The sequence below is a fragment of the Carettochelys insculpta genome, chromosome 31, assembly GCF_033958435.1.
Source record: "Carettochelys insculpta isolate YL-2023 chromosome 31, ASM3395843v1, whole genome shotgun sequence".
Lineage (NCBI taxonomy): Eukaryota > Metazoa > Chordata > Testudines > Carettochelyidae > Carettochelys > Carettochelys insculpta.
This window is the reverse complement of record NC_134167.1, coordinates 5,491,606-5,562,900: the sequence shown is the minus strand read 5'-3', so window position 1 is coordinate 5,562,900 and position 71,295 is coordinate 5,491,606. Positions and strand designations below refer to the sequence as shown.

At 49.4% G+C, this 71,295-nt stretch overlaps 1 protein-coding gene across 1 annotated transcript; it reads right to left on the bottom strand.

Moving 5' to 3' along the window:
* Positions 1-14,214: 14,214 nt before the first annotated feature.
* On the bottom strand, positions 14,215-55,946 carry LZTS1 (leucine zipper tumor suppressor 1). Its single transcript, XM_074981827.1, has 4 exons — positions 55,897-55,946; positions 22,517-23,004; positions 17,786-18,601; positions 14,215-15,791 (listed from the first exon to the last, which is right to left on the bottom strand). The coding sequence occupies exons 2-4, from the start codon at positions 22,868-22,870 to the stop codon at positions 15,114-15,116; spliced, it is 1,848 nt and encodes a 615-aa protein (XP_074837928.1). The 5' UTR covers positions 22,871-23,004; positions 55,897-55,946; the 3' UTR covers positions 14,215-15,113.
* Positions 55,947-71,295: the final 15,349 nt, after the last annotated feature.

Genomic DNA, 71,295 nt, shown 5'->3' with positions numbered 1-71,295 from the left:
GATCCAAGCTGTTAACACTGCTGAGGGCAGGGCTTATCATACTGGAGCAGGGTGTAACAGCAAGTCAGTTTCAAAGGTGACAGACTGGATCCTAGGAAGTGGGTCTTACCCACGAAAGCTCCATTACCTAATAAACAAATTTATGAGGCTTTAAGGGGCTACAGGACTGAATTTTGTTTAGGATCACAGAGCCACATATACCCAGGCCATGTGTGTCATAAGACACAACCTCATGTTTCCTCACTGTGGCTACAACAGAACTGATATATGTATAACTAACTTCCAGGACCCCCAGGGTGCTCAGTGCTGTACAAAACAGAACAAAAAGACAGCCCCTGCACAAAAGAGCAGACAGTCTAAGCCATGCCAATCACCTCAGCTCTCTGCAGCCTGAGTAGCATTTTACCTTGGACTGGCAGCATTTATACCAGATGCTGCTATAATGATGAGTATTTCAGTTCCTTCCGTGAGCCAGGATGGAAAACATTGCAGACTCCAAGTGCGTGGAAAGGCACCTCTAGCTTTATTTTAAATCCCCTTTTTTGGAAGGAGTGGGGGAGAGGAGGTCAACTTACCCTTATTATCAGGAATGCTGATGCTGTAATGAGAGTCCCTTGTTCTTGATGTGGCACTAATGATCTCCAGTTGGCTCCTTAAAGTGGAGTGCCCCAAGCTCTTGAGTTCTCCAGGGACTTTGCCCCAACCTAGCTCTGTGGACTTGTTCTGCGAGACAGCTACCTGTGGCTCGTGTACTGGGCCTCGGAAGATTTGGCCTGGTGAAAAAAAAAAAAAGGTCCTGAAAAGGCTTTCAAAGTAATTGCTATGGGTACAAAGATGGCTACTGAGGTGTTTTACAGGTCTACAGGTGAGAGAAACCGTCCAGAGTTCACTAAGGGCCCCTGCAACCTCACATGAGGGTGCCACTTCTGGCAACTGAATACCATCCCATGGCATAATCCTCCCCACCTGCCCTCACTTCACTGGAGCTCTGAGCTGGGACCGTGCCACAGCCACAGGAGAACAGGGGCAGGTAAGAGGCTAAAGTCCCTTAGCCAGCTCAGAAGGGGTTTTCCCTCAGTCCTGTGCAGCCAGTTAACCCTGAAGTACTGGGGGAACCAATTGTTACAGCTTGTCCTTGAGTTCTCTGGTGAGGTAGGGCCTTACCAGGTAGGGAATTGGAGGGGAATTGGGACATGGACCTGGGTTGTGGTCTCAGCTTGGACTTTGTGACCTTGGGCAAGTTCCTTTGCCTGTTTCCCTTTATTTAATTAGGCTGCAGTGTCTCGGGGTAGGGATAGTCTCTTACTGCATGTCCATACAGCTCCTACCCTGACAGGGTCTTGATCTCATGTGCTACCCTAATAGAAATACAACATGATCTGTAATAGCCTCCCTGACCCCTACACTTGGGGAAAGCTAGAGCCCGGTACAAGGCCCAGCTTGATATCACCTACCCAGCAGAGCCTGATGCCTTTTGGGGTTTACAGCTGAGGAAGCAGCACAGAGAGACAGCAGCTGAAGATGTGGCAACAGCAGACCCAGCTCACAAAAATGTGGGAGTCACCTCCTCCTACCCTGGCTGCTTGCAAAGAGTCTTAAAAACTCCCCAAGCCCCAGGCATCGTGAGCTGAGCCAAGTTCCCTGGAAAGCATCAGCAACACAAGGCAAATGTCCAACATAAATATCTACCTCCTAGTCTACTGCCTGCTCCCTGGGGAATGCCTGTAAATGATGCCATTTGGGACAGAGACAGGTACTGCTACACTGAATTGATCTAGTACACAGCAGTCAGTGACAAGACCCCATGGATCCTGCCCCCTCCCAGGAAAGGGCTCAGTGGAAGTGGCTCATGATATATGTACTACCTCATTTGCATATTCCCACCAACCTCTCCACAGCTGCTACTTCCTGCCTTTAATAAGGCATGGCCCAGGAGCCCTTCTTGGGAGTGCTGTGTGATAACTGGGGGAGGGATTTTGGCAGGAAAGTTTGTTCTGTTATTTTTAGTGTGGGAATACAACTTGCCTTCACTGTCACATGTTCTGAAAACTACTGATGTCTCAGTTACCTTTCATTATGGCAGTGACAGGGGTAGGGCACGTGGGGCTGGGCTGGGCTGGGCTGGGCTGGGTAGTGTATGACTGCTGTGGATGGGTGATTAGGGGGCTCCTGGCAGCTATTGTATCCCCCGTCAGGAGCTGGGTTTTTTCATGGTTAGTGTTACTGTTGTGCTTCTGACCCACAAGCTTGTCCTGCACTAAAAAGTCAGGTTAAACGAGCTATGTTGCTCAGAGGTATGAAAAAGCCACACTGCAGAGCAGGGTTCCCTCTCATATTTTTCTGTTCATGTGCAGAATACATTTTGGTCTGTGCCCCAAGGCACTTTGGATGTGTACCACCAATTGAAACACATGCTGGTAGTTGTGGGTGCTCTGGGCACTCTGCTAATCAGATGGGTGACACCTGAATCTCTCAAGGGTGGCCAATTGAGTGCTCTGCTTACAGGGAACACTGCTTCTGAGTGACCTTGTTAAGATGACCAAACCCCAGGTGTAGATAGTGCGGGGTCAAGGGAAGGACTCTTCCATCAGCCTACCCTCCGAAGGAGGTAAATTACCTACATGTACAGGAAATGTCCTCCTATTAGCACTAGGAGTGTCTGTCCTGATGCTGCTGCAGTAGTAGAGTTGCAGTGTTGTGGTTGCACCCTTGCAGCCTTTCAAGTGCAGGCAGACAGGCCAGCCCTGAGCTGCATGGGAAGAACTAGGCTGGTGAACATAGGACTGGTCTGGAGCAGCAGGGAGCATGTGCTGCAGTGAGGGGAGTTTGCACAGCTCCTATCTAGAACATATATGGGTCTCACCAGGGCTGTCATACATGCATGCACCTAACTGCTGCAATGTTTATGCCAAAGGAGCATCCGGTAGGGCAACAGAGTGCACAAGAGAGGCTGTGTAGGCTAGTGGAACAAGCACTACATTAGGACTTGGGAGAGCTGAGCTCTCTTCTGGGCTGACTGTGGACTGGTGCTGTTGGGCTGTAAAATGGAGATAATGACACTCATTTCTGAATGAATTTGAGGGCTATGGATGAAAATGCAAAGGGAAATGCATTATCCTGAGTGACCCTGCAACTTGCTATGGTTTCCCATGGCAGTGGTCCCAGAAGATGGCTATATGCTTATCAAAAAGGTCATGCACTGAGCTCAGATACACTTAGAGAGACTAGAAATTAACTTTCTGTAAAACGGAAAACGGATTGTAAAATGGACCAAGGCCGGCCTAGCTGTGTACTTATTGTCTGGCTGGGTGGTGCTTTCTGTCCCCAACTTGGCTGCCCTTCAGTTGTGGTTGAAATGACTCTTGTTATGCCAAGATGATGCAAACACTGAAGCTAGGTCTCCACTTAAGGGGAAGGTCGAATTAAGATATTCAACTTCAGTTGCATTTATTACATAGCTGGAATCAACCAAGCTTCATCTGAGCTTCTGCAGGAGGTGTACGGGAGCAAATGCTCACCTCAACTTCCCTTACTGCTAGTGAGAGGCAGGAGTCCTGGTGCGGACAGAGGCTCCCCGTGAGTTCGATTTAGTCCATGCCTACAAGGCAGGCTAAACTGAACTCTGTGAGATTGACTGTGGAAGTGTCAATCTTCCCCAGAAGGAAGCGATACCCTTACTAATCAGCATGAGTAACCTGGTGCATGATTTGTACCATTGAACTCAGTGGGATGATGAACGTGCATATTTGCAAGAGAGTGTAATGCACTTTGGGGCCTTCCAGGGTAAGCTGTTGTGACAGCAAGGAGAATGTAGCAAAAACCACTGGGTCTGATTCTCCACTGCATTATGCTGCATGCAGTCAGTTATCCCAATCAGCACAGTCCTGCACCCATCGTGTTTGCACCTGCAGTGCGCTGAGGTAAGTGACTACTCGAGGGCAACAGGAAATTGGCCCCCTTATGATTTTCTCACTCGGCTTTGCAGGTAGCAGATGGGGATGTGGATGTGCCTAATAACTGAGTCACATCCCTAGTGGGTCACTTCCGCGAAGGCAGAAGGGATGTGAATAAGGAGGGATGTGCGTGTGTGTTAGGAGCAGCATCTGCCATTAATACCGATTCCAATCTGGTTTCCAAAGCCAAGAATCTACAAGAAACTCAATACTTTGGCTATCGCTTGGACTTGGCATTATCAATCTTATTATGAGCTGGAATCACAGCCTCATTGTTGAAGCTGGGGCAGGATCTGCAGTGTCACCTTGTACGCTGTCCTCTTGGGGAGGCCACGCCAGTGTGTTAGCACCTCTCCTCTGGAGCTGTTGGCAGAACAGGAAAAGGAAAATGAATGCAGCTGGTTGAACATCATCTTGCTTTGTTAATGGAGCTTGCCATGCAAATGAAAGGGGCATGTGTATATCCTGATAGTTGGGGGGGAAAAGCCAGGGGTTATCTGGGGTAATGTGTTTCCGGAATGGGGGAACTTCCCAAATGTCTGCAATGCAGTGGTGCTAAGGTCAGGGTCATTCCTGCAGGGACTAGCCACAAGATTTTCGCTTACAACTGAGAGCAAACAGAGGAAGACCCTGAGTGTGTTAGTCAAGCACAGGAACTGGTAATGGAAAAAAAGTCTGTAACCCAGAGGCACTGAAACCACTGATGAGGGAGAGTGAGCTCTGCTCTGCAGCCTTAGTTGAGAGGCAGTAGTCTTTAAGCTCTTGCTGTGGTGGTACATGGCTTTAGTCCCTGACATCAGAGGTTCAATCCTGTCTGCTGGGGACTTGGGTCCATTGGGTTTGTAATTCTAATGTAATTCCAGCATGCATTAGTTGAGGTATTTCCAGTAGAGAGATGGCCATGTTATTGCCATTATACAAAGCTCTGGTGAGACCTCATCTGGAATTCTGATCTTCCATGTTCAATAATAAGGATGAATTCAAACAAAGGAAAGGGTGCAGAGAAGGGCTGCTTGGATGATTGCAGGAGTGGAAAACCTACCCTGTGAGAGGAAAGTTAAGGAGCTTTCCTTGTCTAGCCTAACGAGAACAAAGTCTGAAGGGAGATAGGCTTGTTCTCTATAAACACTGTACATGAAGGGGTTAACTATCAGAATGGGAAAGCAGTTATTAAAGCTGAGGGCCCATGCTGGCCCAAGAATAGATGGATACAAACTGCCATCAATAAGGTAAGGCTTCATGACAGACGAAGGTTTCTGACCATCCATGTGACGTTCCAGAACAGCCTCCTGAGGGGAGTAATGGGAGCCAAAACTTGACTTGTTTCAAGCATGAATTATGGAGACTGTGGTATAAGGAAGTGGCCTACAATGGCTCATGGCTGAGCCATGGCTATTATTAGCAAATATGTCCAAGGGCCAGAGAGGGGACACTACACTGAGCAGGCTCTGAGTTACTAGAGAGAATTTATTTCCAGGGGTCTGACTAGTGGCTTTCGCCCTCAAGCTAAGTGTCTGTGTGATAACCATATCTGAGGCTGGGGAGGAACTTCCCCCCATGCTCCATTGGTGGACAACTTGGTTGGTTGGTTGTTTTTTTCCTTGCCTTTGCAGTGTGGGGCAGGGCTCCCTTGATGGTTCACTCTTGAGTAAATTGTGGATGTTCTGTAATCTGAAGGCTCATTTAAATCAAAATATGAGGATTTCAGTAACACAGCCAGCGGTTCTGGGCCGAGTGCAGGGGTGGATGGGGGAAGAGTCTGTGGCCTGTGATGTTCAGGAGGTCAGATAAGATGACCGTGATGGTATCTTTTGTCCTTCAAGTCCATGAGTTTGTGAATGGGGGTCCATGTGAGTGGATAATGAGTCTTCTACAGGACAGAATCTGACCTGTCAACTCCCTTCCTTTCCAGGCCTCTCTGCAAAGTCAACAGCATTGGTGATTATTTTGTGGCAGAAATGGTGCTAATCTCTGCTCAGTGCCCCCCACAAACCAGTCAGGCACAGCAGCAGCCCCAGCTCCTCAGAACTTGCAGGCCATGCCAGCACTCGGGAGCAACGTTACACGTACAAACACCAGAGGAAATATTAAAAAGTGGCCCCAAACGGAACAGAGGCATAACTCTCCTTCATGGCTTTCAGAGGTGATGTCTCACCAGACACTTTGACCCTCAAGCCTCACAAGTACTTAGATGCCTAACGTCTAAGGCTCCCAGCAGGATCTTATGGCATTTCAAAACAAACCAGTATGTGCTAGTCACAGAGAGGCAGCCATGTTAGTCTGTCTCTTCACAAAACAGAGAAGCAAAAAGACAGTCCTGTAGCACTTTAAAGACTAACAATATAATGTATTAGATGATGCACTTTCGTGGGACAGACCCATTTCTTTGGATGTGGAAAATGCAGAATTGTTAGTCTCGACAGTGCTACAGTGTGTGCTAGTGAGGGTGCAGTGCTGGTTACAGCCCAGGGACACTGGGGACTGGGTTTCATATTGAGTTGGACGTTTAGTTCATAGATTGATTCTACAAATGTGCATGCCCCTTAAAATGTCACTGCACACGTTGTTTTAAATCTCTGTGTCTGCATACATGCATGATGGTTTCCTAGCTTTTTTCTCTAGCAACTTTGCTGGCTGTGGTGTATGCCCAACTGGACAATTTGCACATGCAGAAGGAGCACTCGTTTAACATTGGGTAAGAACTGTTACGGTGCTGGTCAGTGATGCTGGCAATCTGGTTTCCATTCCCAGAATCCTGATCTGACCTTAGTCAAGTCACACGTGGCCAGACTTTCAAAGGTACTTAGGTGCCTAAAGAGGCAGATAGGCACATAGCTGGATTTTTAAAAACATTTTGGTGTGTATTAGGATATTCCAAAGCACATATCCGCATCCTGAAGCACTTTAATACCTTTGTAAATCTGTCCCTTAATCTTTCCGGGCCTCATGTTCCCATCTGTAAAATGGGGATAATAATATTGCCTTTGTCTGCCTTGCATATTTAGCTCATCATTTCATGACTGTCCAACCACAAGTTGTTGGGCTGGCAAGAAACAGAAGGTCAGATTAGATCATAAATCCAAAAACCCCCTGGGGGAGGGGGTGCCTGTGAGCAGCTTTCGGGGGAGCCACCAAATGGGGCCAGAATCAGACTTGCTGGGGTCCAGGCCAGAAAGGTGAAGCCACACTGCATGGGGCTGATGCCCAGGGCCCTGAGCCCCCACCATGCAGGGCTGATGGAAAAGCCTGAGCGATGCAGCTTCACGGGGGCTCTGGAGACACATGGCCACACGCAACTACCCCTCTTGCTGGTCCCTAATGCCGCTCAGGTGTTTCTATGCAGAAAACCAGATATTGTGGCACCAATCGGCTGTCGAGTTCTTACAGTACGTTGGGTGGGGACTCAGCGAGAAAAAGACAAGAACCCCCTGCGCTAGATGCTCATTGTGGTCTCTTCTAGGAATAACATCCATAAAATAAACCATTTAGAATGCAACTAGGTTTTTAAAAATTTATTTATAAATAAAAACATAAAATTACCATAGTTTATATCATTCACCAGAAATCACATCTAAAAACCCGCAGGGAAAAAAGTAATCTATACTATATACAGCCTAAAACCTGGCCTCTCCCCTGGGGTGGGTTGGGCAGCATTACAGTTACTCACACGCTGAAGAGTGACACACTGGCACTGCATACAGTCAAAGTCAAACACGGCATTGTGCAAAGTCAGCATCTCCAGACACTCACACTGTACAGCACTTGCTGAAGATATGGGACTGGTGATGCAAGGAATTTCCATGGGGTGAAGTCAGTTCCTTGACTTCTGTGAGAAAGGAGCAGGGCCTTAATCAGACCTGAGTGGTGCCTTGTGGAAAACTAGTAAAGGGATTCAGGTCAGGAAAAATTCTGCTCTTCTTCCATCGTGTATCTTTTGCATCTCTTGGTCCATGGACAAGTGATGCTTATCCACTGGCCTCCAACAGGTGATCTGTACCTCTGCCACAAGATGCAGGAATTGCTGGGTGGCAAATCCTCTGGCCGGTGTTCTGCAAGTCAGACTGGATTACTACATTGGCCCCGTCTGGCATTACAATCTATAAGCCACAAGTCTGGGCCTGCAGCCTCTGAATAGTTGCGCTTCATTATACTTGTTTTCCCTTTTGATTAAATTAGGTCAAACCGTCTCTACAGAAGATAGGGGTAAAAATCAAGATCCTATGGTTTGAAATCTGAAGCTGGAACCAAACTTTAGAAACAGCCTTTAGCTTTCCAATGGGCCCCTCCAACCCACCCTGACTGTCTAGGTGTTCTGAATCTGGATGCTGATGCCGTGGCTCTCTCTGAACATCCGTATCATTTCAGTCCCAGCCCTGTGCCTGCACCTGCGTGATGCCCTAGAGATTTTTAACAGGGCTGTGTGGGTTACAGGGTGTAAAGCATACGCGTGCCATTGCAGGCTCTACCCTGAACTTAGCTGTGCAGCTAAGTTCTCCATAGTGCCGTGCCTTGCTTGTGGATTGCACTACCTACCTATCATCGTGAGGATCTCCCACATCACAACCAGGGCTCAGCCTTTCAGAGATGCTGAGCACTTGCTGCTCCCATGAACTTAGGTGCAATTTGTGGGTGCTCAACACCTCTGAAATTCCAGCCCTGGGTTGGTGTTGAAGGGCCAGCTGAAAACAAAGACGGGTGGTGCCACTTTCCTTTGCGTTTAAAAAAAAAGAAGAGAATTCAGAGCCACATTTGACTGTGGAATTCTTCTTTATCAGACTTTTTCAGGTGGAATCAGCTGTGTTTAAGGCAAGTGCAACCACCCCTTTCTGCCAGAGGTTATCTTGGGCACTACAGATATAAGAAACTGTTCATTCAGTGATGATGATTTTCATTGCTAGTTTCTAGGATCTTCCTTGCCTCAATGGATGAGAGAGGCAGTGAATGTGTGATGTGAGGGGTGGAGGGGAAGCAAATCCATGTGTTCTCTTGTGAGAACACAGTACCTTACAGAAAAAATGTCTTCCAATTCACACCGTCTCCCAACAGAAAATCTCCTAATGGGAAAGGCAAGGAGAAGCTGGAACTGGGTCTGCCTTCGCTGAAAGAGCAGATGGATTTATTCTGGGAGGTGGAGGCTGATTCCTAGAGATGGCTGATGTGCCAAGGATACTTACTGGGCTGAAGGAATTGCATGACTGGGGAACAGCCAGCTCCTCCTCCTTCAGTAAAGGGCTTGAGAAACTAAGCATCCAGCCCTCACTGAAGTTTGGCAATAAAGGACCTGACTCTCTATTTCCCTGAATCTTGCATTGTTATTTGCACAACAGTGCAAAGTCTTGGCCAAACCAGAATGGGCTCAGTCACGTGCCCTCTGAGTGAGGGACAGCGTGTGCATGGGGGAGGCAAAACTTACATACCTGACTGGGAGAGGGCAGCTGCTTTCCCTCTGCTACAGGGGTGCAGCCAAGGCTTACAGATCAGCCTGAATACTAGAGCCAATACAGACGCAGAAGGAGGCATAAGATTGTGACTCCCCAGGGTTTGCACGTGCTCCACCAAACTTTTGTCATTCGCGGGTGCTTAAAAAAAACAGCCTGAGAACAAAAAAGCTTTGCTGTGACAAGTGAAAGTGTGAACGCTGCTTTGTTGTTGCAAAAGCAAAACCCCCTCACAGGGGGTGGAAGTAGTTTATCAGCAAAGTGTGAACAGCATTCACACACGCTGCTGTTCAGTGACAAGGTGGTGTTGACTGAGCCTTGTCACTGAAAGCTGGGCAGTGTAGATGCACCCTCGGATTTGAAATCTAATTTATGTGCTGCTCCCTAGGCAGTGCAGCTGAACACTACCCCTTACTCAAACTGTTTTGCACAATACAGAGTCAGCCCGAATGCATCACATTTGTGGAAGCAGCAACATGAAAGGCAGGCCATGGCGACTCAGTGCATGATGTTGGGGGCTGGACCGCTCTTGCCCATGAATGTTGGGTTCTGGTTGTTCAGGACTGCACATTACATGGCATGATGGTGGCAGAGGCCAAAGCCTTTTATCTCAGGCTATGTCTACACTACCAAGTTTTGTCAACAAAATTATGTCACCCCCTCTGCCCTCCCCAAAAGTGGGCAAAACAAAACTAGCGCCTTCTGTTGACAGCTCACATCAATATTAAGACACCACCATGGACAGACAGCGTGAGCAACGCACGGTGGGGATGTATCCCACAATGCAGTGTTGTGGGAAGGCAGAGCTGAGCCCTTCACAATTGGCGACTCCCTCTCAGTTCTCCCAGGGCCTCCTCAGCAGCTGGGAGCGGCACCATGAGTAGCTCTGTGAGCTCTCCATGCTGAGGAATGTCAAAGCAGCACAGCTGTCTGGCCCTCTCTGCCTCCTGCCATGTTCCTAGTGCTCAGCAGAACAGGAGCAGGCCAGTGATTGACTCTGCTTGTTCCCCAAAGCCAGCAGCTCACTCAGCAAGCAGATACTTCCCAGAGCTTTGAAAGGGGAGGGGTACATGCCTACAGGCAGAGCAGAGACATCAGGGCAAGGCATTGTGGGATACTGGTGGGGGCCAGTTCTGTCCACAAAACAAACAGCAGTGTCTACACTGGCTCTTTGTCAGCAGTAAAGAGAGTGGAGTGGGGAGGGGGAAATCCCCAAAGCTTCTTGTAAGGGAGGTTGGGGAGTTTTTTTGTCACAGACACTGGGTGTTCTTCCTGACAAAGTCACACAACAGTGAGTACGCTCTGTTTTGTCACCAAAAGGCAGTTTTTGATGACAAAATTTGGTAGTATAGCCAAAGCCTAACAGCTCAGAGGCAAAGACTAGCACGTGCCGCCCACCTGCCGTGTTTGACCAAAATGTAAATCGTCCCCAGAATAACGCTGGCTTTGCTTACTCTGGGGAACTGCACAAGGCACAGCTTGGTTTCAGAGTTTAGAAGCTGGCAGGCTGGAGCATTGGGGACAGAATGTACAGGTTGTACCTCTGAAATCAAGGACTCTTGTCCAGCAACATCCTGAGTCTGGCAGGACTGTGGATATTGTGGGACCAGTGAGCCCTGGTGGCTGGGAGGGAAGGCAAGTCTGGCTGGTGGAAGAGTGGCTCTAGAGCCCTGGAACTGGAGAGCCGTGGCTGGGGAAGCCAGCAGCTGCAGCCAGAGCACCATGGCTGGCAGTTTAACCTTCCAAGTCTGGCACGCTCGGGACCTGAGTGGTCCCAAGCCAGGAATTTTGCCAGCCCAGGGGAGGTCAATGCTTCCCTGCTGGCTTGCCGCCCCCCTCACTCCCAGACTCCCCTCCCAAGGAAGCCGGTTGCTAGGGCCAGAGAGCCACAGCTGGGAAAGCTAGCAGCAGGAGCCAGGGAAGCCATCAGCCAGGGCCAGGAAACTGAAGGCCCTGGGAAGCCAGCAGCTGGGACTGGGGCATTGAGCAGAGGCCCAGGGCCAAGGAGCCACAAGGCTGGGAAGCCACAGACATCAGCAGGAAAAGAAAGTCTGGGAGTGAAGCAGCAAGCCAGCAGGTCCAGCAAAATCCCTGGTTTGGACCACTCAAGGGTGCTGGACAAGTGAAGCCAAACCTGTACAATCCATTTGTCTTGAGATCACTGGGTGACCTGCAGCTTTGGCTTAGGAATTGGACGGCTCCAGGGTGACTACCTCTCCCTCATCAGCTGGAATTGCTGCCCACATGGGCCTGGCTGAATGCTGGAGATGTGAAGGGAGTCTGATGGCTTTTGGCCTAGTGCTGGTATCCAACTGCACTACCAACCCCATTGCAATGGGATGGCAGGCGTGGCTAGGGCAGAAACCAGAGGGCCACAGAGACAGCACTTCTCTGATGTCTAGAGGAAGCGGGTTCCTGCCAGGCCACAGCTGAGGCATGCTAGGAAGACAATGTGTTGGGGAATCTGGACACTCTGCTCTCCCTCCCTTATCTCTTCTGTGGATAGAGGCTTTGGGCTTCTGCTGAGCCAGCTTTCCCGGGCACTAGAAATCATGTTACATCACTCTGGCGTTTGGAATCTGACAGAAGCTTGCGGCTGAGAATACTTTCACACCTTCTGGCCCTTGAGGAACTTGTCCTCCCAACAGGATCAAACTGGCACATAGGTGAGGACAATGAAGACCAGTTCACTCCCCACAGCTGAGTTCAGCAGCGCAGATTTATAGGCTGGAGGTTTGTAACCCTCTCTTAAAAGGCGGAAGGAAGATTTAAGACTCAGGCTAGAAAACAAAATGAAATCGTTTTCTCTTACAAGCCCTGCTATGCCAGGAACCCACAGACTTAATGGCACAGAGGAGAATAATAAGGCAGTCAGCATTCAATAGGACAGAACACAGGGGCATTTGAGGTAAAGCAGCAAAACTGGCTCCAGGCTTGATATGCGACAGGTATTGAGCCAGAGTTCCCCCTGGGGTAACACTAACCACATGGGGGAGCCTCAGGAAATGACTGTGGTTTGGAAATGGTAACAGATGTATGTTTTTACTCTGAAGAGAATATCCTTCAACCCAGGCTGGTGGATGGAATAGGGAGTATAATAATGCAGTAGCATTTTCCCCTTGGAAACCTGGGGCCTGATCCCACTCTGCCTTGCATCTTTCACAGTTATTTGTACAGCGCAAAGTGGGTGTAAATTGACAGGGCCATATTTCACCCCCACCCGCCCTGGTGAAAGTGACAGAGCATGACACAGGACAATGGAGAATCAATTCCCTGTGCTCCAAATCTTCATCAGATCACATGTCAAAGGAGTGTCCCAGGGCTCTGGTTAGTCATTCACTAGCATTGGTTGACACAGCCACCTCCTCCCTAGCTAGGTGATACTTGGCTGAGGCCCAGGACTGGAATAACTGCGTGATGCATGCCAGAATGGAGACGAACCTGCAGGACATAAAGGGGACCATAGTAACAAAGGATTCCCTGGGTCAGGGATGTAACACCACGGAAGTGAAGAGCAGGGGGGTTTTGGCACTGCAAAGTCATGGGTAATTATGGCCCTGCAGTCCCACTGTTGTGTGGGTTCTCGCATGAGTGGAGCAGCATGGCAAGATGAAAGATGGGATCAAGGTGCATTGACTCAGCTACGTGTGAGGATTTTTTTGTTCCATTTGAGTGCTAAAATCCAAGACAGCAGTAAATACTTGGTAGCTATTTAAAAGGTGTTAGGAACAATGGACCTTTGGCAATCCTGTTTCAGATTCACTCACTCAACCAAACTCCAGCAGCTACTGCCAATACATCTGCCACGTGGTGAACTATGACAGTCACCAAGCTGGCTGTCAACCCACTAGTGCTTGGTTGGCATGTAAACTATGCGGATCCATCTGAACTGTATAAGAGTGCCTCTAGTAGTGTAGAGGTCCATGGTTGTTTCTTACAGCAGCTTCTTTTACTAACCTGAACTGGGGTCATGACAGGAGAAGGCAAAACAGAACTCACATAAAAATGACTAAAACGATGAAGTTAAAAATGAGATGGACCGATATTTGGTAGCTGCCACGTCTGAGATAAGACGGGAAATGGAAAGACAAATACAGGCTTACATGGCTTTGAATTACCCAGTCAAAGTGGGGGAAGTCTGTAGTTCCCCAAAACACTCCTATCCCTGTAAGGCAGCCAGACTCAAAAAGCAGCAAGTTGCTGAGCTGGGCTGGTCAAAATTGGTCTAGCAGTGTTTTAACTGGAATGTGGCTTTTTTCTTAAAGAGGGAAATTTTTGTTAAAAAATTCATTTTGCAAAAAAAATGTTCTTAGTGGGGGTTTTGTTGGGGATCAAACCTGCAACTTAACCATTGGGGAATTTGGTGTTTTTTATTGTGTTTCATTTTTATCCCCCTCCCTTATGACATGAGAAGAGAATGGGCAGGGTCTAGGTTCTAAAACCAAAAAGCTGAACATTTTCTAACAGCTGAATTTTCAAAATGGAAAATTTGCCAAAACAGCTTTTGCAAAAGTTTTAGAAGAGGTGAAAAACGGGTCCTTTGGGAAACCTGCCAGGTGAAAATTATTATGAAATGTTCCACTTTTTTTGGGGGGCAAAGGCTCTGTATTTTCTGACCAGCTCAGGAGTTGAGATAGTCAGGTTTGCTAGAGTCTTGGCCTTATTAGCATGAAATGGTTTGGGGCTGCACAGAGCTAATCTGATGAGCACCGTCAGCTAATGCTCCCTGAAGACTGACTCCCCTGCTACTGGGGGTTCTAGAAACTAATTTCCTTGTCCCCTGAGGGCACAGGATCAATCCTCACCCTCTTCCCACTCAGAGATGCAGGAGGGAATGTTCCAATTTTTACCTCCTCCTCCAACATTGCCACTACTATCTCTCTAGCCAAGGAGACACAGAGGGAGCTACCATTGGCTCCAGCCCTGAACTAGCTGGCTGGAAGTAGTCTTCCTTGAGGCACTGTGTGCCATGTCACTGGCTTGGATCAGCATCCCAGGTATGCTGCTTCACTCCTTAGGTTAACAAATACCACCTGCTCTGTAGAGACTGGGGTCTGGAAGGACCCCACTCAACTCAAGCTGCAGAGGGATAAAAGCCCACACGTTCTAGAAACCAGACTCCTCTGCAGGATGATACACAGATTTTTGAGTGGCTCAGTGTGATCCTTAGCCCTGGGGCCCAGGCTTAGGGGCTGAAATGAAGCCTTATTTCCAGTGATACTGGAGGAGAGAATGGCCCTGGCCTCCCTGTTCCAGGGGCTGGACAAATGTGCTTGTTACACACTGGAGGGGGCTGGTTTCCTTAAGACACTATAACCCATTCTGCCCCCCTGGGAGATTTTGGCCAGCAAATCACATTGTTCCCTGATTGCACAATTGTTTGCTAAAAAGTCCTGTTCCAATCCCTTTCCCCGCATTTCTCTGTCCTACAAGTGGGCAGCCAGCATACTGCTGAGGCTGCATTGGACATGAAGGGCGGATGACTGCACGTCACCATTAGCATAAGTAGTTTTTTTTTTCACCTCTACAATGAGACAGGAGCACCACCACAGTGCCACATCAAAGGCTCGTGAGCTGGCTGGGCAACCAGCGTGGCTAATACATACACGGCTCATCCGAACTGTACACGAGCTGCCCGGCATGAAGCTGTGCCGCCCGGTCCTTGCCAGAGAGAGCTCCTCCTCCCTGCTGCTGCGAGCTGGGGTGGAGAGAGCAGCTCTCATTAGATCTCTGTGGCTATGATGTCCTCATAGGGAACATCGGTGCCATGGATATCTAGTTCGATGGGCTCTTTGCCATCTTCCCCCGCAGCCAGTTGCTGGAGCACCTTCTCCATGTTCTGGTTCCTTTTGTACATGTGCAGATAGCTTTGCTGCAGCTGCTTCTGGTACTGGATCACTTTTTCCTTCTCCTCCTTCCAGATCTGCCGCTCATGCTGGAAGCCTGAAGTCATCTGCTCGTTCTTGTCCCTCTCCTCCTTCAGCTCTGCCTTCAGCCTCTCCACTTCCCCTTGCAAGGTTTGGACATCCTCCGTCATCCCCACAGCTGGGCTGGTGGAGGCCTTCACCTCCCTCCCGTCACTCCGCTGCTCCTTAAGGAGGATCAGCTCCTCGCGGAGCTCCAGGATTTCCTGCTCCAGCAGGTTGACTTTCTCCCTCAGCAGCTCCGACTCATTCTGCTTGCGCTGCAGCTCATTCTCGCACACCTCCAGCTCCACGGCCTTTGTGTGCAGGGAGTCTTCCAGGTCCTGAGTTTTCCTCTCCAGTCCTTCCATCTTCCCCTTCACTTCCTTCAGCTGGGCTTTCAGGCTGAGCAGCTCGCCTGTCTTGGCATTGAGCTCTGTCTGGGAGTCCTTCAACTGCTGCTTCAGGAGGGAGATTTCACCAGACTTCTGACACACCTGTGGAGACACACTAGATGGGGTTAAGGCTATTCATGCCTTGAGGGGGTCAAAGAGGGCCACTGCTCCAGGGCCTAGTGATTCAAAGCACTCAGGGCTCCAGGCTGCTGCCACTGCTCTTGTGGCAGTGATGGCAGCTGGACCCCTGGGCCTTGAAAGCATTGGTGGAACCCCAGGCACGGCAAGGCTAGCCCTGCCCCACCCTTCCTGGGAACATGGAGCTGTCTTGTCTCCCCTTCCCCAGGCCACCCCACACACACCTTGCCCAGTGGCCTGGAAATTCTGTTGTTCCCCTGGACCAATGCTTAAACATCCCATGCTATCCTGTGTAGAGACCAAAGTGGTCCAAAAATTTATAGCATCGGTCACTCGTGCTCCTTCTGATTCCAGTCAATGGAGTGCTGGTTGAGAAGACACCTCTTAGCAGCACTGGCATTTTACACCCAGGTGTCTTCCCTGAGCATTGGAGATAAATCAGTCACATGGAAAAAACAGCTGCCCAGATGGTGAAATTCAGTCCTGTGCCAGGTTGGGATTTTCAAAAGAGCCTATGGGTTTTAGACACACCAACAGCACTGACGTTCAGTGGGGAGCTCAGCTCCTGTCTCACTCAGGGTCAGATTTCTAAGCATTCAGCTCCCACAACTGGGGCCACAACTTCAAGAGGCTGAGCATCCAATGTGCAACCAAAAATGTGGAGCTAATTTTTAAACCTGGTTCTTAAAGTTGTGTCTACACTGCAGCTGGAAGTGAGTCTCCCATTCAAGGCAGGGAAGCTTGGGCTGACAGGTCTTGTACCAGAGTACTAGAAACAGATGTGTGGGTGTTGCAACACTGGCAAAGGCTCAGGGCAGCCATCTGAGCTCCGACCCAGAGCTTTGCTCCCAGGTCGGGTGTAGACGTGCTCTGAGTTTTTAGTTCTGGGGGAAGATATCTGTTAAGGAGCAAATCAATAGAAATAGGGAAACAAATCCACATATGGGGAGAGAAAAAAGGGCTAAAGTCAATTGTCATTAGCTGCCCTTCCCAACGTACAGAGAAGGTCACCAATAGCAACGGCTCTGCACTTCCATTGGGAATGAACACGTATGAGCATATTTCATGCTGCACGGAGAGAATGCTGCTTGTTTTCAGCAGTTTACCTGTCATTTTTAATTGAAATCAACTCAGTCAGGGGATTGTATAAAACACCGGCATGTAGAAGGGAGGTCTTAATACTCTTCGTAAATTGATTGAGCAAGTCCAGGTAGTTACTTAGCAAGTGAGTACAACAGCTTTCTAGTTCCTTGGGGAATGGGAGTGGGAGCAGGCTGTAGACTGGAGAATTGTGTGCTTGCCTGTTTGATTAACTCGGTTATTTTATCAACAGTTTAACTACCTCCACAAATGACACCAACATGACAATGTTCAGCACACTATAAATGAGCAGCAAAACAGTGTGTCAGCCAGGAAGTCCCCTTAATCCAAGGCCCTTTGAAGACAACTGGCATTTATTTTAGTAATGGAGCATTGGTTTGGGCCTTAGCTGCCTAAAGACTAGAATGCAGGGTGCTTCACAGATGTGTGTGTAACCCACACACCTACTGGATGTGGTTTACTGTCTCATGGAGTGGCACTTAGACCACTTACAGCAACAAAGATTGCTTCCTCTACAGTCTCAGCTGGGAGGCAACAGGCTTTTAGCTCAAACTGTAGCAGCTCAAACACTAATCTCCTGAGGTTGTGGGTTTAAGTCTGCCTGTAGGTGGTTACACATGCACAGAGAGTGTGAAAGCTCAGTCACAAAGCACTCTGCAGACAGCAAAAAAGGTAAGGCTGCAACCACCTGTTTATGCAAAGAGTTCCTGTCTTTGCACACGTACCTGCCTATTTGTGAGTGCAGTTGCCTTACTTTCATGTGCATACCCATGTGTGGTTCCCCGCCCCCGCAGCTGCAGGAATTTGGACCCTCCACTTGTGTGGCTTTAGTGTGTTCAGAGTAGGACATGCCTCACCTCCCACTGAGTCTCCTCCAGGGCTGGGGCAAAGCTGGTCTTCTCCTTCTCGTAGGATCTCAGCTTGGTCTGCAGCAGCTCTTGCTCCTTCATGAGGTTCTCCAGCTCTTCCCGAAGCTTCTTCTTCTCCTTTTGCAGTTGGAAGACTTGTAGGTGCAGCACCTGCTGTGTCCGATGTGTCTTCTGTGAGGTTTGCTTGAGCTTGCTGGTGCTCTTCTGCTTAAGTCCCTCCAGCTCTTCCTTGCAGCGTCTCTGCTTTTCCTCATAGGCCTGGCAGGAGGTGACCTCCTTCTCCTCCAAGCTACACTGGAGCTCCTGCAACTCCCCTTCCCTCTCCAGCAGCTTTTGCTCCAGCTCCTGAATGGTGCACTCATCCGTGGAGATGGGAGAGCGAACACAGGCGGCTTTCTCATGGTGGCGGGCAGCTTTTCCAGGATGCAGGATCTTGTTGCCGCTGTCGGAGAAGGACAGTGCCTTGAGGCTCATCATGTTGCTGTCTTGTATGATGGCACATTGGGTGATGTTGTGAGCAGAGCCTCCAAAGCGGCTGATGGGCCCCATAGGGGTGACCAGGGGATCCAGCTGGTAGCTGCTGGTTGTGCTGTGCGTTGGGAGGCTGGACATTGAGTTCCTGCCAGAGTCTGACAGCCCTCCAGAGCACAACACGGGCTTGAGTTCTTGATCCTTGGCTTTGTCCGGCGGGTGCAGCTGCTGGGAGATGTGGTTGCCATTTTCTGGGGAGGAGTGCAGGAGTGTGCCTGAGCGAGGCATCACTGGCTTGAAGGCCGTTGGCCTTACAACACTCTTCTCTGTGCCCTAGAGAGAAGAGAGATTCTGGTCAGTGAGTACCCAAGGCCTTGACTCTTACTCTTTTCCGCGTAATACCCAGGAGGGCAGAGTCCCTGGGGGCTGAGGCTGCCCCAGAGCACAGCTGAGCCTTACTAGTTAACGCATGGCTAGGCTGCCCTCACTGGGAGGAAGGCTGAGTGACTGAGGGTTGTGGGGTGGGATGATCCCTGCCCAAGGTGTCAGTGTGTGTGTGTGCGGGGGGGGGGCGGATTTTCCCCTAGGAAACTGAAATTACAAGGAGGCGTTTCAAGGCAACGCTTCCATATAACTAGTTGACCACTGGGGTGGGAGGGAGGAAATGGGGGGGAGTTTGGAATTCCGGAATCTGCTTAGACTCTAGCCAAGTGGTGGGCAACCTGCAACCATGGGCCGTATGCGGTGCACTGTGGGGTGAACTGTGAACTCCCTGGCTGTTCCCTCCCCCACGTGCCTCACACACCGGAGCACTGGATACCCACACTTCCTGTGCTTCTCCCTCTCTCCCAGCACTTTCCGAGGTGGCACGAAATCACCCACTCCATGGGCCATCCCTGCTCCTCCTCCTCCTTCCCAGAACAGGGGCGCTGTGAATCTGCTGTTTGTGGCCGTTCCAGCTCTGGGAAGGATGGAGGGAGGGAGAGCGCTCTCCAAAAGGACTGGAAGGGTTGGGGAGGAGCAGGAAGGGTGGGGCTCTGGTGTGTAAGAGGTGCGTGGAGCAGGGGACAGTTGCAGGGCTGTAGGCAGAACCCCAGTGGGCCAGGGCTGCTGTAGCCCATGGACATGGAGGGCCACTCAAGCAGCCCATTCACAATTCCTGGCTGCCCTACCCACTCTTCTCCCACTTGGGTCCTTCCTTTGCTTCACCCCACCTGTGTCTTTCTTAAGGCCACTAGTGCGGTTTATTCCCAAGTGCACTGAAATCCCCTGTGTCTGCTGGGTCTGAACAGTGCAGCAGGCAGGGGAAGTGATGTTAGCAGCACACCCAGATCCTCCTGCAGCTGCTGCCTCAGAACTGACCTTGGGAAATACGTGGCTCGCGGCAGCCCAGCCGTGGGATAGTCTCTCTCTTGGCTCATCCCTGGAGCTGCTACTTACCCCAAGGAGAGCTGGAGCTGCGGGAACATGCAGGGGGCAAGGGGATGAAAAGGAGAAGTTGGCTGCTTAATAAATAATGTTCCTGCTTTGCAGTGATCTCAAATTCCTTCCTGAAGATGGCGAGAGGGAGTTACCCCCCATTTTAGACAGTGAAGGGAACTCCCATTCAGAGAGGTTAAGGAACTTGCTCAAGATCATGTAGTGACTCAAGGGCAGAGCTGGGAACAAAAGCAGGGCTTTTGGAAAGCTGAGGCTCCTGCTTCATCCAACAGAGCACACTCTCCTCTTCCAAAGCAGGGGAGGGAGCCCTGGGGCCCTGTTCTCTGGCACCTGTGTCCAGTGCTGCCATCTGCACCAGGGTAAAGCAGGGAAAAAAGCTCCACCTGTCTGATGTCCTAGCATGTTCCACTCAGTGTGCACTGGTGCAAATGGCAACAGAAGGGGTGGGGGTCAAAGCCCAAGCACTCAGATTCACAGTGCCCTGAGCTGTCCATTGATTCATAACCTGGGGGTGGTAATCAGTGTTCCCTGTAAGCTGTGGGCTCGTGTGGCTGCTCAGGAGAGATCCAGGTGCCGGCCAGCTGATTAGCTGAATGTCCACAGCCAGGTCTTTGTTTCTATTGGTGGTGCACGTTCACACATGCAACAGGGCACAGAAAAAAACTTATTCTGCACGTGGATGGAAAAGCTTAGGGGGAACATTAATGGTGACCACTCTCTCTTTCAGGCTAATTGAGAGGGGAGCCCCAAAACAATTTGCCTTGTAACATGGGAGCACAGTCTGCAAAGTGCTCAGTGATGCTGAACTGCCCATGTCCCTGGGCCCACTACGGTGGCAGATAGAATGTGTCCTGCAGCACTGGGCTAGTCTTAAGTGTTTTGAACACCTGGGAATCACAAGCTCTGATTCCTGAGCAGGACTGTTTTCACAGGGCATCCCCCTTCCCTGCTGACCTGAGTCTCTACGAGGGACTGTTTGGCTCATTCAAAGCCAAACTCGATCATGGAAACGTTTCAGTGCAGCATCAGATTGGAGCTGTTTGTAAACTACAGCTTCTCCAGAGGTGCAGCCAGAGACCTGCTGTCAGTCTAAGTCCTGGCTCTGGCTCTCTGGGCTTTACTGGGTACTCGGCTCCTTTGTAACCAACTCCTGGTGTCAAGATTGGTGGCTACCTTGTGCAAAGCTTGCTCAAACCACCCCCACCTCCCCCTTTATAGACTCACTTGTGTTTCTCCTTTATTGCACATACATGCCCCTGGTTACCATAACAGCTGAGCAGCTCACAATGTTTAACGTCCATATCCTCACAACCTGCTGTGAGGCAGGATGCTGGTGAAACCCTCTCTGTATGGATGCTAGAAAGGCACTAAGGCATGTGCCCAAGGACATACCTGAAGGCTGTGGTGGAGCAAGAAGGTAAACCCAGTTCTCATTAATCCTAGGCTAGCACCCTGACCTCATAACCATCCTTACTGTTTTGGACCTTAGCTCTACAGCATGTTTTTATTTCTCTTTCCCTCACTATTACTGTTACGGAGGCAGCCTTGCTATTTCTCAGGCCTCAGTCACATGAATGCTGAGCAGCCCTGGAATTAGGGGACTCCTAGCAGTTCCACTTCACAATAGGGTCTGGCAAATCTTTTATTTGGCTTCATTCCACACAGGTTTCCCTACCTGCCTCCCGAGCTTCCATCTGAGATGGAACAAAGCCAGCAGCTCATACAGTCCAACTACCAGAAATCACAGTCATTCTGTGGGAGCTGCACACCAGTCCTGGGCTAGCAATTGGAGATTCTGATAACCTGAGTGAAGCCTCGCGGGAGAATGGTCTGTGTCTGGCATTTGTAATGATCTCTCAAACTAGACCATTCTTAGGTGCTGACAGGAACAAGGCTGAACCTCTCTAGCAGGGATGATAAAGACTGAGTAATCTGGTAACCGAGTAACCACCAGAATTTCTGTCAGGTACTCAGTTAACTGCCCCCACCAACTACCACCACCAACTGCTTTGCATTTAAAAGACTGAGCTGCAGCCTGGCTGGCTCAGCTTCTGTCCCTGCTATGGGGAAGAGCCTGATCCCCCCAGCCTATCTGCTGGCTCAGCCTTTTAAATGCAGAGCGGCAGGCACAGGGAGGGGAGACAGAAACTGAGCCATCCTGTATGTGGCTCAGCCTTTTAAATACAGACTGGCCACAGGGGAAACTGCCTGACCTCAGTGCAAGGAGAGAGAGAGGTTGAGCCAGCCATTCCCTATTTACATGGGGGGTAGGTGCTGCAAGTAACCCGTAGCACTAACCAAAAAGCAGATGCTTATCTGTTAGTCACATAACTGGATACTCTATTACATCCGTACTCGCTAATGTCCATCAATCAACTTGTGCAATTAGGAATTTTGTTTCAGTGTAATGATTCTCCCAGGGGCAGAGCTGGAAGCAGAACCCAGGTGTCCTGAGTCAGATGCTGCTCTAACCACTGATCACACTGACTGTCCAACCCCCTTGGTTCATCTTCCCTTGGTTAATCTTCAGCTGGTCATAACCCGCCCATTTCTAAGTTTTCTCTCCTGTAGAGATGGGCCCTGATTTCAGGCACCAGCGAAGCTGCAGCTAATGCAGACAGGACAAATTGTTCTACGCTACTATTTGCACAGCTGCCGCTTACCTGAGCTTCAAGCAGAGGCTAGTGCCACTGATGCAAATACCAGCGTAGCCTGTCTACAAGAAAGCCTGTATTAAGGGCATGAACTGGGGTGAGTCCCCAGTGCAGATTAGGCCTTGGCACCCTGTGATTGGTCTCTGTTACTAACCAGTTCCAGCTGATTGGAAAATGGCAACAGTTTCTGGGGAGTAGGCGTGCCGAAGTCCACGCCAGCCGCCCCGGCCTGGCTGCCCAGGTCCCCGCTGGAGAGCGCCGTGTAATCCGTCCGGTGGGAGCCGTGGGCTTTCTGGCTGACCTTGATGTAAAAGAAGTCCTCATTCTTGTTTCCTTTGGAGCTGGACTTGTTGTGGCTGGAGTCCTGGGAGAAGCCAAATCTCAGCAGCCCATCTGAGTACCTGTTCAGCTTCTTCAGGTGGGACGACTTGCGGAGCTTGTACTGGGAGGCCCGGCAGTGCTTACTGTGAAAGCTGTGGCCAGAGATGAGGCTACTGACACTCCCCATGGTGCTCCGGGGCTGTTGGCGTGTAGAGAGAGGAGATCCCAAGAGCGTCTTCTATGGCAGCGTCCTGGCTAGGGGTGGGGACAGGCTGTGCTGCGGTCATAGCAAAACTCTCACCGTGTCCAGGAGCTGCAGACCTGTGGGAGACAAGAAGCGATGGGCGAGGCTAGAAGCAGGGAGCATTGCAAGTGTAGGGTGTTATATTGTTTGGAGTCACTGAGTTTAGGAAGAAATCATTTGAACACAGAGAGCTGCTTTCCCATTTATTTCCATCTTGCACTGCAAGCTAGAACCAACCAAAACTGGTTGGGCGAAACTTCTAATAATCTAACTTGGTTACTATGACAACAATCAGATCCAGCACAACAACAACCCAATACACAAGATCTAGTGCTACAACAACCCGACACACGATGTAGGGATCCATTTCCAATCTCACCGCTGGGGCTGCAGAGATCAAGGGGGTTGGGGGGGCGGAGTTCTTTGGTCCATGCTGCACAGCACACTGGCGTAGAGAACATCACAATGGTCCCATTTGGCTGTAAAGTGTCTGAATCTGAGCTGCGGGTTTCACTTCCCATTCCTCATGGGCAAGTGTCTGCACCACAAGAACTCTCGCCTCCCTGCCAGCTCAGCAGAGGCTAGTTGGGTCAGAGACTGCACAGTTCTCTGTCTGCTGGGGTCGTTCTCCCAGTGTCCCACAGAGCTAATACACCGCACAGCAGAGGTCCAACCCAGTGAGCAGGAAGGCCGAGGGTGTGGGTGGGTACGCTATGCACACATGCAAGACGAAACAGCCCAGCTCCCTTCTGCAGGGTTCTGCATGTTGTCTAGCTTGGTCTTGTCCACATGCAGGAATGGCTCTGAATCAGCAACTGATGCAGCCACACCAGCGCTCCCCTCTAAGGTGAACTCAATTAACTTAGCACGGGGGCTGGCAGGGGCAAGACCTTCGGCAGCTGCACTGACTGCCCCCCATCCGGAGGCTGGTTCAGGGCTCTACCCCCATGTGAACAACAAGGTCAAGGGAAGGAGGTGCTAGCCCAGCAGCAAGACAATCTAAAAACTACATGTGTTACCCATAACAGATCCTGGCCAGCTCTGTGGCACTTAAGCTTAGGAAGGGATCTCACACAAGAGGCAACAAACCAGCAGAGGAAATTCAATGTTGATAAATGCAACATAATGCACAATGGAAAGCATAATCCCAACCATACCTATATAAACAGGGGGTCTAAAGAAGCTGTTACCACTCAAGAGAAAAATCTCGGAGTCACTGTGGATGGTTTGCTGAAAACATCCACTCCATGTGCAGCAGCAGCCAAAAAAGCAAACAGAGTGTTGGGGAATCATTAAGGAAGATGGAGAATAAGAGAGACTTTCATGTTGCCTCTGTATAAATCCACCGTATGCCCACATCTCGAATACTGCTTGCTCATGTGGTCACCCCCTCTCAAAAAGAGGCATTGGAATTGCAAAAGGTTCAGAAAAGTCAACAAAAACCATTAGGGGTTGGAATGGCTGCCATGTGAGGTGAGATTTAGAAGACTGGGACTTCTCAGCTTGGAAAAGACACGCCTAAGGGGGTATGCCAGAGCTCTATGAAATCATGACTGGTGTGGAGAAGGTACATAAAGAAGCATTATTTACTCCTTCCCATCACACAAAAACAAGGGGTCACTAAATGATCTTGTCAGCATGTTTAAAACAAACAAAAGGAAGTATTTCTTCACAAAATGCACACAGCCAACCTGTGGAACTCCTTGTCAGAGGAGGCTGTGGAGACCAAGATTATAACAGGGTTTGAAAATGAGCTAGATAAATTCATGGTGGATAGAGCCACCAATAACTATTAGCCAGGATGGGTGGAGATGGTGTTTCTAGCCTCTGTGGTCAGCAGCTGAGAATGGGCGACAGGGGATGGGTAACTTGACAGCTCCTAACTCTCATTTATATCATATTGCAGCAGCACCTAGGAGTCCCAGTCATGTACAGGATCAAATTCACTTTCCTGAACCTCAGCCTTCTGCAGAAGCAAATTGCTTTAATGCAGTATCCACTTACAAAGTAGGGTGGAGGTAACAGGAAGCAACATGTGATTTTCTATGGTGGGGCATTGTACAGCTTTCTGTAAGTCAGCCAGACAACCTCATGCCATGCTCGCTGGAAGGCTGTTACCAGACTCTGAGCAGCTTGCTGGGGATTTGTCTTTAAGTGTGGTAGACCATAAAAAATGGTTTGGCTGTACAAGGGCCTTCAGAGCATCCATTTAGAGACTCATATGGGTGAGCAGAGCTGAGCAAAAATTTGTGATCCAAACATTTTGTGTGTGACAAATGCTGTTTTTGGTCATTCTGTAAATTTGCATCCAATTTGCCAAATTGTTTTGGTTAAGGTGTGTGTGTGTGTGGGCGGGGGGGAGTAAACAAAAATTTTCTGAGAGGGTAAATGTTTTGTTCTGACACTGGCTACATGAAAACATTTTCCTTTGAGCCCAACTCTTTATTTCAAAATACCTTTACATTTTATTTTTCAAACAGCCCTCAAAACTTTCTAAAAACAGATTTTGTTTGCCCTGGGCTCATTTAATAAAACTTCAGAACTGCCAGCAAACCAATCAGATTTGTGCATAGTTCTGTGAGAGCCAAGGTGGGGAGCTGCTCCCTTTGTGAGGTGTGTGGTGCTGTGGAAGGGGATGCCACAGTGAAAACTGGTTTTCGTTAAAATACAGGAGGTTGGCTTAGATGGGGATTTTCTTCACTTGGAGTCAGCAAGGGACAACCTTTCAGTCATTAGATTCTTGTTTGATTTCAGGGGGGTTCCCTCCCTGTAGTTAGCACTGTGTCTGCGTCTGCCCCTGAAATATTCATTATGCCATCCACAAACTCAACCCCTCAAACACCCCTACTTTTAAAAGGAGAGTGAAAATAACACTCTCAGATCTCTGTGCTCACTTGACCTTTCCTTTCTCTCTACTGCTTTTATACCCTCACACCTCTTCTGGGCATGCAGCTGTGTATACACTCGTACATCCCTCTGTGCAGGCGTGCACAATTACACGCCCCTTCTCTGCATGCGTGTACTCACACTCCTGTGCATGCATGGCACATGTACTATCTCCAGTACATGCTCTGTGGAGGATCCTAAGCCCTGGATTGATGAGAACAAATAGGACACTACCAGAGTCATTTGAATCACCCACTGTTCGGCCGCCATAGTCCTGCTGGGCCACGCAATTAACTTTAGAGCCCAGCAGGCCTGTCCTTTCATCTTGTTCCCTCGAGGGCACTTAATGCAGTCAGACTGAAATCATGTTACTTTATAGACCCTGGGCCGGTGTTCCATTAGGATGTGAGATAACTGAATGCGTGTGCCTGGGTATGTACATTTATGTGTGTGAATGCACATATGTGCATGCGCGTGTAACTGTGGGAATGCATGCGGTCTGTCGGTATGACCCTGTGTGTTCACGAGTATGCACGTTCAAATGCACAGGAGTGCACGTGTGTGTGTCAAACCTGCATATGCATGAAAGGGAGTTTACCTGAGAGCACAGGGTGAAGAAGCCACAGAGCAGGTAGGATGCTGTTAGCTTGTAGCCTGCTGGCATCCCCACTATCCCCTTTATAAAGAACAGGCTCTGACAGAAAGGAGGACAGCAGCTGAGGAGAACGAGACAGACAAGGCACCTCTACGCTGCAATAAAACACACACAGCTGACTTCGGTCAACTGGCTTGGGCTTGCCTGTGGGACAATGAAATTTTAGTGTGGGTGTTTGAGCTCTGGCAAGGGTTGAGAGGCCCAGGCTCTAGGCTGAGCCCGAACAGTTAGACTGTGATTTCATAGCCCTGCGCCCTGAGTCCTGTGAGCCTGCATCAGCTGAGAGAGGCCAGCCATGGCTGATTTACTGCAGTGTAGACATGCCCTAGAAGGGCTTTCCCCAGCGGGCGAGGAAGACTCTGATAACCTCCCCCACAGGCTGTCTGAATTCCTGAAGCCGGAACAATGGAATCTCAGACTCCCTCGCTTTGTGGCATGGTTCCCAGAAAGCTGGATGCTATCAGCCTGAGGCTCGAGTTTCTCCAAAAAAGGTATATTCTGCCAGCTCTTTGGACAGCCTCTTCCCTTGCCAGACTGCTCACAGCTTGCACGCTCGCCCCACCATTTCACCTTAGCTTCCCCAGCTGTTGCTCAAACTCACTGACTTCTTGTCTTGTTCCTGCTGCCTGAGAGTTTGGCTGCACCTGAGTTATAACTTGCATAGTGCCTGACTTAGGTCCCGTCCATATGTCAGTACCCTTCATTCACGTGTGGAGGAGCTGTTAACATGAGTTAAAATGAGGTTCAGGCTATAAGCACAACAAGCCAGCTGTTAACATAGCCACTCTGTTGGGTGGATTCAGGCTAGTGCCACTCGTCTTCCAGGCCCTTTTCACAATTCCACCCATGTGCCCAGAAGGGAAAGATTCTCCCACAATTCCCTGGGAAAGTGCTCCTAGACAGGCTCAGCTACGAATGAACTGCACCCTCCAGCAGGCACCAATTAAACACTACAGTTCTCATTTAAAAACAACAGTCACAATTAAATCTCGTCACAAACAAAAAGAAAAGGGGAAGCCATTATTCAGCACACACACAGCCTCCTATTCCTGGTTTCTGGGTGTAAGAGAGACTCTAGCTTGGAATATTTTGAAGAAACTCATTCCCTGGGTTAAAAAGGAAACGGTGTCAATTGTCAGCATCACCGGAAGGAGATGCAGGGCCTAGCTGCAAAAATGAAATATCAAAAGGAAAACTGATTATTGGGAGAAAATGTTGTAAATGAAGATTTGGATATGGCTGAGTGGATCAACGAGTCAGTAACATAGATAATTCACTTGGCAATGCACCATTCTTCAAAACGCTCTCTATGCCCTTTTATCAGTGCGATTTGACAAGTAAATTCCACAGCTGGTTCCTGCATTGGATTTTGCTAGGGAAAAAAAGAGTTTAGCTTAGCTAATCTGTATGGCTTGTTAAATTAGTTAATTAGGGCTAGAATCTATCCCCCAATGATACATTACAGAACACTGCAGTAAGAGAAATCTAGAGTTGCCAGTTGCCACAGTTCCTGGGTCTCCAGAGCAATTAATTTAGCCCTACCCAAGCTACTGCCTACAAGGCAAGCTCCCCACTGGACCCCCTGCTCTTAACCCTCCCTGACCCCATGTAGGAGGGAAAGAGGAGGGAGGGAGGATGTAGAGGGAACTCAGCATGTTTCCAACTATTTACGAAAAGGATGGAGAAAAAATAGCCCAGTAATTATCTGGGATCAATACCCTGAAGCCAACATCTCAGCAGAAGCATGTCCTCTCAAAAGCCAAGTGAGCTGTGGTGGAATTAAGAAGCACTGAATCACTGGGTTGATTTCCTCCCCCAGAGTAAATAGCTTCACCACCAGCTCCTACAAGAAGGGCAGATTAAGGCAGAATTCTAGGAAAAATTTGTGCTTGATGGAGTAAAAAGAGCCAGAGGGATACTGCATGTGCTCAGCAGCTCTAAATCTGGCATCCAGAGAAAAGGCACAGAAGGCAGATCACAGGAGACTTAGGGGTGGGGAATTGGAAGGTAAGGACCACGTAAAGAGAACTGGGATGTAAAGATCAAAGAATCAAAAGAGAGCATCGAGAAGATTAGGTGTATGAAACAAATCCTGCATATAGGTTGAACCTCCCTAATCTGGAAATCTCGTCTGGCAAAATCCATAATCTGCCATGATTTCAGTTAGCTGGAGGACCACTTATCCTGGGCGTGGCCAAGTTTCTCGTGGTCCCATAAAGTTTGTTTCCAGCCACCAGTCCTGGCTCTCGGTGTTCTGTGCTGTTATGTAGCTCTAACTTACCCCCGAACGTCTTCTAAGAGCCCAGCAAGCAGTGGAAATGTTGGTAGTGCTGCGAGATAATAATGACTTGCTGTAGTCCAGCAAATTCCCTCATTCGACACTGGCCAGGTCCCGAGGGTGCTGGACAAGAAAGGTTCAACCTGTAGTTCTTCTGCTCTCCTTGGACTTTATGCCCTTTGCGTACTGGTAGATTGAGTGGTAACTGTGTACAAATCTAACAATCAGCTCACACTTTTGTCCCCTTCTGCTGTCTACAGGAAGGCCCTGGGTTGTTGTTGAAAAAGCAAATTTGGGTGAATGCTTTTCAATGCATTACTCTCTCCTGTTATAAGACGAGCACAAAGTCTGTGATGCAGGATGCTCCTGACTTATCCTTTTCTCCCATCCTTTGGGCTTTTCACAAACAACAATGCTCTTTTCTGACTCTAATCAGGAAAGTCTGTATAACTTACAGTGTGAATTTGAGCCCCTCCAATGATCGCTGGATAGTTTCCTGTGTGGATATGTTTTCCAGTCAAAGGTGGCTTTTAATAGTCTATGGCCAAATCCAGACTTAAAAGTTTTGCTGGCATAGTTATGCCAGTTAGGGGTGTAATTTTACTATGCCATAGGTGTGCAAGCTAAGCCCTGATATAGATGCCGGAACGGGGATTATCTGTTTGCTCTGGGCTTGAATTATGTTTACCACCATGTGATGCTGCGCCAGGATTGGGACTCTGAGAGCGGCAAAACAGCTCTTACTGTTATTTATGATATCACCATGGTTCCCAATTTATTTTGCTTCCTGAACTGGACTAAGCACTGTTGCCAAGAGTGTTCTCTTGCTGGCATGGCTGCAACTATGCTAGGAATGTAGCGTCAGCAGCCCCACTAGTACGGCTCTTAAAGGTAGACAAAGCTACGTCATTTGGGAAGGAAGTTAAGTGGTCCCCCCAGAAAAACAGCTACACATCCTAGAATAATGAGAGTGTTCACTGGGGGGGCTGTAATAAAGCCCTGAGAACCAGCAGCTGCACCAGCACTCTGGTCACCCATGTAGACCGCCTGATGGTGGAAAGGAGTGCTAAGGACCAGATCAGCCCAGTCTGAGAAGAGCTAATGAGCTAAGTAAGTCATTAACTAGGACAGTAGAAAAGAACATAGGGAGGAAATACTGGGGAAGAGAGGGAATAGGAGAGTGAGCAGGTGGACAGGCTGAAGAAAGCAAGCAAGCAACGAACTAACAACAATTAAGGGTGATACCTTCTCTCTTTGTGGCTGAAGCTGCACAACACTGTCAAATGAAGTAAAGGACTAGTAGTGCAAAGGTGGTGGGATAGACTAGAGCACTCTAGCTAAACTGCCTGGCACGCCCTAGAAATGGAAGGTGTCAGAAAACTTAGGCAGAGAAAACAGCAGTGGGGACCCTAGGCCCCATTATAGGGATCCTACCAGTAATAACGGTAAAACTTTCCCTCAGCTTAAAAAGGAAGAACATGATCATACTGAGCTGCCTTTAGAACTGACATGGCCATGAACCCTGAATGTACTGTATTTGATCAGCACTAATGGTTATCTTGCTCTCTTTACAGTCATGCTTAGCCAAGCTAGACACATCCAGCTCTTTAAATCTCTCCTCCTGTCAGCGCCTTGTTCCCTGAGCTCTCTCCAATTTTCAGCGCTTCTTTTAACTCACCTCAAAGGGCTGTTGTGAGGCTTAATTACATTTAATGTCTGGGCAGCACTTCAGATGAGAGGGCTTCTATATGGGCTCATTATTAATTATTATTATTAATTATTACTATTATTGTTTGGAGGTATGTGCCACTATTTACTAATTCCCTTTGCTTGGAGAAAAGCACTTCAAAGCTCCTGTGACACTTGGCACCCCGCTGCAGGGGTATAATGCAGATATACCTTCTAGATAATTCAAGAGTAGGGTGGAGAGAAGGGGGACCACAGGTTGCTGGTGGAAGAAATCCCCACATAATGAAAACGAAGTGAATCCAGATTCTATGGGAAGAAGTGACAGAAAGAGAAATTGTTTGGTGGCTCAGTCATTCTAGCAGGGCAAACAATCTGAAGCCATTTTTCTTCCCACTGCTTGCAAAGAGTTTTTAAGCCCCAGGCTTTCTGGATTAGGGTCACCTGGTTTTACCTCTATGGCTGTGCATCAGTGCCAGAGTCCCATCACTGAGCATGCTTCCTGGTGTTACAGGATGGGCTTGTCTTTGCATGGGAATGAAAGCAAATACTGCTTCCCAGAAAAGCCTGGTTGTGTGCAAAGCTGATGCCCCCATGGGATGCAGGGATGGGTCCAGGACTGAACAGCATTGCTGCACAGGCAAGTGTGACAACACAGTGAGGACGTGCATGGGATGACCCAGTCTGGGAAAAAAGTATTTAAGGCACTCTGGTCCCTCTCTGCCTGTTTCACAGCAAGAAGGGCAATGAGCACTGTGTTACCCACAGTCCACTTCATAAGGGTGCCTTCTAGCAGAGGCCATCTCAGCCCCATCCCAAACTGCTGAGCAGGGGAAGAGACTCTCCTGGATCACCCCACAGGCTGCTGTCTAGTGCTCCCTGTAAGCGGAGCAATTGGGCAGCTGCCCAGAAGAAATCCAGGTGCTGCTGAGCTGCTGAGCAGCACATCCACAGCATCTGCAAGCAGCAGCATCTGTGTCTACTGGTGATGCACATCTCCATATGCTTTGGTGCACATAGCAATATTTATTCCACCCATTGATGGAAAAAGTTAGAGAGAATGCTGTTTCTGTCTATGGCGTACAATAGCCTGCTTAGATTTTTCACTATAGAAAGGGGTTCTCTTTATATCACCACACAGGCTGCTTTGAGTCTTGGCTGTTCATCTAATCCACCAGCCTTAGTCTACGCCCATGGCTTTGTCTGGTCTGCCTTTAAATTTTTCAAGCAAAGATCCATCACAGCCTGATGCATTCACCTGTACTCAGGTGTATCCCTCACTCCTTCTTAGACTCCCATGCACCACCCTAGATAACTGTTGTCCAGCATAGATGTTCACTGCAGGCCCTTTTCACATCCCTGTGTGCCCAAGATAAGCACACAGCTCCTTTAATCTTTCCCTGTCTGTCATTTCCCCCAACCCCTTTAATCACTTCTATTGTTCTTCCCTGAGCGATTTCTAGACTGTCGACCACATCTCAAGTGCAGAGAATTAGACATACTGTTCCAGATACAGTTACACCAGAGCTCTGTAAAGAGATTATTATGAAAAGGCTGAGAAAATCCAATTAACTTTAAATTATCCCTCACACACACACACACACACACACACACACACACACACGAGGAGTACAGCTCTGGGTTTTTCTAAGTTTCAATCTCTTGGCCCTTAGGAACCTAAGAAAGGGAGAAAATCCCCAAGAACTCAGAATATACACCCAGTCTAAGCCCTGTATCTATTCTACTGAACACTGGAGTTTTCCTTTCCTGGCTGTGGTATATTGAGGCAACCCACTTTGGACCCATTCAGAGTTTAGTGATTCAGAGAGGTAGTATGTGCAGGAGGAGGGTGAATTGCCACAAGGCAAAGGAGAATTGGTGCAGAAATTAACTCATTGCCCATATGTGAGTGTGTGCATCTGGCACCCTGCCTGCATGGGTGCAGGTGGCATCAGAGTGTGAAAGCCTCCAAACACAGCTATCACCCTGGCTGGCTAAGACATCCAGCAACACAAGCAGAAGGCAGGAGGAAAGGCTATTACCAGGGATTTCTCAAAGGTTCCTAACAGATCTAAACTCAATGGCAACTGAGAGTCTAAATCTCCCAAGAAGGTACCCAAGCCCCAGAAAGCAGAACAGGCTGAAACAGAGAAAGCTGTGACTGAGAAAACACACACACACGCTCTTTGTCCCTCTGCAGGGACTGGCTACTTGCTAATATTTTGATGGTACATTGGAACCAAGAGTCTCAGTGTACTTCCTGCATAGTAGTAGTCTCTCCATAGCCTTACTGTACAGACTAAAATTGATTTAGGCCAAAATTTTCCAAAAAATGGCCTCTAATTTTGAATGCCTAGTTGGAGGTGCCATGGGCCTGTTTTTAAACCCCTGCTGTGCCAAGTGAGCTGTGGCCACTCAGTCCCTTGGAAAAAAATAGATCCCAAGACCCTTTACCCAGGGAACCTTTGAATGGACATGTTCACAACCCAAGGCCACCTGAGTTAGTAGCAGACCTAAGAACCTGTGGGTCCAGACTCCAGTTCTGTGCATTTACACTGCAGAGCACCTTTCTCTGTCCCTGGTGGCCTCTACAGGAGATGGTACGGAACGTGTGGGAGCTGCTGGACCCTTCTGACAGCTCAGCAAGAAACAGTTAAATAATTCTCATCCCTCCTACACACTTCTGGAAGTTTGGTGTGCGTGCTTTTCCCCCGCTTTTCATTTAAAAACGAGCATTTGAAATATACGGAGGCGTATGCACTCCCTGGGGTTCATTAACATAAACTGAAGGGCCTGCAGACTGAGAGGCTGCAAGGAATTCAGAGCAGGAAAAGAAAACCAGTCTCTTCAGCTCATCCTAATGTGGCCAGGTCTTAGAAAGAGTGTGCAAAAGGAAGAGCTGCTAAAGTGTGGCATCTGCCTGTCTTGTGGCAAGTGTGTGTGCAACATGTATGCATGAATGTGTGTGTGATGATGAATATGTGTATGTGTAACAAGTGGTCCTGAAGCACCTTAAAGACTAAGAAACGTGTAGGTCATGAGCCACTTCCCACTCCAGTCATCTGAGGAAGTGGGTCCTACCCACAAAAGCTCATGACCGAATACGTTTGTTAGACTTTAAGGTGCTACAGGACTGCTTTTTATTTGTGTAGCTAAAGTTGAACCCGGCAATCCCTCTGAGGTATGGATGTGTGTATGTGCTGGAAGAACCATCAGTGTGAATTTCTAGTGTGTTTTGGTGTGTGTCCTGGGAGGGCGAGCAAAGAGTGTGCGATGCTGCATGCAGAATGTGTTGCCTTGGTGAAGATGTAATTGGGAGGCACGGGGTTCATGTGAGCACATCTGGGTGTCTGTATTGGCCTTGTGTATGTTCTCTATTAGCATGTGATGAGAAGTGTGTAAGGTCTGGCTGAGTGCACACGGTGTCTTTGGGCACGTTTTCCTTTTAGGCTATGTGGGATAGCTGTGTGTGTGTGTGTGCTGTCTCCATGGAGTCTTTGTGTGCATTCATATCACTGCGTGGTGTCCGTGTGCAAGACAGCGTGGTGCTATCTGCTCATGTCTGCCTGCCCCCAGCCAAGGAGACATGGGAAACGTGGAGAGAGACCAGATTGGGAGCCATCATCACAGCCCCACAACTGTGTTAAACTCTTGCATCATTAACTTTTATGAGTGCTGCAGCTCCCTTCCAAACCCCTGGCCTCGCCTGGGTTGGGGGTGAAAAACCACGACATTAAAATGCAGTCTACCTTGTCACTTGCAAACTGACAGGACAGAATTGAAGCTGTGAGCCTTCACCCTGACAGGCTCCAGCCCCACACCAGCCCTGCCACCTCCCCATAAATTAGCCCCATGCTCCTGAGGTCCTGCTTGCTCTTTTGTACGGGCTGTGACTGTCCTGTGAGGAGAGGGTGAGAAGGCAGCATGGGCTTGGCTCTGCCCCAGTGTTGATCAGACTTCATTACCAATGCATTCCATGTCAGAGCAGCTCGGGGACGACAGCCTGCAGGGACCCAACAGCCCAGCCGGGGCATTGTGATGCAAATGGGGGCCGCCTGGAAGTGTGTGCTGAGGGGCCAAGGGGGACCTACGATGAGAGGGCAGAACAAAAAAGAGATTATATCTTTGCTGTAGGGTCTGAAGCTTGGGGTGGGGGCACATTCAGCGTTGGCCTAACTGGGGTTCAGCCCCTGACTTCCCTTACATCAGAGAGGCATCTGGCTCCAGGGCTCGGTGTGCACCTGTGCCTGAGAAACAGAGCTGGCTGGTGATTAAGGGGCACAGCTTAGAGGCAGGTAGCTCTGTTTGTGTCTCACTAGATGACCCTTTCATGGGATTTCAAGGGCCTGTTTAACTAACTCAATTGAGGCGAAAAGATAATGGGCCGTATGCAGGGGTTGGTTATAGGGTCCCTGACTCACTCACTGCTTACATCCCTGTGCTCCATTTTCTGCACAGCTCAGCCTCACATATCTACCCAGTATACTGTCAGCAGTCCAGGGAAGCACACCTTTCCTAAAGCAATACACCACCGACAAGCCAAACCAAAGGCAGGAGGAAGGAATGATTATTAGCTCCATTTTACTCATAGGAAATTGAGGTATAAAGACTACGGCCCAGATTTTAAAGCTATTTAGACACCTAACACCCATTGATTTCAAAAATTAATGTAAAATATGGGTTGGAAACTTGCCCTGGATTACAAGGGGTCTAGGGAGTTTGTGGCAGAGCCAGGAAATGACTCCAGATCCACTGGGTCTCAGGCCACATCCTTCCTTCCTACTGGCAGCATTGCTGAAACTATTGTTTTGATGGGCAGGATCTTTCCAAGATCAGCCCTATTTATGCGCAGCTTGTGCAATGCTTTGTTAGTGAATATCTGGTGAGAGGGATTCACAGTGCCATCAGACCACCATTCCTTGGTGAACCACATTAGACAGGGTTTCAGAGGGGGCGGTGACAAAAGCCAGGACTTGAACAAAAGCAAACACTGTCCATTGGCGGTCAGACTGGATGACTGTCTAGAGATTGAGAGAGTATCCCTAAATCCCCAGGGGATGGAAAATAGGAATGGAATCAGGGAAAGTGGTTAGAGCACAGGACTGGGAGTCAGGAAGAGACCCTGGAGAGCCTCTTGTTATGACACTCAAAACCCAGGGTTAAAAAACCACCTGGTTTTGAGTATCATCACAAGTGTCATACTTAGGCTAGGTTTGCTGAGATTCCAAAGATGTTAAGCAAATCTGAATGTGATTTAGGGTACGTCGTAGTAGAGAGGGTGCCAAAGCCTTAATTGAGGTACTTCGACCGGACTGTATCTGGAATTGCCTACCTTAATTCACCCTTCCATTGCAGTGTAGATCTGTCCTGTCCTGACTGTTTCATTACACAGCAGGAGCAGACCTATGGTTTGGCTGTATGCGGTGCAAAATTCAAAGCAAAGCACCAAGATGGGAAAATTCCGCATGCATCTGAACCATAAGAGGAGTAATGCAGCATGATTAGCTGGGACAAAAACAGCTGCATTTCAGCCAGAGCTCCTGGGTTTCATAACCTGTTCTGCATGGTGTGGCCTGGAGGGCCCATCTCTCTCCACTTCCATTTTCCCTGGGTAAAACGGGGGATAATGACAGTGAGGACAGGAAAAGAATTGGAACAGGTTTCCTCAAAGACAGATAGAGCACACCAGTCTCCTGGTTAAACGAGAGAGTGTGGTAGGACCTGCAGGAAGGAGGGGCAGGAACAGAGCAACTGCTGCCTCTGCAGAAAAAGAAAGGAAAATAAATCACATCCCACATTCCTTTCCAAAATCTAGACAAGTCAACCCTGCCACCCGGAGGGAGGAAAAAAGGAATTCAGTCTTATCACTGCTCCTGGAAGTGTACTTGCTTTGAAGCCATTTGTGGATCCAGCTTGTCACCTCTTCCTTGCTAATATTCACACACTCCTTCTGAGGCTGTTTACAAGCTGGTCCAAGGAGAGAGCTTCTTTCCAGATCTTCCTCTCCGTGTTTATATCACTGTCATCTTCTGGGCAGGGAAGTGTTCCCTCCTCTCCTCTGTTCTCTCTCTCTGCTTTCTCTCATTCATTATTGGCCACTAATTGTTATTGCAGAAACAGCTAAAGATTCCATTTAGAGGTCCAGGCACTGCACACAAGACAGGCGCTCACAGACTCGGTTCTTTTGTGCGCTCTCCCTCCAGGAGACACTCCTCAAGTTCCAGCTGTTGATCCCAAAGGTAACATGCTGGGCACTGAGCGCTGCTTTGAGAATCTGACCCATGGCTGTTGTAGTGAACAGGACAAGCTTGCCAGCCAGTGCATCTGACACACAGTTCCAGGTTGGACTGAACCAAAACCCTGAAACTGACCAATCCCAAATGTTTCTTCTAGGCTACGTCTACACGTGAAGCCTACATCGAAGTAGCCTATTTCGATGTGGCGACATCGAAATAGGCTATTTCGATGAATAACGTCTACACGTCCTCCAGGGCTGGCAACGTCGATGTTCAACATCGACATTGCGCAGCACCACATCGAAATAGGCGCAGCGAGGGAACGTCTACACGCCACAGTAGCACACATCGAAATAAGAGTGCCAGGCACAGCTGCAGACAGGGTCACACGGCGGACTCAACAGCCAGCTGCTCCCTTAAAGGGCCCCTCCCAGACACACTTGCACTAAACACCACAAGATCCACAGAGCCGACAACGAGTTGCAGACCCTGTGCATGCAGCATGAATCCCCCGCTGCAGCAGCAGCAGCCAGAAGCCCTGGGCTAAGGGCTGCTGCACACGGTGACCATAGAGCCCCGCACGGGCTGGAGAGACAGCGTCTCTCAACCCCCCAGCTGATGGATGCCATGGAGGACCCCACAATTTCGACGTTGCGGGACGCGGATCGTCTACACGTTCCCTACTTTGACGTTGAACGTCGAAGTAGGGCGCTATTCCGATCCCCTCATGAGGTTAGCGACTTCGACGTCTCGCCACCTAACGTCGAAGTTAACTTCGAAATAGCACCCGACGCGTGTAGCCACGACGGGCGCTATTTCGAAGTTAGTGCCGCTACTTCGAAGTAGCATGCACATGTAGACACAGCTCTAGGGTGGGATTTGGAAGCCAAATCAGGATCTAGGTTTCATGTCTGCCTCTGATTTTTGGTACAGGTCAAATTGCAAATGTTAGTGCCTTGAACTGACCCCTGCAGAGCTATGCTGATGCATACCAGCTGAGAGTCTATCCCAGAACTACCTCTAATTTTTTCCATGTGTGGAATAAATTTTGTTATATGCACGCATGGACATGCACCACCAGTAGAAACAATGCTGCCAGCAGTGGGCACTCTGCTAATCAGCTGGGTAGCACCTGAATCTCATCTCGGCAGCTGCCCAAGTGCTCAGCTTACAGAGAATGCTGAGCTAGCCTTGGCCATCTGTGTGCAGATAGTGTTTTTATTTGCGTCCTGTAATTTTACTGCTGGTTTCCCTAGATGTCTCAGGGAGCGCTAGCTGGTGAGCTCCTCTTCCTCTTCCCCAGATGGAGTCAGGTTCTTAGAAGCCCACTAATTTCAGCCCTCTGCAGAAGTGGCAGCAATAGCATTTTGAGTGCCCCATCAGCGCTGCCGACCCTTGTCTGCCCCCTGTAATCTTCCCCCTAATTGTGCTAATGGGAATGAATTCAAACACCGCCTTTGCAGGCGCCATCCTTTTGGCGTTCAATAGTCGTTCCGCGCCAGTGAAGGGCCCCATTACAAGTCATTCATTCACTCTAATTCATTGTCCCCATTCATTCGGTGACATTCATTGGGATCATTTTGATCACAGGCCGTGAGTGCATTGAGTCCCAAAGCGTGCACATGTGTTCCATCCTGATTTGCCATTAGTGAAGGGGGACACTTCAGATGAAGAATAACCAGCCTGAATTACATGTTACATCCACTCTAATAGCCTGGGAGTCCATCACACTTGATGTTGTTTCAATGAACACCAGGAGAATTCACACCCCCGGACTGTTGCTTATTATCGAAACTGGCAGCAGGCTTGGCACTGAGCTCAGTGGGCTTGGTGCCAGGGCAGCCCAAGTCTGTCACAGCATCTCTGCAGTGATCCTGGGCAGCTGAGGCCATACGTGTGCTTGAGAGACTCTGGTGCCTTCCCGGCCAAGAAAGGCGCATTTGCCCACAAAAGACAAATGGGCCAGAAATGAAGGATGACAAAGAATCTGTACAAAATCTGACAGCGGGCACTGTTTCATTGTGCCAGGCAGACAGCAGGCCATGCTAGCACAAAGAAGCTGCTGGCCATGCTCGACCCCCCAGATTGCAAGGGGTAGCAAGCAGCACTGAGTTCAGGGTCAGATTTTCAAGGGGCCTGACAAGAGCCAGACATATAACTCTCAAGCAGGGTCCTCTTTAATTTTTTTCCATCTCTCTGTGGAATAAATATTGTTCTGTGCATCAAGGCTTGTGCAGGTGTACCCCATCAATACAAACACCTGCTGTGGGCGCTCTGCTAATCAGCTGGGCAGCACCTGACTCTCCCCTGGGCAGCCGCCCAAGTGCTCAGCTTGCACGGAACACTGCTCCTAAGGCTCCTTTCAAAAATCTCACTGTCATCATGCATGTCAAGGTGCTCAGGATGCAGATCCTTGCATGGTTCCTGATCCTGCAACTAGATCCACGCAGCTGGACCCTTGAACTAGTTTGCTTGTGCACAGCCACTGGTGGGCTTGCTAGGTTGGGGTGCCCCCTCCCTGCAACACTCATATTCAGTGTCATCTGGTTACTGGCAGAAGGCCCATGAACTAGACCTTCACCTTGGATCTGCAAGATTCTGTGCTGTCTAACCTCAGAAGTAACAAGGAGGAGATTATGGCTGGTGATGATGGTGGGGATTTCTGCACTGGATGGGGATGGAAAATCTCCACAGAGAAGGGGTTACTTACTGGAGAAGGTGATTTCAGTGGGACAGCTGTGTGGGGATCCCAAGATGGGAACAGACAGGGCCCTGCAGATGGGGGATTGCAAAAGTGGACATGGAGAGTCTAGGACTTGGAAAACAGACCCCAGGACTAGAGGACAGGGATGGTTGCAAGTCAGAAATGAGGCACATTGGCAGAGCAATTTGAAGAGGAAACTAACTCAGCACCTGCATCTGCTGTGCCTGGCTTTAAGCCCCCAACCCACTCTATGGAACTCAACAGCAGAGTCTGTCCCTGCTCTGGAATAGCCAGCAATCCTCAAGAAAGTCTGTAAAATAGTCTACAGGCAAGGTTCTCAGCTCCTCTAAGTCAGAGTAGTGTGGCTGACTTCAGTGGAGTAATGCCAGCCTATGTCAGTGGAGGATCAGCCCAATGGATGTACAGAGTAATTTCTAAAGAACCCCACTGCATTTCCATACAGCCCCTAGTGCTTTAATCCCTGTGAAACTGTGTGGATCTTTCCTATCGATAAACATCAGCAGATATACTTTTGAAATGTCATTTATTCTTCTTTTCTCCTGGCAGTAGCAAGGGCCCTAGAAGTGAAATAAACAAGGAACAGTGAGAATTGGTGGCTAAAATGCCCTCATTACAGCAGCGGGAGTTGATCTTAGCACAGGTGGGCTGCAAGGCACTCCAGGCTAGTAAAGCCCCCAGGCAATTCATGAGCTAGACAAAATTACCAAGTTGGATAGTGACAAACAAGGAAGGATTATCTTTGGGGAATCTGTGGCTGAGCTGTCCCTGCTAAGATTAATGAGCTCCAGAGCAGTCCCTCATCCCCCTCAAGGTTAACAAATTGTCCCTGCACTAACCGCTGAAGCGTTGCTCTCTCCATGCTTCACTTGGGAGCTGAAAGGGTCTCACACAGAGACTCCTGCTGAGGGTGAGGTGCTCTACTGAAAACCAACCTGCTCCCCAGTACCTATCAACTCGGCCCCATTTCTGGTCCCCTGGCCAGGTTGCTAACACTCGAGTAATCTGAACCTTTGATCTCAGTCACACACATATAAGTACACTGAACATAAGAGCAGCCATAATGTGTCAGGCCAAAGGTCCGTCTAACCCAGAGTCCTGTTCTCCAGCAGTGGCCAAAGCCCGGTGCTTCAGAAGAAATGAAAAGAACAGGTAATCATCAAGTGGTCCATCATCTGTCACCTATTCCCAGCTTCTGACAAACTGGCTAGGGCCACCATCCCTGCCAGCCATTGGTGGACCTATTCTCCATGAATTTATCTAGATCTTTTTTGAACCTTGTTTAAGATTTGGCCTTCTCAACATCCTCTGGCAAGAAGTTCCCCAGGGTGGCCACCCTGAACTATCCTACAGATGGGACAGCTCTGTGGCTAAGACTGTCTCTGAGGGCTTGTCTACGCTGGGATTTGTTTGTTTATTTGTTTGTTTGTTTGGTTGGTTAGGTTTGTTTTTTTGTAGAAAACCCCCCTCCCCACCAGAAAAAAGCCCCTTGTGTCCACACTGCAAAGCTTGTTACTCTGGAATAAGAGGGCGTTTAACTCAAAACAGTAACTCCACTAAAATGAATGGCTTTCACTGAGTCCCACTTTTCAGTTTTGAAATTGGCTCAGTATGTACTAAGCAGAGGTAACTGAGATTTAATTGTCCTCCAGGGAGGCATCCCATCAGTGCTCTTATTCCAAAATCGGGCTCTCTAGTGTGAACGCTCCATTTCCAAATGCTCTTGCAGTGTGAACGCTCTTTTCAGAAATAACTTCTTTAGACTTTAGAATAGTGAATTAAGTTACTTCTGAAAAACCCTGCAGCGTAGACCTAGCCTGAGCCATGTGATGGCACACAAATCCATATGGAGCAAGCAGGATTTTGGCTTTTAGTGGAACTCAGCAAGCCTGGAAGGCTTTGATTGCCCAGCAAGATGTGCTGAACAATGCAAGGATAGGTGACAAAACAGCAGTTGCCTAATGTGCTCAGCTCCCTGCACCCCATCTCTCCTCCCTGGCCAGTGGTTAAAAGTGGGGCAGGGTCATTAAAGCCAGGCCATTTCCTGCATGTGGCTGGGCTGGAACAGCAAACATTTCCAGCCTGAGCATGCTGTGCCTGCTCTGTATGGCATCCAGGCTCCCTCTGAATGGAAAACATCCCACGTGCAAAGCAAAGCCTTCATTTGCAAAAGCAAAAAGAAATGATTTCTACCCTCCTTGAAAAGCAGAGCACAGGATCCTACCTGGCTTTCTCCCACACAGCTGCGGTGTTGTTACAGAGGTGCACACAAAGGAATGAGAGGTTACTGTTCCACTCTTCCCTCCCAGCAGAAATACACCTTGTTTTCAATGTCAATGAACATGGGCGACAGAGGGGTCATGGCATATTCCAGAGGGAAATAAACTTATACTGAAACACGGGCCGAGTTCTGCATTCCGGTCCTTGCCTTCAGCCATACCTTCTATTCTAATCCCCTGCCCCTGCACACAGCTCAGCCACTCAACACAGCTTTGCCAATGTCCCTCCATCCTGTCCCCTGCCCCAAGTTTTGGGACCTCAGACAACTCTGCCTAAGTCCCTGGGTCCTGACTTCCAGCCCTGCCACAATCCAGTTCTGGGCTCCCTGATGGCGTTAGTGGACTGTACAGAAGGCCATTACATGAACTGAGGCAAGCTAGGCATCCAGGTAGTTTTCAGCCATCCCCATGCAGAGGTGAATGGTGTGTGGATTCCGGGGGGTGGGGGGGAACACTGGCCACATGCCCCTGCCCCTCCCCACCTCTGCACTGCCCACGCTCTTCCACCTGTCACCTTTGCTCTGCCCTTGCCCTGCCCTCTCCCTGCCCCAGCTCCACACGTCTGCCTCTTCCTGTGGAAGTACCATGCTGCTCCTGGTGGGTGTGGGGCAGTCCCAGCCCCACCACCCACTCCCCAGCCCCTGGAGTGGCATAGCCTGAGAGTATCGCAAGCTAAGAAGCTGATGTTGCTCTCGGGCTGCACCACTCCAGGGCAGGGGGGTGACTGCCACATACTCAATGGAAGCAGGGTGGTGCTGATGGTGAGTGCAGGGGCAGGGGCTGATGCTAGGGGTGCATGTGATCCCTGTGCCCCCCGTGCCTTGCCTATGTCCCCATGAATCATGAAAAGATACAAAACCTTGGCCTTTGAGGTTTAAGCCACTCTATTAGAGAGAAGGACAAGGCCCATGCAGGGGGGCAGACGGCCTCACATCTGCTACTGCGTGGTTGTTACACCTCCCTCTGAAGAAGTTGGTGCTTTAAGAGCCAGGAGGCTGAAGGAGCTAGCCAGTGGGTGTGAGGTGACCTGGTAATTCCTTTCTTACTATGCCTCATGACACCAAAATCAGCAGCAGCAGTCTAGGCGAGGGGTCACTGCCAATGCTACTACATTTTGCCCAAATGTCATTTATCTATTAGCTCTTTCTTACATTGTGTAGTTATTATCTGTACTGCACTAGCACCCGGAGGCTCTGTCCATTCGGAGATTGGAGCCCCACTGTGCTAGGTGCTGTACAGCCAGCCAGAAAAACAGTGCCTCCCCAAGAAATAACATCTGCATAAAGCAAAAAAGGACAGAGCCAGAAAAACAAAAGGCCCCAAGAATCCAATCTATTCCCAGCCTTATTTTGCCACATGAATTTCCGAATGGCGTCAGTGATTTAACACCCGAGCAGCGTGCGCACACGTGCCGCCTCAGTCAGGCTCTTGGCACAAAGAAAACGTGCAGGAGCCACAGCTCAATATTCCCAGGGTGGAGAGAGCTTTTTCGTTTGTTTCATTCCTAAGAGCATCTGGCTTTTCCCACTAATGAGCGAGTAATGCCGCAATGAAAACATCGCTAATTGGAAACTCAGCTCTGAATCTCCTGGTCTCCTCTTTTCTCTCGTATGAGTTTGCTGAATCTTTGGAGACTCAGGGTTGATGCCTGCAAGACACAGAGAGCCCACCCCCCACAGCCATGTCTACTAAAGTCAGAGGCTATTCACAGCTCTCTGTTGGTAAGAAATTCATGCTCTGCTGATAGAGACGCCAATTTATTAAGCAACAGCAGGAAGCTGGGACTAGGACGCTGATCCTTCCAGCACCATATGCGCAGGATTCTAAACCATCAAATGACAACCTCCCTGATCTGTGAGAACACAAGAACGGCTGTACTGGGCTAGACCAAAAGTCCAGCTAGCCCAGTCTCCTGTCTTCCAACAGTGGCCAATAGCAGATGCCCCAGAGGGAGTGAACCGAACAGGTGACCATCAAGTGATCCCTCTCCTGTTATCCATTTCCAGCCTCTGATGAACAGAGGCCAGGGACACCATTCCTACCCACCCTGGCTAATAGACATGGATGGACCTAACCTCAATGAGCTGTATAAATTCCCTTCTCTTTCCATTACAAGTTCCTTGATAGAGATAGCTGTATAGCTCCTCACATCCCAGTACGAGGTGTTCCGGCCACATGGTGACAAAGAATCCCTAGCAAGGAATAGCTCTTGGGGGTGTTGGCAGCAGACAATGGTTCAGGAAGGATTAATGAGAGATAAGGAAGCCTGTTGACTGACAGTCACACCCACCACCTTACCTGGTAGGGTGACCAGGTGTCTTGATAAAATTGGGACTGGCCCAATATTCAACCCTTTTTCCCACGTCCCGACCAACATATGATCGCGAGAGTATTTGTCCTAATATTCAGGTGAGGAGGCCAGTTGTGAGCCAGTGGCAGGTATGGGAAGGACGGCTGGGGAGGGCTGTGGGGTGTGAGGAAGTGAGAAGTGGATGGAGGACTACACAGCTAGCCAACGACACAGGCAGGCAGGGGGAAGAGGGGAGGGGAGGAGGAACACAGTGGTGGGGCCCCTCAGGGAGAAGGCAGAACTAGAGACACAGTGGGGACACAGGCGGGCTGGGAGTGAGTGTGTGCATGTGCAGGAGGGGTCAAACATGGGTGGATCCAACAGCACCCCAATATCTTACTGTTGTGATCTGGTCACCCTACTTCCTGGGGCTTGGTCTACACTGAACAGTTTAGATTAACCTAACTAGAAAGCTCAGAGGTGTCAAAAGGGTACGCTCCCAAGTACCACATCAAAGCCTGCCGAACCCCCGGTGCAGACGTGACGAGGTAGATGGAAGAATTTCTCTATCCACCTAGCTACCGCTGCTCAAGTGGTGGGGAAAATAAAAACCCTTTCCATCAGCACAGAAAACAGCTGTATTACAGTGCTGTAACAGCGCAGACATGGTACTGCTGCTCTACCGCCATACTACCCATGGCAGAGACATAGCCTGGGAGTGCCTCCTCCCAGCCGAACAGATGCAAAGCGATTGTTCTCTCTCCTGGAGGAGGGTGAATGGGACCTTGCAGGTTATTTTTGGGCCCTGGAACAGTGTGAGGCTGACAGCTGATGCCGAGGTGGGTGACAGCTGAATGCCGAATGCAGCTTTCACTTCAGATCCGAAAGGCCCTTTTCACTCATCTATTTCTGAATTAATAAAACAGGATCTGCCAAGATGCGGCAGAAGGAAGGAACACCCCCCCCCCAAAAAAAAAAAAAAAAGATGGTCAAAAGGGTCTGCCTTGACCCAGGCACTAACCAACCTCTTGGACCTCTCTGCAGGGTGCTCTGCTGGGTTACCTCTGAGGTGTGCTTGGGCAGCAGGGAAAAGACTGTCTCTGTTCTGTGCTTGTGCAGTGCACTGCAGGGCCCTTGTCTTTGAGTAGGGTGCTTAGGCACCACCAGAATACAAAGAATTAACAACAGCTAAGGGAGAAAAGTGAAGGTCTCAGAGCCTGGCTTCTTAGCTGAACTGCCCAGACCTCGCTCAAGTTGAAAATCACGTGGAGACAGTTCCCAGATGGGTCTCTAGATACTTTCCACATCCTGATCCCACCAGAAATGCCACTAAAATCACTCTTCCTTGTGGCCCTTCCAAGACCCACTCTAATACACCAGAAAAGGGGGAGACCCCATTCCTGCACACCATCTGGGCAACTGCCGCCTAGGCAGGAAGGGTTGCAAATACGTTTCCCACCCCTGAAGGGCGATCAGCTAATGCCCAGAAGCGTGGCTTTGGTTTTCCCCACATAAGCTCCAGCAGCTTGTAAGACAACAGTCCAAAAGGCCTGAATATACTGGGTCTGGCAGTATAACAAGGGCATTGTATCAGCAGGTGATGGTACCACATCACTGTCATGATGATGTACGCAAGGGCTCCTGCTATTGCTACAGTTGGCAGGAAATGTTAGGAGACACGCACAATAGGGGCAGAGTAGGGTGGGCAGCCAGCTTGCCCAAAGCCAGGTATCTTGACTCCCAAATTTCCGTCATAACCACAATACATCAAGGCCTAGGAAAACAACACATTTCTCCCTAGCCCTGCTACCTACAATTAAATCTGCAATAATGGACCTGTAGTGAAAGGCGTCAGCCTCAGGCCCTTCATTCCCCGAGTGCTAGGAAGTGCCTCTCCTGGTTGTTAGAGCTGTGAATAAACCCTGCAAATATACAGGGACTATTTGCCTTTCCAAGGATAGCAAAAAAGTTAAAAGTTGAGCTGCAGGTTGCCATGGAGATGGGGTCCTGATTACAACCTTCTCTTCTCTTTTCTCCTTCTTTTGACCTAATAACGGGAAATTGGTAACTAACGGGGAACAGGCCTTCATCAGTCTCATATGGAGTGGAGCTTCTGATACATACGCAGGTCAGCACAGCACCAGGGAGATGCCAATTCCCACTCCTCCTATCTTATGCCCACTGGAATCAGCGCCCCTGGGTTTGCCCGCAGTAGAGCTTTTTCGCCTTGAGTTAATTGTTTGCTGATGTATGAACTAGTGTGAGTAGGTCCCACAAGTGGGTCCTGGGACTTTCCTCCCCTCCCCCCAGGAAGAATTTAACCTCAGAATTACCTTAATTTTACGGATGCAGATACCATTACAATTGGGAAGTGTGTGTGAGAGAGAGAGAGGATCCCAGATCTGAGCTTGGAAACTGAATGTGTGATTAAGAAACCAGCTCCTATGAGAGCCAGCAAGGATGTAGGGTTATGGAGAGTTTCTGACTGTCACGGTCCAGCTGAAATCCCTCCAAGGGAAAGTAGCAGAGAGAATTGCTCTGAAGGCTTCTCTCCTGCAGGCAACATAAATGTGTGTGTCCCATCTCCTTGAGCTTTCACCTCCCTTCATTGCTGCTCTTGTATTCCCCTGCACAACTCACTTAGCTCAATTGCTACATTACCATTCCGGGAGGCACCCTTGTTCTGCCAGTGTCGCTCACTGCTTCCTCCCTTTTTGCCCTAATCTCAACAGACTTCCATCAAGTGACCTTTCCTGGAAGAATAAGGAGCCCAAGACCTCTAGGTTCATTCCTTAAGCTCCCATTTCAAGGTCAGCTTGGGCCAAGCATTCCCTCTTCTTAGCTCTACACATATTTCCCCCTACACTGTGGAAGAAGAACTGGGACTTATGTACATCTTCTTCTGGGGCAGTCCAGTCATTCGTGCCCCCATAGTTTTATAGTGACTGCATGAGCATCCCCCTAGGTAGAACCTCAAACCTGCACCCATTTCTTCAAACAACATTCCACCCTCTGACAGAAGAAAATCAGGTTTTACTCCCTTTGCTGGTTACCTACAGAGCTGCATGAGTCTCACAGGCTACACAAGTAATTCTAACCTACAGATGCTGCTATGCCGCCCCCCGCCCTGTGCTGATCCGTAAAGGAAATGGGTTATTGCTGCCCTAGGTATGTAGTCACAGCTCTTCAACTCAAGGCGCATCATTGTTTTAGTTCTAGAGGTCAGTATCCAACCCCCAATTTGTTAGCCATCACACAACACCCACCAGGGTCATTGCCTGGGTTGGAAAACAAAGACCTACAGTACTGCACCAAAGACCTTCATCACCCGAGCAATAGCTCCCTTTGCTGGCAGCAGTAAGAGGCTGCTAAACTCTCGTGATCCAGCCACTACAGGACACTTTTTGCACTTTTGCACTCAGCCCTCCTGGGAGTTCCAATGGTTAAGGGCTGGAACTCCCCTTGACTGAGAGTTTTGGTTTATTCAAAACCAAAAGCAGCAGGCAAACCTTTCTTATGTAAACAGCGCCCTATATTCTGTTATCTGAAACAAGGACATGTCTCCTGGGGTTACTCATTTTAATCTATGCACAGGGCAATTTAGTATCAGCTGCTACAGATTTCAGTGTATAAGCCTTTATGTGCTGAAGTCAGACTTTTCTTACTTCGCATAAAGACTTCTGCCTCGGTGTCTCACTGATCAAATCCAAGACTGCCAGCAATGCATACATAGAGTTTATGTACCTACTATGGAAGGTCCAGCATAGCTACAGCATCTAAGCATCATAAGCAGAATAAGGAAAAGCAACTTTTCCATCTGAAATAACGATACTTCCTATTCCTCTCTTGCTCTTCAGCCAAACCCTTGGTTGTGTTCATGTCCTACACTATTGGGTAAAGGTGATTCTACTGTGGTTGAAATAGCAGCAGAGGAGCAGTCTGCAGAGCAGAGCTGGATATGCACTAACACATGAAGGCTAACACCATCCTTCGTTCTCTTTCTCTCTCCCCGTCCTACTAATCTGGACCATCCTTAGCACTTGTGGGGCCTGAGGGAGTACTATTAAACTGGTGCTTCTATGCATGATGGGGTAGGAGTGGGTTGTGATTGTTTTCAGGTGTGATTTTATAATCTTCAGCAACACACTAATGAAATATTTTAAAGCAAATTTTAAACTAAGGTCCTGTAGACCAGCACAGAAAATTCATAAACTGACAGTATAGACCCACAGTTGGCAATTGCCTGTTAAATGGCTTCATTACCACTTGAATGACTTTTTCACAGGTTCAGTGTTCTGCTAACAGGTCTGGGAGGCATTTGGCAGAGAAAGCAGAGCCACAGAACAAGAAACAAGAAGAACAGGGTGGACATGAAAATCCATTGGTGCCCCGAATTTTCAGGTGCCCTGCGCATCTGTGTATGGATGAGGATGGCTCTGCTCCTAGTGTTCTCAAGTGTGCATTGCACCCTCTCACTCCTGTGCTATTCAACCCATCTTAGGTGCAGCAGCAGTTGCGGGAAATGTGTAGCAAATCCAGTTCCCTTTTTGCATTTTTCTCCTTCTGTCTATGGAAGCTTGGCCCATTGTGAAATCCGCCCCTTTAATTCCTGGCTGCCGAAGGAGGCGCTGACATCAAAGAAGAAACGTACTTCCAACTTGCAAGGAATATTCAATTAACTTTTAAACGAGATTGTTGCTAACCCGCATGCAGAGATATCATTTAATTGTTTTTTAAGAAAAATATACAGGAGCTTAACATTTCACACAGGCATGTCTGCTGGTACAGTAGCAGTCTTTGCTGCTGCTGCAACTGATGGCTTATTAAATGTCAATTAAAGATTGAAATGCTCCTTGCAATTTGCATGCTGAATTAGAATCTGTGACATAGTTTTCTTTGTTTATGCAATATGGCAACTGGCCAAATTCATCCCTCTCGCATATGTGAATCCTCAATAAACTCCCCTTAGAAAATTCCACTGATGGCAAAGGGGCTCACATTATTACATGGCAAGGTAAAATGAGATTCCCTTTCTCTTAAAGCAGGATGTAGGCAAGAATCCAGCTGGAAGCTCTGTCTCACACCTGGCCAGAGCTAGCACCCTAAGGCAGAAAAATGCTTGCCTCCCACAAAGCAATAGGCTCAGAAGAAGAGCCTCTGTAATACAAAAAATAACAATAATATTATCATAAGGAACTTGCTTGTGCATGGGAGCATTGCTGCCCTCTGCTGCATGGAATCAGACCTTTTGTCACAGGGTTTATGCCGCAAACAAAGCTAACAGAGATTCTCTTTTAGCTCGAGCGGGAGCGGGCTGTGCTTTTGCAGCAGGAGGCTCCTAGTTGTGTCCCTGGTGTGTCCAGCCTTTGTGGTGATGGGGAGCAAAATGGTGACAATACGGTAGCCTTTTCATGCTGCCCTGTACCATGATGCGGTCTGTAGGTGCTACAGCCATACAAATAATATAATAGCAAATGTTCAGAGCTGGTTAGGAGGCACATACTGACAGTCTTTCCAAACCTTCTCAGGTTCCAGCCATTACTAATCAGCCCCCAACACCACCCCTACTTTTAGATCATGGTCACTACTTCTTTGCAACCAGTATCTCTTGAGATGAGAGCCTCAAAGACCCATGAGGCAACTGGACCATTGGCTCTATGCTTTGATTGTCCTCGCAGGGCCCGGCTTCTGTCACGGCTTATCCGTGATTTCAGAGACCTTTTTTTTTCTTCTTCTTCTTCTTACTGTTTGTGCACCTAAAAAGATTCTCCCAGGGAAAACCATAAAGACAAACTGCAGAGCAGTAAGACAAACATGCAATGTCAAATACATCAGGTAGCTGGTGACTTCTAAGGCCTTCCAACCAACCATCTAACCAGGAGAAACACATGACATAGCAGAAAGGAATACAGAGACAGGCGGGAAAGTAAACAATCAGGCAGCAAGAAGAAATACTCAGCTTTCCCATCACTGCTAAATTCTCAGCTACACAGAAGTCCTCGGGTCCTATTAAGTCCAGCTAGATCTGGTTGGAAACATATTTTGTGCCATGTTGAACCTGAAATGGTTTGCAGAAACATCTTTGGTTTGATTAATTTTTGGTGAAAAACCTGCCAGGCACCTTTCCATGGACAGTCTGCATGTCTTCTTGCCAGGTAGGCTGTTGGGAATCTTGTCCTCCTTAGGTAGGCCTATTTGAGTGCCAGCCATGCCAGCACTCAAATCATCTTATCCTCCATTGCACAGACAGCTGTGAATGTACACAGGGTGCATGGAGTTCTTATGGGGTTAGTGCCTGGTGAATTGTACTTCTCTGCATGCCTCTAATGCCTCCTTTAAGAGCATAACCCCATGTCAACCTGTACCACTCACTCACAGGATGAGAAAAGGGTCTCCAAGGAAGAAGGGAATCTAACAATCTGGGGTTAATTAGCTCAATCTGCTTGAGCCCAGCAGCCAGTGGAGTCCTGGGACAATAGAACAGCAGTCATCCTGGCAGCTAGTGTTATGATGCAATGACTCAAGTTCAGCTGCCCCTCTGCACAATCACTGCTACACCTGCCGGGATGTTTCAGGGTTACTGCCACAGCACATGGTGTCTCACATGGGGCAGAGAAATATTCCCAGCAGCGTTTAATCATCTAACAGCCACAGGCTGACTGGCACTATGGTGGCATCCCAAAACTTTCCACTTCTTTCTGATGGCCAGTCCATGGCCTCCCTCAGTTTTCCCAGTCCTGGTGCCCTTTCCTATCCATCCGTCCACCCAACCATGTGCCTCTCCCCATCTTTCTCTCTTCACCAAAGCATCTGAACACACCTCCCCTGGGCAACCTGAGGGCAAGACAAGGTTTGTACAATGAACAGGAGGGTGCCTGGAATGGATCCCACTTTCGAATGGTTTTGCTGCTTTGCATCCCTGCCCCAGCCAGCAGCCCCTCCATGCCAGAAGCTGAGTGACTCTGCTGTTCTGCCCCTGCAGCTGCTGCCGCTTGGGACTGCATCACAGTCTGTTGTGGCCTAGAAGTGCCTGTAGCCACTATGGCTGCTCCTTTGGGCTGGTTAGCTAGCAGGCTCTTGAGCAGTTCCGTCACTTTGCTGTCAGTTTTGGAGCCAGTGCCCTCCGTCAGAGCTGGAACTGCAGTCCTTACCTTAGAATGCAGCTACGGTGGAGTGGGAAGGGGCAGTTTCCCACCTGAGGGGAGACACCTCTGCTCCTGCTTCTCCAGCTAGTGTGCTGGACCTCGCAGTCTCTTCCCAGTGGCAGGAGGGGTTAGCTGCCCAAGCTCATACCTGGGGTGGGAAGCCCTCCTGCCCCTGTTGCCATGGCTACATTTCTCCCCTTGACTTCACCTATTTGATTTCTGGCATGCAGGCATCTCGTCCCCTTCTTCCCTCGCTCCAGTGCATCTAACACCCTTTTGTGGGGACCATCCATCTTTTGCTGCATCCCTAGTCACCTTCCCCCACATGCACACATCCAAAGCTGCACTTCTCTTTTTCCTCAACTCACTCCAAGCTCCTTCTCTGTTCTCTTCACCTCACCCTGGCTCTGTCTCTGCTCTCCTTCCCTCAGGCTATCTACCTCATGTCCTGGGCACATCCGCCCACTTCCCAACCTCTTTCAGAGTATCAGTTTGTCTCATTTCCACCTGAGCAGAGCCTGGAGCTTGCCAAATCCCGTGTGAGAGTCACTGGGGCAAGCCCAGGGATTTGGAGGTGACCCCTGGCTTGGACTGCAACCACTCGGAAGTGTGAGCTGGTCAGAGGGCTGTGGTTCAGGCTCTGTCTCTCAGAAATGTTGCTGAGAGAGCTGAGGAGCTGTAACCAAGATGGCTGACAGGCCCTTGAGGGAGAGTTCACCCTGGGTCATGTTTGCTCCTTGCACCCCTGATTCTAGGCAGTGAATAAGAACCCTCCTGGGCCAGCCTGTATAAAGCATCCTGCTCCCTCCCCTCCCACTGCTTCTAAAAAAACCAAACACGTCTCCTCCTGGACATCAGCTGGCCTCTGTTCAAGATCAGTCTGGACAGTCCCTGCCTATTGGCAGATGCCCCCTCCGAGCTCTCCTGCCACAGGTGGGGGTGTGGCAGAAGCAGCTTCTGCTCAGTGCCATTGATAGGAGCTGTTAAACAGCCATTCTGGGAGAGGACTCAGTGGAAGGCCCCATTCCTGTGCAGTCAACTTGCCTTTGAACCTGGGAATGGCTGAACGAGCAAGTGCGCAGCTCAGTTCTCCAGGGCTTGACACAGTCACAAGCAAAGATACCGACTGTGACATACGCTTATTCTCCCCAGCACTGGAGCAGAGTGCCAGGTTGGAGTATCTTTGCTTTTTCTCCCCTCCAATGAGACTGGCTTTGGGGTACCCTCTTTGTCCCCATTCTCCCAGTTGGAGACCGGGCTCAGGGAACCCTGGTTTTCTGCACCCCACATTCCTAACCTGCTTCACTGGGTTTGAGTTGCCCCTTTCCTGTGAGAAACTAATGTTCATTTGCCTCCCACAACTCTCCAGCCCTGCCTGCCAGTGAAGAATGACTAAGGAAGTGGGTGGAAATAGAGTGAATTAAGACCAATTTAGCAGCCTGTGGTGCCAAGCGCGGGTGTCATATAGGGAATTGGGTCTGCTACAGACACAGCTGGGTATCTCCAACACTAGTGAACTGACAGGGATGAAGGGTACAGTACAGTATGGCATGTACTCAGCATGTAATTGTGGCTGTGATTGTAACAGAGACCGTGGGGGTATAACTGAGTGAGACAAAAAGGCCAGATTTCGGGGGGGGGGGGGTAATCCCGTGTTTTGGGGTGCACTTTTGCCCATGCAATTAATGGCACTGATATTTTTGGCAGCCACTGTGCATAGCACCAGTGGCTTTTTTTTTTGCACTCACAATTCATTGCACCAGTGATTCTGCATTGACAGATGTCTGAATGGCAGTGTTTGTGTATGTTCAATATGGCCTCTTTTAGGATGAGGTCAGAAAGGGCTGTGAGACAGAGAAGCTCTGAGCTGGGGCTATGTAGGTTTGGGTGTGCTGGTGAGAGTGGATGTGATTACAAGGGTGTGCATGAGGCGGTGGATGTACTAAGAACTTGGCAGGGTCTTCTCTGGCGACGTATTTAATCAGGGTCTGGAGTGACAGAATCAGGAATTCAGACTGTGCTGACTCATTAGGATGTTTGTTCCAGGTGGTGCACTCCACCGAGATCACATCTGCTCACACTCCTACTCACCACAACACTCAGCCAGAAAAACAACCTCGCTGGCTCTATTTAAACAATGGGCATTAAGGGGAGGGATAAACGTATGGTTGCTCAAATACAAGGGATCAGGCATTGCTTTTTCGCCCCATACAAGCTGGGTTTCAATAAGCCTTAGGTCACAAAGGCAATGAGTTTGCTGGTCTCAGCTTCATAAATAGTCTCAGTTGATCTTCTCTGGTCAACAGGGATGCAGGACTACTTAGGAGGAGGGGACATCAGGGCAGAGCTGTGAGGGGATTCAGGACTAAAGTGTTGTATTATGGGAAGGTTCTGAAGGCAAATGCCATTCTCACATGACATGGGTTAGTATCCACTGATCTAATGACACAGACCAACATTCCCTCTAATTTTTCCATCCATGTGCAGAATAAATTTTGTTATATGCACATATGGATCTGCACCCCCCACAGACTCACATGCTGCCTGCTGTGGGCACTGTGGGCACTCTGCTAATCAGCTGGACAGCATCCAAATATCTCCTGGGAGGCCACCCAAGTGCTCAGCTTACAGGGAACACTGATTTAGACTCTGTAGGTCAGGGTGGAGCTGTGCTGACAGAGCTATGCACACAGGAAGCCTGTACAGAACTTTCCCACAGTGGGCCTACCTCTTATATGTTATAAACTTCACACATGTACCCAATTTACCTGAATATGTAAAAGAAGCACACGCTCCAAGGACACCCCACCAAGATTACGTTCTAACGGAGCAGGGAAAATCCAGTCACGCTGTGAAGTGGTGAGCCCATCCAACGCTGGAAGCAAACCCCAGCACACATTTCCTGCCAGCCTCCGTGGGCATCCTCCAAACTTCTAACCAGCTAGGGAGCTGCGAGAGACTGCGATGATGCACTGCATAATGCCCGTCACCATTGTCATGCCTAAGTTTTTGCATCCATGGGCAGAATGAAGTTTGTTCTGTGCACCAAGGCACACGCAGATGTGCACCACCCATAGAAACACAGGCTGCCAGCTGTGGGCGCGCTACTAATCAGCTGGGTAGCATCTGAACCTCTCCTGGGCAGCCACTTAAGTGCTCAACTTGCAGGGAACACCAGACACTGCTGGAAGACAGGATATCCCAGCACCATGCACACACACACACGCACAATGAACACACCCATACACAAACACACCTAGAGGCACTCACATCTACAGAGGCTCACAGCTCTATACACCCACACAAGCCACAATCAATTTCGCCTTCACACTGCGTGCTTCTCTCTCTCCATTAACACTACCCACCTACTCACTGCTCTCCCACAGCAACTTATGTCTTATGCAAGCGATTAGCCCTTTTCGTGAGCGCTGCACTGAGTTGGGAACACCAAAGCGAAGAGTCCTTATTGCAGCGCCAGCTCTTATCTTCCCAGGCAGTTCACAGCTTCCCAGCCTAGCAGAGCCGGATGTATCACTCCCCTGCACTTTAACTGAACCAAACTAGACCTTGAGGCTCTTGCACAAGTGAGATGTTCCCCACGCGCTTCCCGAAAGAAACGTTCAAGGTGCAAGAGCAAGGGCAAGGAAGGAGCTGGGCGCGACACAACGAGCTGCGCTCTGACAGCGCGCACCGAGTAACTGGTAGGAAGCAACGCACATTTCTTGAAGTTTCTGTGCTGGACAGCACAGAGTTAATGGTTTCGTATTGGGTAAGAGCGACTCCTGGCTTTCCGGTGACCTCTGCCTCCCTTTGTGCCTGAGCCCTGTGTGCTGTAATCTGTAGGCTCTGAGTTCGGCTGTGTGTCTGTTAAGATTCAACACAGGACTGTGCAGAAAACACACAGAGCAACCCACGGGTTAAGTTGTGCTGTTTGTGTGTCCACAGTGCTGGGTGTGAAGTCCGTATTGTACAGTGTGACTACATTGTGCATTGTGCTGCCAAACAGGTGTGCCCTGGGTGTGCCAAACCGGTCTGCAGTTTGCATGGGGTGTTGCCGGTGCCGTGTGGCACTTCCATGCGTGTCAGTTGCACTGACCGCCGCCTGTTGTGCCTGCGTTGTGTATGTTCTCTATTGCCTCTGCACACTGCAGACCTACTGCATGTGCACCGTATGTGTAGCCCCTAGAATTGAGCCAGGCAGCCCCTGCTGAGCCGACTGACCAAAAGTGCTTGGATCTTACCCCTCCCCGCTCTAGTTCTCGGTGCTCCCATCACCTCCCTACCCCTCCGAGAAGTCCCCATCCCTCCTCTGGCACAGGGGCTGCAACAAGGGGCAGCCGCTCGCCCGGCTTGCGGCGCTTTCCCTCCCCTGCAGGCTTTACACGGTTCTGTTCAATGGCTCTCAGCACCTCTCCCCGCTCCGCTGTGCGCTCTGTTCCCCCACCCCTGCATAGGTGCATTTCTCGTGTCCAGCTCCCCCGGGACAAACTCAACCTCCTCACAGCCCGCTCAGCTGGAGCCAAACTCCGGCACAGGGCGCCCCAGCCTGCTCTCTGCCCGCCCCCGCCCAGAGGTGCTGGCTCTGAGGGGTTTCCCTTATGTTTCAAGAGCTTTCAGCGCCGCACTGCCCCCGCCCGAAGGGCTTCTCCCCCCGGCGTCTACACTAGCCCGACGGCCCCTGCAGCGCCGGCCCCCGGCCGCCCCGCCACCCCAAGTGCAGAGCGGTCCCTCCCGCTGCGGCCCCGCCTGGCTCTGCGCCCGGCCCCGGGAGGGGAAGAGATTCTTGCGCTACCTTGGGCCGTGCGGGTCTTCTCCGCCCTCGCCTGCTCCATGGAAGCGCCCCGCGCCCGGCGCCGCCGCGCTCCTACCGGCAAGCTGGCTCCGCGCCCGGCCGCTGCGCCCCGCTCCATCCCCGGCAGCAGCCGCTCCATCGCGGCAAGGCGAGGCGGAGGCGGGGCTGCGCGCCGCTTGCCCCGCGCTCATTGGCTGCAAGGCGGGAGCCCAGCCACCGGCTTTGTGTCCTGCCGACAGCTGGGCGTGTGTCAGGAGCACCCCCCCCCTCCAGCCTCGGCGCCCGCACCCCGTTCCCAAAGCGCCCCCGCTGCCCGGGACAGCAGAGAGGTCCCTGCCTCATTCCCCTGGGCTGCAGAGTGACCCTGCCTCATTCCCCTGGGCTGCGAAGAGGACCCTGCCTTGTTCCCCTAGCTAGTTGTCACCTTTCAGCTGTATCAAAAAGTGGTGGGGGGACAGCACAGCCAGGGGCTGGAATCATGTGCAGATAGCAGGACTGCTGAGAGCCACTAAATCAAACTGTAAATTATTGCATAAGATGCAAGCCCTTCAAGCCCAGGAGTGCTGCAGCTCCCAGCACCCCTGGTTCCAGCCCCTCCGGGCCAACCTGGGTGGGATTTAGAGAGAGCTCTCTGGTGCAGCAGGGCCTTGTGTCTTTGCTCAGAAGGCTTGTTTCCCCTGGGGGATCACAAGCCCAAGCTGTAAACAACAATGCCAGGTGCAAAGCAGGGGCAAGTCAGGCCCTATCCTGTTGAGCCCCACGCAACGAACATTTCATAATAATATAAAGATGTCAAATATTCTCTCTCTTATAGGACTATAGATTGTTAGCGCCAATACCTATTGCCCGTTACTATCTTCCATCTCCTAATCCTTTGTGGAAAACTCCCAACAGCATTTAGGAGGGATGAAGTCAGTAATGGCTCTGTGGGAGTTGTCAGAGCCAGCTGACAGAAAGCCTGCCTTTAGAATTGCTGGAGCATCCCTAAAGCATGCTCCAGCCGGGGGACTGCTCTCCATTTGATCCTATAGGCCACATCAAAAACCCTCACTAAGGTGTTAACAGACTCCGTAGGGCTTTTCCATAAAGGAGAACTGGGCAAATGGTTTCAGTACTCTAGGTGACAAATTTCAGCTCTCGCATCCCTCCCTCCACCCTCACCGTATTTAAAAAAGAGCTTATTCCCTATTACTTTACGTAGAATTTTAGAGTCATTCTGATTACTTGGTCTTGTTACAGTGATTGCTACAGTACAGTCTAGAGACCCCAGTCCTCCTCAGGATTCCTCTGTGCTAAGCAATGTACAAACACAGCCCCTGTCCTGAAGATCTGTGATCAGCACAGGCGCTTCTACATAAGCCCATTGATTAGGTTCTGTAGGGTTTTTCCTTAAGAAAATATTCATGGACCTTCTGGGGCTGAGCATTAGTGATGGAAGTGGTATGAGAATAGGTTTTCCCAGGGCATTTCGGGACTTCTGTTCCTGACTGGTGTCCCTCAGATGGGATTATGAAAACAAGTAAATAAATTAAAAAGAGCTCGATTTCAAATCTCAGAAAAGATCTGGTTCCAATGGGCGCTGAAATCCTGATTCTTTCTAATCCTGTTCAAACTGGGTAGCAATGATGTATGTGTTCTCAGACAGGTGCAATAACCATCTGTCTATAGTGAGGCATGATAATATATTTATCGGAATGCATCTGCTAAGATGCACATGTGCAGGTCCAGCCAAAGTTTGCATGGATGTATGTGATGTTGGTGTGTGTCTGCATGGCAGACTAATCGTGTGGCTCAGCAGCAATCTCTTATTGAGTAAGTCACCCAGCTTTTCTGCCTCAGTTTCTCCATTTGAAAAATGGGATTAATATCCATCTGTCTTATAGGGAGGGTGACCATTGTTATTTATTTCTATTGCAGTTAACACCCAGAAGCCTCAAAAAGACCAAGTCTCACTGAACCAGGCACTAAACAATCAAATAGCATGAGGAAGTCACTGCCCTGTAGCATTTTCAAGTCAGACAATGAGAATAGATGCACACGAAGTACTGTATCAATCACCTTTAATTGTGGGTGTCTGTAATGTGTTTATTCATGCTCATTGCAGGTGGATACATATTTGTGTGACTGGATATGCACTGCACAAAAAGGTGTGTTCTTACATAGGGTAGCTAACCTCGGCTTAAATTGCTTTGAAGACATGGCAACTTGGCTTTTAACATTTGTTGCCAGCTCAAGTTCAACCCCAAGATGCCCTGTAGGTTTTGGCATGAGTTGTGAACAGTGCTCCCTCTGCGCTGAGCACTTAGGTGGCTGCTGGGGAGAGATTCATGTGCTGCCCAGCTGATTGGCAAAGCACCCACAGCTGCCAACAGCCAGCAGCCTGTGTTTCTATTGGTGGTGCACATCCGCACAGGCACTGGCGCACATAACAAAATAATGTGAGAGTCCGTGTGGAGATGTGAATGCGCACACTTAGAAACAGTGACATATTTCAGCATTTTAAAGGAAATGGATGAGCCTGACACCCAGCAGCCAATTGTGCTATGCTGCCCCCCACCTTATGAAATTTCATCCTGCCTTAGGGGGCCTGCTCCCCACTTTGCACCTCTGCTCTACTCCCTTCTTCCTACAGTAAGGTGAGGTTTCCCTACCTCCCATATTCAGCAGACCAGTTTGCATCTGATAAGCTGGTTTAGCTCATTGGAATGCACTGGCTGGCTGGGTTGCCTGCAGAACATCTGGCCTTGGGCCACATGCCACAGGCTGTCTGCTTCTCAGCTAGGTGGGAGGTGGGCGGTGGGCATGTTTTCTCCTTGTCATGAGCCTGCATGTGAACCCATGCAGGAAGCCTGGGCCAAAGTCACCTCCCCATCCCCCAGCTTTAGTGCATTTTGAAGCTAGCTCGCAGTCAGAGGGGTCTGAAAAGATTTTAAAAGCTATCTCATCTACCTGAGATTTGCCCGTGCCACCCAGAAGTGGAGCCCATACCACCCATCTCACAGTATCTAAGCAAACCCAGAGGCAGCAGCAGAAGGATCCAGCATCATGGGCCTAACATGGTACAAAGCCTTTTCACAGCAGTGAGAATCTTACTTTGGCACATGAGAGGGCTGGCCTGTGTAATCCTCACAGCACAGCCGGGCGCTTTCTCAGGCAATGTAAATGCACACACCGGGCACCGGCAGTGCAGCGTGGGAATGCAGAGGTGGGGCTGCGTCGTCACACTGCCAGTTCTGGAAAGGCAGGAAAAGCAGTTCAGCAGTGCCAGAAACAAACCAAAGCTCACACAGTGCTGCACATGTGTAACCTAACCTCAGTCACAACATGCCCTATCCAGTCCATAGTCTGTACTCCACTCTGTTTCCTGTTGAGCCAACTAATGGCCAGCCATCCTAAATTCCTCCTAGACAGAACTTTGGAACATCCAAGGAATAGATTAACAAAGCAGATTAGATAATATTCTGCATTGAACCAGTTTCTGTGGGTGAGAATTTTTCACGCTGCCTCTGAAGAAGAACGAAGAGTTCCATGCCAGCTTGAAAGTTTGTCTCTCACACCAATAGCATTTGGTCCAACATCAAACCCCCACTGTGTCTCTATAATATCCTGGGACCAACAAGGCTACACCACCACCTACAAGGAATAGGCTGGTAAACTGCATGGAATCCATCCCAGGTCTCACACTAAGCTCACTGCACCCTGGGATTTGACTAGACAGCATGGCGTGCTGTGTGAATACACAGACTACGTAAACTTAAGCAGTAAAGCTAGTTTCTCCCCTGCCTTAGATCAGTGCAAAGTAGGTGCAAAATGCCACCAGATCAGAACCCTCCCGTTACACCAGTGGCTACATATCATACCAGCTTTGCACTGATATAAACAGCAATCCACACTGAGGCAGGAAAGACTCCAACAACGTTTCAGTCCCTCACTGTGTAGCCTTGATTTAAGGCGCTTCTACTAACCAGAAAAGGCACATGCCCGGTTCTTCCTTTCCTCCTTTTTTCTGCTATTGCTTGTTGGCAGCTCAGCTAGTTTCTCTCCTGATTTGTGCGATGCTCCCACCACACTGTGCTGCATGGTTGCCTTGAAAGCAGTCACTTGGAATTTGCTATTTTAGGAATGAAAAAAAAGTGAGCACAATGGGACCGTTCAACGGGATTTTACAGGGAGGAAGAAGGTTGGGGGTAGTTTTCAACTGAGTGGAAGGCAGTACTTCCACTGGTAGGGAAAGGAAAGGAAAACCAAAAGCCAAGCAGTTTGTGTCAGACTGGCCAGTGGTCACATCACCAGCCCATCAGCTATAGGCCTGAGCTGCCTGGAGCTGTTCAGAAGCTAGCTAGCACCCGGTGAAGCTCTGAAGGGAATAGGGCCCTTTGAGCCCCAGTCTGTCATGGTATTCCTGTGCTTGTTGCTGCAGACATGGAGAGATGGGGCAAAATTGGCTTTGAGTCACTTTGGCTCTTATTTTGGGCCTGGCTTTTGGCATAAATGAGTGCAGTGTCACAGGACTAATGTAATTTATACTTTGGCTACAATAGCCTGCTATGGACCATCAGCCAGATTAGAACAGCAGAAGCACAAAGGCTCTTTGACCACAACCATCCTTCACCTCTGAATACCCTGCTATGTCCCCTGTGCATGGGGCTAGGAAGAGGACTTGTGTTCCCTCTAAACTGAGAGCTTGGGCAGTCATCCAGGAGAGCTTCAGGTGCTTCCCAGTTGATTAGCAGAGCACCACAGCCACCCACAGTAGGCAGCATGTGTTTCTATTGGTGGTGCACATCCACACAGGCCTTGGTGCACATAAAATTTATTCTGCACACTGATAAAAATGGAGGAAACGCTGATGGAGAACAGCTCTCTGTAGCCCTTCTGACAGTGCCACCCCAGCTGTACATGGGGGCATTTCCTGCTGACAGTGTCCAGTCCCTTTAGTTTCCTGGAGAAAGCTAAAGGGGGCATGAGCCCTTTGTATTGTTACATGACCAGAATCTGTCCATTGTTGCCTTTCCTACTGCCTCTTATCACACCCCTTTCCTTGAAATGAAACCAAATTGAAGATGATACTCAATGCTGCTGATTCACGCATCATGCACAAGCCAGAGCTCGCCCTGACTGCTGTCCTCGCCCCCTCAAGCCAGTCTGACTATCTCCTATTACCTCATCTCTTAAAATCACTGGCAGGTTTCCCGGGGCAAGGTAGCCTTGGAGAATTCTGGCAATGGGACACCCACAGGAATTTGCTTAGAGAGCTCCCTGCAAACAGCCTTTTAGTCCCCTCATTTTGTCCAGCTGTCCCCAAGGAGACTCCTTTGCCCACCTAGAGTCATGCAGCCTTGCTGAGTATCTGCTTTTGCTCCCAGAGCATGAGTACACAAACAGATCACTAGTTCTGGAGCTGCAGGGACTGGGTGAGGGTGGAATTCCCATCAACAAAACACCTCCTCATTAGGGGAAATAAAGGGATTTTAAAATCCGCCTCCTCCGCCTCTGATGTAAAGGAATCATTTAGCTCTCCTGCTATTTATTTGGCCCTCAAAAGTATAGTGTCAGAGGATCAGATAAATCCCTGCACCAGTGCTAGGGCCAGAGGAAAGTCTGTTTATGCTTCTCCTAATCTGCTGCAAATAGGAGGGGAAAGCACAGGCTAGGAGATGCCTTAACTTGTGCATCCCAGTGACATAGCGCCTCTGGGGCTGGGGGCCAGCAGAAAATAGAGCCATTACCTTCCCCAGTCATGGCTCCTCCCTCCTGAGTCTCACACCCGCAATGGAATGTCCCCCCTTGGTCTGCAAAGGTAACAGAGGAGTCAGGCTCTAAAAGAGACAGGCACCCTGAAGAGCAGGTAAAACTGACTTTCACTGCAGGGCAGCAGCCCTTGGCTTAGGGTGTCCATTAGAATTGGATACCATTACATTAGATTGATCCCTGTGTAGTACTATATAAGGAAATTACAGGATAATCAAAGCTATGATGATAGCACCAAGGAGGTATTTGTCATGAACTTTTCTTTCCACTCCAGACTTGCAGGGCAATATTAATGATGTGAGGTTAAGTCAGGAAAAGGAAATTAACCAGCCAGTTTCTTCAGTGGATTCGAAGGATGTCAGTGCAAGCCTGTAAGGGCCCTGCACCTTCCTCCTGATGGAGAGTATACCAATTGTACACTATGATTCAGTGAGTTTTTTTGTACAACTGGTTTCACATAATACACAACCCAAATTCACAGAGAAGTGTATGCAGGCACAGTGTCATTGTAACCTCTTTGTCTTAGGGAATATGTTTGTGTTATAGGTTTGTACAGTGGCTAGGTTAATAAGCTTGAGGCCTATTGCAATACACATGAATGATAATATACTAGACTAAACTGCTAAAAACTAGGCAAATTCTGATTAGGAATCAGATGCAAATTTGTAGCAGTGATGGGAATTAAGGAGTGGAACAATTTACCAAATGAGGTGGTAGACTCTCCCTCCCTTGGAATCTTTCATATAACACAGGTGTCTGTCTGAAACTGTATGTCATAGCTCAACTACAAGATATGGGCTAGATGGAGGAAACCCTCAGTGAAATTCTCTATCCAGTGCTATGCAGGAAACAAGTCTATATGATCATAATGGTTCCTTCTTGTCTCAAAATCTATGAATAATGGGGAAAAAGAAGTCTTCTGGGATTGTCCCAAACTGAAAAACTTCTGGTTCTGATATTAATATATTGATGCAAAGGTTATGTTAGCTTCCTATGACTACAGTGTTACAGCAATGTCCTGGTTCATGGAACGTAAACGGAGCTAGATGTTTGTCCACATTCCTGGGGTCAAATCTTGGCTTCATGGAAGTCAAAGGGACGTTTGCATTAACTTGGAAGGAGCCAGGATTTTACCTCTGGTAATTCAGCTAACACGTCTGTCCAATCACTTTGACTGACACCTAAATGCCACCTACAGAAGTGTAACAGAGAGTAAGCCGTGCTAGTCTATACACTATCAAAACAAAATTGCTAGTCTTTAAAGTGCTACTTGACTGCTTTTTGTTTCTACAGAAATGTAGTTGGCAAGGAATAGCAGAGAGACTTGCAGTGCCTCAGGTTAATGACTGAGCAAGGATAAAGCAGACAGGAAACTACACTGTATCCAATGCTCTGTCCATTCTCTGTTGGACTGTCTGCCGCACGGTGGGTACCCTGCAACTTGTGGGCCACCTGAGGCCCACTGGGGTTTTATGGGTGGCCCATGAGGCATTTCCTTTGCTGTTGCCCACACACAGGCTATGTCTACACTAGCCCCAAATTTCGAAATGGCCATGTAAATGGCCATTTTGAAGTTTACTAATGAAGCGTTGAAATACATATTCAGCGCCTCATTGGCATGCGGGCGGCCGTGGCACTTCGAAATTGACATGGCTCGCCGCCGCGCGGCTCATCCCGATGGGGCTCCTTTTCGAAAGGACCCTGCCTACTTCGAAGTCCCCCTATTCCCATCTGCTTATAGGAATAAGGGGACTTCGAAGTAGGCGGGGTACTTTCAAAAAGGAGCCCCGTCGGGACGAGCCGCACGGCGGTGAGCTGCGTCAATTTCAAAGTGCCACAGCCGCCCACATGCTAATGAGGCGCTGAATATGTATTTCAGCGCTTCATTAGTAAACTTCGAAATGGCCATTTACATGGCCATTTCGAAATTTGGGGCTAGTGTAGACACGGCCACAGGGTGACAAATTCTGCTGCATTTTTCCTCATTGATTTTTTTTTCTACCACTATTACTAAATGACAGACACTTAAGGCAAGGGCATGTGAAGGGAGGTGCATGCTGATTGCACATGACTTTGAGAGCTGTGTACTCCTGCTGCATCCAATCAAAGTGTTACTAGGGATCAATCAGCACACCCCGCAAATTCTAGGTGTGCCAGTGCAGTTATGGAAACTGCCCTGTCCTACTAGACCATATTGGTTATGACAATCTTGCAGCCTACTGTGATGGTGGAGGAGGGCCACCCATGCAACCCACTCACAAGCCTAGCTTGACCCTCACTGCTCTGCACTAACAAGGCCTAGCAGAAATAGTGCCAGTGGCAAGCACACTTTTTGGGGTGATATTTCTCTGGCAGACGGAAGCGTGAGACCAAACTCTCTTCCAGTGCAGACGCTGCTGAATTGCTTAGCAAGACTCAAATAGTGATTAGGACCAAGGCTTGCAAGAGCCCTGCTGATTTTTGGGTGCCCCAACATAGACATCGCCAAGGTTTTTAGGCAGTGCTGGGGCAGCCTTTGGATTTATGGGGCCCTACACAGTAATGTTAAACTGATACCCCCAGGAGAACCTTCCCCAGTTGCTGCCACACATCAAGCTTTGTATGCAGCCAGATGCTGCAGCAGCCCCGGGGGAGAGGGAGGGACTGAGCGGCAAAGGGTACAGAGCCACCTGGCTTCCCTCATGCCAGGAGAGACTCACAGTTGCCTGCAGTTCCTGTGTTAGTCTGTGTCCGCAAAAACAAAGAGAAGTCCCATGGCACCTTACAGACTAACAGATTTATTGGCACATAAGCTTCATGGGCAAAGCCCGCTTTGTCACGTGCATGTAGTGGAGATTCCAGAGGCAGGTCACAGTTCCCTGGAGAGACACCTCCCGCACACCAATGCATTTGCTTCTCTGAATATGACCCCTGCTTAAGGAGCCCACACTGCCCCGTGGGTGTGCAGGAGCTGACCTGCTCTTACCTGTTGTCCCAGTGGTGCCCCTTTTTTTCAGGTGCCCTATGTAACTGCTTTTGCTGGATATGCCTAAGGTCCACCCTGGGAGCACCCAATTTCTGCAAATTGGGCCCCTTTTATGTGTCTCAAGTTGGGCTCACTGGTAATCTTGGCTTGGGGGTTGCATGCACTTGGCCCTGAGGATGTGCTTCCCAGCTTCTGGAGACATCCCAGCATTGCTTGTCATTGATCCAGTGCATTAGAAAGCGGAATGGAGCTGAGGCAGCATCAACAGTGGGAGGAGTTAGCTGCCATTAAGTGCCTGTATTCTCTGATGGGCATGTTCTTCTTGGGGGCCAGCAGTGTTCTCTCTCAGGCATGAGATGATGTGCACCACCAGTAGAATCACAGGCTGTCCACTGTGGGTGGCTGTGGGTGCTCTACTAATCAGCTGGGCAGCACCTGAATCTCTCCTGGGTGGCTGCCTAAGCGCTCAGCTTACAGGGAACACTAGTAGCCATCCCATTTTGCTGCCTGCTCACCACGACCACCATATATTTTTAGCCCACTAGCTCAACACCATCAGTGCTCCTGTAAGCTGAGTTTTTGGGCAGCTGCCCAGGAGAGATTCAGATGCTGCCCAGCTGACTGGCAGAGTGTCCCAAGGTGGCAACAAGTCTTTTTATTGGTGATGCACATCTGCACATGCCTTGGTGCACATAACAAAAGGTATTGTGCCCCTGGATAGAAAAAATTAGAGGGAACCCTGGTGAGTACCCATCCTCCAGATGGGAATCACATCCCGAGCTCCAAATGTGGACACATTCGTAGAGATGTAATGAGGATGTCCATGGTTTTGTTAAATAGGACAAGCAGAAAGCATATAAACCTTCAGTGTTCTGGGCATACAGTGACCTGTAGCTTCTGGGCTCAGGAAGAACATTTCCTGCTGGGCCAGGTGTTCTCTAAATTCCCTCTGAGGAGTCTTGCGTTTTGCTCTGAAGAGGCTGGTTGCTGACTGCTGTTGGAGTCAGGAATTGGGTTAACCGAACCCCTGTTCTGATGCAGCCGGGAACTCCCACGTCCCCATTTCACGCAGGACACCACAACAGCCATCAGATGGATATGGATGTGGGTACCAAGTGACCTGGACCAGAATCCAACATGTATCTTAGAGGCAAATGGCTCCATCTCCTAACGAGATAATTTTATTTAATTGCATTTTTCCCCTGCACACCCTGGAATTATGTTGTCTGCTTTGTGACGCTCTCTGGTGAAAGGGGTTCATCAAAGTGCCTAATTACTGCCTCCCACACACATTGCTGCATGCCTGCAAGAGGCATCTAAATAGAGAAGTGGTACTCCAGGGGCTGTCACAGCCGTCTGCAGCACTCAGTGCTACGAACGAAGAGCCCGAGATGCTGTCACAGCCCAGGCATCCCAGAGCAGACCTGGCCCTCATGTTCTGTGCTGGCAGGAGAAGGAGGAGGGCTGTCGAAGATGGACTTCTTTCTTCCTGCGGGTACTGGAGTGGGTGGGCATTTGTCAGCTGCAGCGAGCAATCCTTTGCTCGCACACTCTGCTTGCATCAGCCACGCTGCCTGTTAATTGCCTGTTAATTCTATTCCAGCAATGGAAGAGGCAACAGGTAAAGAAAGCCATGGCTCAGCAGCTGAGATGCTTTCCTTTGCCTTGTGGGTGACCAGATGTCATGGAGTGTGGGGGTCCCCAGGCCCTGCACTCCATCCACAGTCAGATGTGACTCATGTTCAGCAGGGAAAACAGAAGGGACACAGCGTGGAACAGACTTGTCAGCTCAGGAACCAGAAGCAGCTAATCCATCTTGTGGAGAGGGACCCAGAGGGGGTCCCCGAGCCAGGTTCTGGCTCCCCTCCCTCCCTCTCCAGCCAGAGGAGACCACCCCAATCAATAGCCCAGTTCTAGTTCAAACCACCCAATTCCTTCCTTTGTGCTCTTTCCTGGAGAATAAAAGTGTCACCTGGTTGCCTGGGTTACCAGAGCTTGGAGGGCCACTGCCTACATGTGAGAAGTCATCACACTGAAACTCCCATCACCACTGTGCACTGATGCTGTGCCTAGAGGCACTGAGGCACCAACCTCAGGTTGCTACAGGACAGTAGGAAACACTTGCAACATAACCAGGGGAATCAAACCTTCCCACACCCCACTTTGTCACACCAGCTTTTGAGTCTCTGTCTTAGGGGGGTCTACCTGCAAAAAGAAGTACAGGATCGTGGAGGAGAGAGGTCACCATTGCGAACTCTTCTGTGTGTGACACCGGGCAGGGTGAAAGCCTGCTGATGGCGAGGTGGCGGGGCAAAGGCCTGGCATTTTAAAGGGGCCTGGAGCTCTGGCCACTTGCTGCTAAGCTTTGGGCCCCTTTGAAGTGCTGGGCCACGCTGCCCCATCTGTGCACAGCTGTGGGGGCAGGTAGGGGGAGCACCACAGTCTGGGTGGCACTGAGGGCCCTGTCCTTTCTGCCCTTGGCCGCACCCCTTCTGGAGCTTGGAGCCGGGCCCCCTCCCACCTTGCCCCAGGGCCTGTGATGTCTGTTAGCCCCACAGGCAGGGTGTCAGATCTTACACTTGGAGGAATGCAGGGTTGCTTCTCCTACAGCCTGAGAAAGCAAGAAGGGGGAAAAAGGCAATGCAAGCACATTCCTCTCACTCGGGGGTAGATATTGCAGTGGGAGCTGCTGGGTGAGGAGCCCTGCTGAAAATCTGCCCTGGCCTGAACAGGAGCTAAGCTGCCTGGGGACTGGTTTCTGACTGTAGATGCCGAGCCCTTGGAAATCTGGGTATGACGTCCCAAGGACTCCACTGCTGGGCTCCACATACTGAAATCCATTGCTATCCTTCTCTACATGAACAGCATAGCGCAAGGCAGTGTCTGGGGATTTGCAGGAGGAACACACTGAGAGGAAAAATGGGCTAATATCTGATTCTTCTTGTTGAGCAGATAGATTACACATGGCAATTAGCCTGCACACCAGCACAGCATGATTGCCTAGTGCTCTGTTGGGACGTGCGTGCACTCTGGAGCATTTGCCATAACAAAGCCTGCTCAGCTACTGCCTGGGCAAACCAGTGCACCACAGTGTGACCTACAAGAGAGTCTCAGGGACAGGTTCCAGAGCAGCCCCCCACTCGCTCAGTTTCTGGCGAACTGGGAGGGTCTTGCTGCAACCACGCAGGTTGCATGTGCATGAGCAGGAAGTAGCTCTGATACTCACTGCATCTCCACTGAGCGAGAGGCCATGGTATCATCTGCATGGTGCCACACAAGGTATTGTCCAGCCAGTTCCATTATTGGTGGTTTGAGATTAAGAGGATGATCCATCTGAGGCAAAGTGTGGTCACAGAAGAACCCCTGGGATGTTCCCCGGTGTGCTGATCATGCCAGTGACACCCACCATCTTTCTCTCTGGAGCTCCCCACCAGCCTGTCCTGCTGAGTCAGATCCTCTGCTCTCCCTCAGACAAGGCACAGAGTTGGGGTTACCGCCCCCACGCAGAGCAAGGCAGACACTGTCTAACCACAGTGCTGGACAGTAGCAGTTCTAGGGCACAACGCACAGGGAATCAACCCCCAGAAGGGATCAAAACTCCTAAATAAATCACTCTCTCGCTCTATTTTTACTACCCCGTCTCCAAACAGTGTGCGGATAGAAAAGGTGTCTCCTCCCAGAGAGCTCCCTTTTCTCAGCTCCTACTAGCTTTTCTGAACTAACTCACCCTGCTTCCTTCCTATGCTCTTTCAGACAGTCTCCCTGTTAATGGTTGGATGAATTCATTAGCTACTCAGCCCCAGGTCTGGTCTGGTAATCAGGAACTCCTCTCCGCTTTCCCAGGGACCTAACTGGTTAGGCAGTGCCCAGAGTGCTGGCTCAGTTGCTGATTCACAGCACTCTGTCAAGGGTTTTCCTCCTTTCTTTGCCCCAAGACACTAGGCTTGCATGGGAAGGAGTAAAAAGGAAAGCAGAAGGTGGAGGAGCTGACCACTGCAAGAGAGGAGAGACCCAGTGGGGAAAGAGTAGATGCTGAAGGAATGGGACGATGAGGAAAGGTTCAGGGAAAGAGAATGGGAAGAAAAGAGGATGCAGGAGAGTGTCTCATTGCAACCTCTGTTACCCCATCTGTGCTTTGGGGAAGAAAATAACTTGTGTTAGTTAAAAGCTGTCAGGTTTAATTCAAAGGATCCTGCAGAAAAATTGAATGCGAGCAGTTAACCTTGGTCCAGTGGCCCGGCACTCCCAAAATGAGCAATCAGCTGGAAGGGCTTTGATCACTCACATGGCTTATCCTGATATGTGAGGGATCTTGGACTAGGCTGGATTCAGGGCCCTGACCCACTTAGAGCTGCCAGGCATGGAGGCTTTGGAGCCAGGTTGCTGCAGGAGCAGCTAACCCAGGAGAAGAGAAGAAGCAACAGCGGTCTGGATCTTCCTGAACCTGGTGTGTTTGGCTGCATAGAAATGGTTTATATTGGTCTGTGGGGTTCAGGCCCCACCACTACTCTGGAAAGCCCCACCAGTGTTTGAGCCAGGGATGCAAGCAGAACTTTCTTAAGGAGGAAGTTCAGATCACCTGCCTGGCTGCTCCAAATACAAATAGCATTGTGACCTGGGGCACAGGGTCACCACACCAGATGGGTTAGTGTTGCCAAGTCATGTGATTTTGTTGCAAATCTCACAATGTTTGAACTTTTCTTAAAGGCCTAGCTCCTGGAATCATGGTATTACGGGAGAATCTCTGCCTACGTTCTCTTCTGTTTTTTTTAATGAAAGTTTCTAGTCTCACTGATGCAGAGTAAAGCTTAAAAGGGTGAAACCTCAAGGCTCCTGAAAAAGGAGGACAGCACAAAGCCTCCAGACTCTGTTGAAATCTTCTCTTTTTAAGCCAGTCTCATGAGGTTTGGAGTTGGTGAGAGTGGGCGAATAGCTCCAAGCTGCAGGCAGGATTAGAACCTGAACAAATCTGGTTTGTTGTAGGACGGGCAGGCCAGTGATACAATTGGAACCCCCCACCCAGGGGGTTTCTTGGTGGGTCTTCTGCTTTCAACAGTGCCCTATGTATACAGAATCATAGAATATTAGAACTGGAAGGGACCTCATGAGTCATCAAGTCCAGTCCTCTGCCCTCATGGCAGGACCAAGCACCATCCAGATCATCCCCACTAGATATTTAAGAACAGGTTGGATAAGTATCTCCAATGATGGAGATTCTACAACCACCCTACAAAATTTATTCCAGTGCTTAACTACCCTGACAATTATGATTTTCTTTTCCTGATGTCCAATTTAAGCCCATTGCTTCTTGTCCTATTTTCAGAGGCTAAGGAGAATATTTTTTCCTCCCTCTGCCTTGTAACACCCTTTAGGAAATTGAAAGCTGCTCTCATGTCCTCTCTCAGCCTTCTCTTTTCCAAGATAAAAACAAACCTAATACTTTTAATCTTCTTGCATAGGTCATATTTTCTAGATCTTTAATCAATTTAGTAGGTCTTCTCTGGACCCTTTCCAGTTTCTGTAAATGTAACATTTGCATCCACATCCAGGCTGCAGAAATGACCTATGGATATCTCCATCCATGGCTGCAATATCAAACAGATAGCTGTGGCTTTGCAGGGCTCCAGCTGTCTCCCTTCTCTCCTCGATGCTTCTGCACGTCACTGTGTTATGTAATACCCGATCGGGGAATCTCACACACATGCTGAGAACCAGTTGGGCAGCAAAAATGTGATGCAAGAGAAGGCTGGGAGGGCAGTTTCTCTCAATCTGCCTGTCTTTATCCCTCAGCCCACTGTAAATATTGTACAGGCTGCTTTTCCACCACTTGCCAGGGGAAAAAAATTGCCCTGGCTTTCTCTGGGGACTATTCAACTCACTGCTTGGCTGTGTTTGCTTCTGCTTCATTGGTCAACACACCTGAATCCTTCTGAATAATTCAGCAGAGGCTCTGCACTGCTGGTCTAAATAATTCATCCCTACTCTTTGGATAAGAGGTGGAGGGAGAGGAGGTTGCATCATCTATCGGAGACTCCAGTTCAGGGTAGAGTTTCCTTTGAGCAGGGGAGAGAGGTGACCCCCAGGAAGAGAGGAGGCTTTGCTGGGCTAGAAAGAAACAACCCAATGTCTCTCTGCTCATGTCATAATGCAGGACAGGTCCCTTTTGGAATGATGGCCACGTCTGCTCGTTTGGGACCAGGTTTTGTCTACACTGGTGTAACTAAACCCTTGTTTAGAGGAGGAGTTGCACTGGTTTAAAGCAGTTAAACTGAATTAACACATGCCAGATTTAAAGTCCTTACTGGATTGGCTAATATCAATGCAGGCTATGGAAAAAGCAACTGAAGCGAGGGACACAGCAGGGTTGACAACTAATCATTAAAAATGTCAGTCACTAAACTGACACAAATTTGTGTGTAGACAAGGCCTCAGAAGGAGCCCTTTGCTGGTCACTACCTGTTTGGGGGTGGTGGTGGAATTAAGCTGCCCCCCCCAACCTCATAAAAAATGACTTGCAAAGCTTTGCCCAATTGGAACACCACAAACAACTGTATGGGGATGGGGTATGTTGGGCTGAGCATTCTCATCTCTGGCACAGCCCTTTCCCAAATGCCCCTGCCAAAATATACCCCAATCCCTGCTACGAAGAAGTCCCTGGAGCACCCAAACACTCCACAAGGCAC

What these genes read in the sequence shown, in the direction of transcription:
- LZTS1 (XM_074981827.1), bottom strand. Translation starts at nt 22,870, where the DNA reads ATGGGGAGTGTCAGTAGCCTCATCTCTGGCCACAGCTTTCACAGTAAG. An exon ending in TTTCCAATCAGCTGGAACTG is followed by an intron (nt 18,602 to 22,516) that starts GTTAGTAACAGA and finishes TCTTCTCTCTAG; the next exon opens with GGCACAGAGAAGAGTGTTGT. An exon ending in TGGAGGAGACTCAGTGGGAG is followed by an intron (nt 15,792 to 17,785) that starts GTGAGGCATGTC and finishes GTGTCTCCACAG; the next exon opens with GTGTGTCAGAAGTCTGGTGA.